We start from the raw sequence: 62,494 nt of genomic DNA on the forward strand, positions 1-62,494 counted from the left end.
TCATATTGCAGACTAATTTTCCTAAGGTATAGGAAGTACCTTTCTCAAAACCCTTCAGTAGTTCTGTCTTATATGTTGAGTAAAGTTTTAGTCTTGTTTTTCCCTTTTCAAATCAGTGTCTCTTAACCTCTCCAGCCTCACTTTATTCTCCCATTCATCTACACCGTTCTCCACCCAAACTGTTCACCATATTTTGTGCTGTAATTATCAGCATTTGTGTCTTCTCTCCCTATTAGATTATAAACTCCATAAGGATGATGACCTTGTCTTATCTAAATTCATTATCTTCCTTAGAACCCAGTGCTTTGAAGAAAGTAGGTACTTGACGACTATTGATTACCAAACACACACCCCAAATTAGAAAATAAATCTCTATGACAGGCATCCCCAATTCCTTCAAACATCCTTCATATGGTAGTTTCTGTTACCATCTATGTTCCCTCTAAGACAAGTCCAGTTTATCTTATCAGGGTCTCATGTAAAACGCTGTCAGCATAATGCAGATTACAAAATCAAACCATCCCTTGATTTGTACTTTCTACATGTACTCTGTTAAGGAAGCCTAAAGTTGCATTAGTTTTTTAGGAAGTGGCATCAGACTGACTTTTGATGTTATATGGTTTTTGTCTAACTGTCCCTCCCAACTTTGTCATCTGCAACCTGGAATTATGCCATCTATGATCATTCCAAGGGATTGACAGAAATGTTGATCCCCAGTCTTTAGACCACATTATTTGGCATGACTTGTTCTCATTGAACCTTAGCTCCTAGTGATTAATTCAGTTAAATTCAACAAACATTTATTAAGCATCTATTATGTACAAACCACTGTTCTAGGTGTTGGGGATACAAAAATAGGAACAAAATATTCCTTGACCCCGAGGAGCTTAAGTTCTACAAGTGGGATCCAACATTTACACACATAAGTAAATGCAAAGTAACTTGAGGATCAAGAAAGTATTAACAATGTAGGAGATCAAGAAAGGTAGTTCCTTTTGGTCAGGGGTGGACCTAGGGTGGCACAGTGAATAGAGCATCAGCCCTGGAGTCAGGAGGACCTGAGTTCAAATCTGGCCTCAGACACTTAACACACTTATTGGCTGTGTGACCTTGGGCAAGTCACTTAAACCCAATTGCCCTGCCTTCCCCTCTCCAAAAAAATAAAATAAAGAAAGATGGCTCCTGGGCTAAATCTTGAAAGAAACTAAGGATTCCAACAGATAAAGGTAGACAGTGAATATCAAGCATGAGTCATGGCCTGTAAAAAATATATATATGTATAGTGAAGGAGATGGAATGCCAAGGTTGTAGAATAGCTTGTAGGCCAGCATTACTTAAATGTAGAATGTTTGGAAAGAAGTAATTTAAATAAGGCTGTAATGATAGGTGGGAGCCAAGATATGAAGGGCTTTAAATGCCCAGCTGAAGAATATGTATTTTATCTTAGAGGCAGGAGAACCACTGAAGGTAGTTCAGTGGAGGGGGTGACGTAGTTAAAACTATGCTTTATGATGATTTTCAGCAGCTCTGTGGTGTATAGATTGAAAGAAACTAGAAGGCAAAGAGCTGTTAAAGTGATTTAGGTGAGAAGTGCCTGAGCTAGGGTAATGTCCGTGCTCCAAAACCAGTACTCTTATTACTTGACCTGAAGTCAGACTATTGGTTTTCTGAATGAAGAGGAGACAGATACAAAAGCCACCATGGAGTTAGAACAGAAAAAAAAACTTGGTACTTGGGTTAGATAGGGGAGAAGGGGATGTGGGAGTGAGAAGAGTTGAGGGTGACTCTGAGTTGGCCATTGGATGGCTGAGAGGATGGTATTATCTTCAACAGATAAACAAAAGTTTAGAGAAGGGATAGATTAAAGGGGGGTGGAGGAAAAGAGAGAGATGATGAGTTTTGCTTTGGACGTGTAAAGCTTGACATGTGGATAGAGGACATCCAGGTAGAGATATTCAGTGGTTGGCAATGTTGACCTGGAGTTCAGGAGGTAGATTGGGGTTGGATATTAGGAGCTGTCTGCATAGAAGTGACAGTTGAACCTGTAGAGAGAAGAGGACTCTCACCAGTTTCACATGATACTTACATTTAGTGGAACAGAGGTTAGCAGTGAAAGGCCCCAGTCTTCTAGGGTCCTGGGATCTGAGCCCAGTGTTGGTACTAGATAGCTTCCATGACTTATATCTGAAATGCTGGGAAGCTCTGGCAGATACAGCAGACAGAAATAGAAGGGAGCTCTCTCCGTGTTCTTCACTTAATAAATCCTTAGTTCCCTTTGAAAGAATGAACTCACAAGCCTTATCCCAAAGTGAAATGACAACTCACACGTGGACTGTACTTTGCATCGGAAGCAAATACTTAACCTGAGTTGACAGAAATGAAAGCCATTACTTTATTTTCTTGATGCTTACAAATCATTAGTTAATCCATTCTAGGATTTGGTTAGCTTTGGTTTCTATAACTAGCTCAATTACATTGGTACTTCTTTGCCATTGGTGTATCTCTCCCTTGTGCCCCATACCTAATATATTTTACCTTTTTCATTTCTCCTTTTTTCAGTCCTTTCTCTCTCCTGTGAATAAATGCCAATCCCCTGCTCCTTTATCAATGTCCCAACTCCCAGTCCCTAGTGCTTTTCCCAAATAATTCCCAAATCCCTTCACTTGACTGCATTTTCTGGCCCTGCGAGTCTTCTTTCACACGTGGCATATCCTAAGGCTTTTACTATTGAATCATAGATTTAGGACTGGAAGTGGCATAAGAGAGAATCTCGTACAACCCCTTTATTTTTATAGATGAAGAAACTGACACCTAGAGAAGTTAATTGACTTGGACAAAATTATGCAGATAATAAGTGGGAAAACTAGTAATCAAACCCATGGCCTCCCACATCAAATGTGGTACCTAATATTTTATTGATTCAATACCTGAAACCAAATTGTATTATATATTTAATGTCTTTTGCTTTATATTTAACACATTTAATTTTAATATTTAAATATTTCTTAATCTACAGAATTTGCTGTTTCTTAATAAATTAATGCACAAATATTTAACACGTAATGATTTATACAAATGTATTAAATAAGTCCAATATATTTGTATTTAATATGCGTCTCTTGCTTTATTTATAGTGGCTAAGCAGACCTGGTAGGAGAAGAGATGTCTAGGTTAACATCACTTTATCAAGGAATTAATTAATATTTCTTTAATTAGCAAATACTCAGTGTATTTTTAAGATTAAATACATACTTTTTAAAATAAACACTTCTGCCCAGAGCAAGGTGTTTACTTTGACTTTTCATTTAATCCTGTATTCAGGTTTACCACAAGAGAACTTTCCCAAGGTCATTGGACTTGATCTTGAGTGAGTTTGAGAATTTAAGGCTAGAGGGTTAAGTTTTCTCAAATCAGTAGACTTCTGGTTTCAAAGTAGTCTATGCATGTGTTTGTTTCTGTAGAAAATTCTATGCCAGTAATATGTAAAAATATTTCAGTTGTGTATCACCAATCTCTTCTTTTACAGGTAGGTATAATTTCTCCAGAGGATGTTTTCTCTCTTTAATTGCTTGTATTTTAATAGTTACAGGAAAGTTGACAGCCAGCTTGGGGGATTCTTTAAGCCATCCAGTTGGTTTTCATACACAGAGGTGAGCACAGATGTTTTCTTCTACATTTGTGTTATTTAAATGGTACTATTTTGTTGCTGAAATATTTTTCCTCTTTTTTGCAGAACTCTAATTCCTGAAAAGAATCTGGCTGCAGATCTTGGGAAGAAATTAGAAGATACTACAATTCCCCTTTCAGCAGAGAGTATAGCGTCTACTGGCAAACCACATGAAAGTCACAGACGTGTCCTCTGCTTTGATACTTCTCCTGGAATCAACATCCAAGGGTCTAACACCAAAACACTGTCTCAAAACAAAGAAAGAAATGACATTCCCTGTGTTACTGTGGACCCTCCTACTGTGTCATCTGCCATTGTAAAATCCTCTTTTAATGTCAAAAGAGAGAGAGAGAAACCTTCTGGGCCTAAGATTTTATCACAGTCAGAAACTGCTAGCAGTAGGAATACAGCTATGAAAGAAACCCAACCTGAAAAAAAGACTTCACTGACTGGCCTGGTTCTTGATTCTTTTCATAAAGCAACAGCTAATAAGGAGAATGAGCTACAAAGGGATGTGGAAAGGCAGAAGAATCAGGAAGCCATCAAATTATCAAATGGGCATCAAAATGGTCCTCTATGGAATGAGAAAACTACTGCCTCAGTTCAAGAACTGAGTAAAAAACAGGGGCCACCTTCAAACAGTAAAAATACTGTTTCAACAGGGACAGCTTCGAAGGACCTAAAACGAGAACAGACTAATAAATCTGCCAGCCCTCTAACTAAAAACAGTGTAGAAAAATTACATGACCTCCACTGGCACAGCCCAACAAACAGACTCCCTAGTACTGGGGATTTACCTGTGCCTCGGACACCAGGATTAGGAACTGGTGAGAAACATAGAGAAGAACCCTGTGACAGCATCCAGACTCCCACCAGTAGACGTTACAGTGATGAGAGTGGCACTCCTAAGAGAATGGTCCCTCCTGCCACTCCAGACTTACCAGCCTGTAGCCCTGCCAGTGAAACAGGTAGTGAAAATAGTGTAAACATGGCAGCCCATACTTTAATGATTCTCTCACGGGCTGCTATCTCAAGGACTACTTCAAAACCTCTCAAAGATAATACACAGCAATTTAGATCTTCAAGGAGTACCACAAAAAAAAGGAAACTAGAAGATTTAGATGAGCGCGACCGAACTGCCCGTTCTTCCAATAAAAATCTTCCAAATTCAACAGTGCCAGTAAAAAAGAAGAAAATTAAGGCAAGTCTGAAAGCTTTTTAAAAGTTTATTGCTTCGTTTTCTTTGAGGCTCAAATTAAATATTTTTCCATTGCTTACTGATGTCCATTAATCTGGCTGATCATTATCTTAATAATTAACATGCTAACTGCACATTATACATTCTACATTCATCAAATGTGTTACTGTAGGTAGAACTAGAATTGAGACTTGTTTTCTGACACCTTATAATCTTGATTTCCATATCCGTTTGTTCATTTATCCAGTTGATAACTTATTGTGTGTTGTCCCTGTAAATTGTCTTATACATATTAAATTCCATTTTGCTATCAAAAAAGTTTTGCCCAAAAAAAGTGGCACGTCACCTCTTTCAAAAATCCATTTATCCAAAACATTATTTTACCCTTTGGTGTACTATAAAGGAGGCACAAAGATGGTGGGGTTTTTTGGTTTTTTGTTTTTGCTTTTTGGAGGGCAATTGGGGTTAAGTGACTTGCCCAAGGTCACACAGTTAGTTTTTGTGATTTGAATTCAGGTCCTCCTGACTCCAGGGCCAGTGCTCTCTATTCACTATGCCACCTACCTGCCCCACAAAGATGGTATTTCAAATTTTATTTTTATTATTTCCAATTTTCCTAAATTCAGTGGTTCAGCAACAGTGATAACTTTTTTTTTTTTAAGCAATCGGGGTTAAGTAACTTGCTCAAGGTTACACGGCCAGTTATTTCTGTGTGTGGTGCTGAGTATCTGAGCCCAGATTCAATCCCCAGGTCATCCCGACACTGGAGCCAGTGTGCTCTTACTCACTGTGCTACCTGGCCACCCCCAGTGATAACTTTTTTCAGAAGCTTTGTGAGAAATGTTTTCATGGGACTTTTTAATTCAAATCTTTTTTTTTTTTTTTTTAAAGCAATCGGGGTTAAGTAACTTGCTCAGGGTTACATGGCCAGTTATTTCTGGGTGTGGTGCTGAGTATCTGAGCCCGGATTTGATCCCCAGGTCATTCCGACACTGGAGCCGGTGCTCTTACTCACTGTGCTACCTGGCCACCCCTTAATTCAAATCTTGAGCATTTAAAAAGTTAAATTATATATAGAGAGAAAGCAGTGGTAAATATCCTAATTCTTACTAAGTGCTTTCCTCACAGCCACCCTTTGAGGTAATTAGGTAATACAGGGAATATTATCCCTATTTTATAGTCAAGGAAAGTGAACCCTCAGAAGTCACATAGCTAATGATTATTATTAGGATGAGTTCATTTAGAATTTGAAATTATATACATTTATTACTATATGAAATCTTTATACAAAAATAATTATAAAATTACAACTATAAAACTACTTATCTAAAGTAATTTAGCATTTTTCTGACATTTGGAAAAGGCAAACATAAGGCACTGAAGAGGAAGGCTGAGACTAATCCACTGTGATTATGTGAATCTGATATTAGTTAACATAGGATTATTTTTCTTCTCTCAACAGAAAAAGAAGCTACCTAATTCATTTCCTGCTGGAATGGACGTGGACAAGTTTTTGTTGTCTTTGCATTATGACGAATAAGAGCTATAAATTAAGAACATTAGCAATGTATTACTATGAATAGGAAAAATCTGAGCATGAACTGCACTTTCAGTGCACTGAAGTTACACTTTATAGTTATATCATGCTGTTTCTAAAGCAGCTTGCTAGTTTGTAAATAGACTTGATTTAGTATATTTTTATTTTGGAAAAAGCACTTGCAGAAGTGTAAAGCCATTAATCTGCAAAACTGTACAGCTACAACAATTGAATATTGTAAATACTGTGTAAATTGTATTGAACTTGAATTTCAGTTATTAACTACACGTTCTGAAAAGCCTGGTTTTGTTTTTTGTTTAATTACCAACCAATTCCCAATTCACAGATTTGTCCTTTAGAATCGTTTCATTTAATTCTTTGAAAAAGGTAATTGTTTTATAGTCGTTCTTAACAAGACATTTCCAAGACTTAGCCATTAAACAAACTAAAAGGTAAGGCCTTAGAATGAGAATTTGATAGGTTTTTGGTGTTGGGTTTTTTTAAGTGTTTCTCTACCCCTCCTTGTTATCACGGTAAAGGTTGTGTTCCTGATTATTTTTTTAAGTAATTAAAAACTGGAGAAACAAGAGCTTTAAATATCCCTCATGGGTGTCATTCTGGTCTCTTAGAGAGGGATAATTTTATAAGATATTTAATAAGTGTTTTGATCTGTTGTGTGTAGGGATTTTTACAAAACCTTAAATGGTTAGACTATTGAGCCATATAAAGTTTGCTTTTGTAGTGGAAATTTCCCAAAAATGTACATATTTCCCTTCCCTGCTCCCCCCCCCCCCTGCCCAAATGCTGGGGCTTTTTATAAATTGCACTAATTCAAAAAAGTCTTCAATCTAGTGGCCAAATTTCATTTATTTAAATCTTATATTCAATATTGAGAGCTTGTGTGTTGAGATTTATTTCTTAGCATTTATCTTATAGAACCACATCCATTTCGATACTATTTTCCAAGATCTGTAGATAAATAGTAAATGAACTATTGTACTATTTTTTTCCTCTTTTTCCTTAAACTATTTCAGTGCTAGGTGTCTACATATGTAGATATCCACAGGTCAGTTCAATGATGTATTTTCTCCATACCTTCCTAACTATATAGAGAAAGCATTAGAGAGCTATCTTCCTTGTTTGTAATACAACCTGTGAAGTTTAAGGGTCAATTTAAACCTTTACCTGAGAACAAAATCTAAGCATTTAACCTATTGTGCCTGGATCTTACTGATGTAAAGTGCATTCTCTAAAGTGCACTTCCTTTTGTGGTTCGATTTAAACCATGTAGATCTTTTCCCCCTACAGGGTTACCCAATATTAACATCAATGCAGTTTCTTCAGCTATGTTCTTACTGAGCCATAAAAATCCATTCACTATCTGGTAACCATTTGCTGAATTTATTTCACTAGCACTAATTGCTTTGTCATGTTCAAATTTTACTTCAGACTTTTGTGTTGTAAAAAAAATCTGTTTGATGTGGTAATATGAAGATTCCTAAGGAACTAAATATTATGCAGTTACTGTTTATATAAGCTCTATTACTTGATACTGCATTACTGTTAGGTTTGAATAAATATTTTGGTTAATTTCAAAAGTTTATTATTTATTGACACCTGGTTTCTTCTGAACATAGGCTTTTATTTCTATCTGGAAGCAACAGACTTTATGGTAGAGGCAAAAGCTCATGGTTTAGTTTTAAGCATAGCAAGTTGAATGGCAGGGTTAGTTTACAGCATGCCTCAGAGTTAAGAATACAGGATGTCCCAAAAGTCTTATACTTTAAACTGCACTCAAACTTTTGGGACACCCTGTATTATACTCTTTATTCTAACTTCCTCTTACCATTTCATGCAATAGTCTTATGCCCAAGTAGTGCTGTGTTTATTCTGTTATGCCTTATAGCTTTATTTTGATAAGAAGTTCTACAGCTTAGTGCCAGTACTCCACAAACTAGTATTTGGGAAACAATGGCTTAGCTCATGAGGATTATACACCTGCTACATACCACTTCTAAAGACATAACCACCATAAATCTTCCCAAACTTTCTAAGTTTTAAATGTGCAAGCCTTTATTTATTAACTGCATATGAGAACTAAAGCATCTATTTAGCGTTAAAAGCCACTAGAGTATGTTCTTGGAAATGTACATAAAAAATCATGGGCATACACTAGAGACATTAGGATTCACCAAGACGACAATAGCACGTACACGAGAGGCCAAAGGAACAAACTTGGCCCGTGTCTTGCTTTTTTTGTTGTTTGGTCTTGTCCAACTCTTCGTGGCCCCATTTGGGGATCTCTTAAAGGGTGTTTTGCCGTTTCCTCCTCCAGCTCATTTGAAACATGAGGAAACCAAGCCAACCAGGATTAATTGACTTTCCCAGGGTCACATAGCTATTGTCTTAAGTCAAATTTGAACTCAGGTCTTCCTGACTCCAGGTTTGGCACGCAAGCTGTCCCAGGTCTGGCTTAGAGAAGACTAAGAATGGTATTTTAATACAGAGCTAGGTCTCAAAGGGAATTAAATTGTAGGCTGGATTCACTATCAACTTTACAAGACAAACACTCGAATTTCTTGAAAAACATTTAATTTCTAATCAAATTAATTACAAAAAGTTATATGCCACATAGTGAAAAATTAAGAAAAAACTGAAAGGTCAATTCACATCCATTTTACCAGAAAGAAACTTAGGGCTTTTCAGAAGGCACTCATCCATACTCCTACCACTGTGGTACTGCATGGTACTGCAGAATTTTGAAAAGTATGAATCCATTTTAAAGTTGAATACTTTTTTCAGTTCAGTCATGCCCAAGGTCATCTTCCTGGAAATTGAAAAGGCTTTAGACATCCCTTTTTTTAGCTAAAAATGTCTTAAGATTACCAAATCTGATGACAAGAAAGTTGTTTATACATGGATGCTGTGCAGCATCCAGAAACATCCTTTTTAATTTTAATAGTCCTTAACTATTAACTAACTGGTTGATCTCTTCTGATCACAAATACAGATGAGGGTATTTCTAAAACTTCTCGATTAGTATTGCAGAAGCACCACCTCCTCCATTGCAGATCCCTGCAATACCATACTCTCCTTTCTTCAAGGCATGGACCATGTGAACAACAATTCTTGCTCCAGACATCCTAGAATTTAAAGGGAAAAGAAAAAAAATTCATTCTTCATATATAGGATTATGTTTCTAAAGCACAAAAGTTTAGTTTTAATTTCACATATTAATATCCATAATGCACATACTTTAGAATGTTCTAAGGTACAAAAGCTATTGTTTAGGGAAGTGACCGGTAAGTGTCCATGCATCTGAATAAACTAACTAGTATTTTTTGTGTTATCCAAAAAGGCAGAAAAAGCTGAATCTAAGTATGTGTTGTATATAAGAGCAGTTTCAAAGTATAAAGGAAAGTAATTCCATTTTTCTACCAACAGGACCTCAGAAACCATCTAACTCAACTCCGTTCCTGAATAAGAATCCTTTGCAAATAAAGTGACTAAAAAGCCATATCTCTTGACCCAAAAATTCTAATACCAGGCTTATGCCTCAAGGAGACCATAGGAAAGACTAAGGTCCCCACATGCAACAAAATATTTATAGATGAACTTTTTATGATAGCAAAGAATTAGAAACAAAGTAGCTGCTTATCAGTTCAGAAAAGGTTAAACAAACTGATACATAAATAGAATATTACTATGCTGAATTATGCATATGATGAATACTGAGAAACATGGAAAGAGTTGTATGAACTGATGCAGAGCCAAGAAAATTATAGTAAAACCACCAAAAAAGGGCAAAAGTGAATGTTGCAAAATTATAACGAACAAGCATGACTTGAAAAAAGATATATGAAATATATTCCCACCATACCCTTTTGCAGAAGTGGGAGGTGTACAAATGTACATTTGCATATGTTTGCTGATTTTGTTCTTTATTTTTGGCTTTTAAAAATACTATTTGTTACATAGGATAACTTGCTTAGAGAAGGTGAGGAAAAGATACTGAGGGAAAATTTGGTCACTATCACTATTCCAGATGATTTAAAGTGTTTATATCCTGGGGTGGAAGTGGAGGTTTACTCACAATACAGGTGAGTAAATAGAAGGTAATTTGAGAAGAGAAAAGAGGATTGTAAAGATCCAGGGAAGGCATGTAGGAAGCGGCACCTGAGCTGTGCTTTGAAGGGAGCTAGGGACTGGGTTTTTGTATTTGTAGCCCCAGTAACAAGCCTCCCTTATTCATAATAGAAGTTAAATGAATGCTTGTTAAATTGATGACTTCATGATCCTTAGAAACTTTCTAAGTTTGTTCTTACTATCATCTTTCTAAAATTAATCGCAAGAAGCAGGTAGTGGTCACTCATGTTTAACAGGTATTTAAGTGGCTATCTCAGTCACATCCTGGATGTATGTCTTGGTGAGAGAGAATTCCCTGTTATTAACATTAGAAAAGCATTTCTTCAGCAGAGTCACCAACTAGAACCACTTATCCCTTCTTCCTTTACTCCATTCCTTTTGAATGGCCTCTCCCCTGATGCAACCTTTGGATACATATGATCATTTTCAAAATATAAGTAGCTGCTTCCTTCTCAGATGTCCTAAATCACTACTTTATGGCAGGGGATACAACCCTCACACTACATAATACATAACTCCTTTCTTTCCTCCTTTGTAGTCTATGCTAGGATAAATGTATGCACATTTGTATTTGAATTGTGGACAAAATTCTTCAACCTACAGCTTCTCAGATTAGGATTCCCTTTTTGACTCTTCAGCATCGTGTTTTTATATAGCTTGAAGCATTTCTTGTTTTTTTTTCTTTCCAAACAACATTTAATTCTCCCTAATAACCTGAACAATGAAGAGTTGTTTCTCAAGTCCTTTTACCTTTCCATTTGCAAGGAAGACCAGCCTGTACTTTGCACATACATAACAATTATTTGGCGATGGCACAAAGAAAACCATTATTCATTTTAATTTAGGCACTCCATACTTTTCTGGAAGCAAAATTCTCCTTGTTGATAGCAAATATTCTCAACCCCACTAACAAAGAAGGAACCACAAATACATAAATCAAATTTCATCAGCTTAGCATTTTAACTCTCAAATGGTTAGCATAAAACTTCAGAAACACTGGAACACAGGAACTAACCAAGAATATGCAGAGCAAATATGATTAAAATGTGTTCTATATAATAATTTCACCTACCCAATCGGGTGTCCCAAAGAAACGGCACCTCCATCGATGTTCACTCTTTTGGGATCAATATCCAACATTTTGATATTTGCTAATACAACTAAACTAAAAGCTTCATTTACTTCCCATATTGCAATATCGTCTTTTTTCAATCCTGATTTTTTAAGAAGCTGAAAACAAATTGTCATAAATTCAAATGATTTGGTAAGCCATAAGATCATAATTTATGCATTCACATTTGAACTTTGGGTTTTTAAATAGGCATATTTTGTTCTAATTTGTCTTTACTAAAATAGTTTTGAGAGGCAGTATGGCATAGTCCATAAAGCTTGCCTCAGCTTCACACAGACTAGGAGGGTTCAAGTGTGGCCTCTGACACATAATGATTGTGTGACTGCGAACAAGTTGCTTCATGTATCAGTGCTCCAAGCAATATTTTTTTTTGGTCAAACAAATTTACTTTGTATGAATATAAATAAAGTGGCATGATTACATGACAAGAGTTAAAGATAACAGGAAAAATACACACTTCACTGCAATATCAAGGGAAAGCAAAACATTTTTTATACATATATATACATACATATTTGAATATTTGATTTTAAAACTTTGAATTCCAGATTCATTCCCTTCCTTCCTTGTCATCTACCCTTACTGGGAAGATAAGCAGTTCAGTATAGGTTGTACATGTGTGGCTTCCAAGCAATATTCTAATACTATGTGTGGCAGGTGCCAAATTGCATTGGAAAGGTAGTTGCTTCCTAAAAGGTCTCTATCCCAATGAAATTACCAATCCAATTTAAAAAATAAAAGTTTTAACAGTATGCAAGTTGCTAAGTGATGGCTTATCAACATGATAAATTATCAAAGGAAAAATAATAATTTTAGTTCCTAAAATGAAATGAAACCAAAATTCACTACTCTGATTTTTTTTTTTTGCCTTTTGGAGGGCAATCGGGGTTAAGTAACTTGCCGAAGGTTACAAGGCTAGTTTTTTTGTGTGGGTGTTAAGTGTCTTGAGGCCAGAACCGAACTTGGGTCCTCCTGACTCTGGGGCCAGCGCTTTACTCACTCCACCACCAAGCTAGAAAAGATTCAAGTAGCAGCCTGGCAACTGACTTCTTATTCCATTTTCAGCTATGCAGTCATTCAAATATCCATACCTGTTTGTTGGCCTAAAACCAGTTCTACTAAGTTTGTCCATTTGCTTTTCTTTTCTTTTTTTTTTTTTTGAGGCAATCAGAGTTAAGGGACTTGCCCAGGATTACACAGCTAGTAAAATGTCTGAGGCCAAATTTGAATGCAGGTCCTCCTCACTCTAGGGCCAGTATTCTATCCCGCTGTGCCACCTATGTGCCTCTCTACTAAGTCTGTAGAAGTTCATCACCAGATGGACTACAGAGTTAACTTTTTGACCAAAGCAACTTAGAATGACCATGCACTAAGACACAGTAAGTATATGATCTTTCAGTTAAATAAAGATCCTCATCAATGAAATTAGGGATCCTGTAAAATAAATTTTCTTACCAAGTTCTTACCTATCTTGAATTTAGTATGAGAGTGCATGAATTCAAATCCCAACTCTTCCATGTACTAGGTGTATGACTTTGGGTCAAGAAACTAACCTGTCTAGGGCTTTCTTCCTCATTTTTTCTATCACTGAATAACTTCCCCATCATATCTTACTATTTTGAATACACTCTACTATCCTTTAGGCAAAAGGTGTAACCTGCCTGGTGATAATATGGCTTAGGCTAACATTCAAATTCATTTTCATTCCCTGGGAATAAACTACTTAAAAGCAGAAGGCAACAGCCCAGAAATAAATAAGCTGAGCAGAGGGGTAAAATGAACCTAAAATTTAAATTTTCAAGATAATTCATAATAACTGATTTTTAGATCTGTAAATATAAAAGATCATAATCTATAAAGTAAATAATAATGCCTTCCATTTACATAGGACTTTACAAAGAACTTACAGGCATATTATATCAGTTAATACACACAAGTGCCATATTATCCCAATTTTATATTTTAAGAAACGGTACAAAACAAAGGAATTTGCCCAAGGTCACAGAGCTTGTGAAAACACCTATCCTCTTAAAGTACTCTAAGATTAAAGGTCTTAAAACTCCTCTTTTTGTGTCTACTACATCATAATGCCTCCCAGTGAAGACAGATGACTTTAAATCACTTACAAGAATTAATATACAATGGTATCCCTACAGTAACAGAAACAAATCTCTCTCCAAAAAAGATAATAGTTAGCAAGGGTGTATAAGGCAGAGTCCAGTTTTTGTTTAACTTTAAAATTTACAGGGATTAAAAAGAAAAAAAAACTGGTTACTACTTTATAGGTGAAGAAATTGAGGTGTTGTATGTGTTTAGGAGTGTAATGTATTTATTTCATATATGTGTTTCTGAAATTATAAAATGGCCAGAACAAGGAGGCACTAGGCAAATTAAGGAATACACACTGTAATGTAATGCTGCATAATTCAGCAAGGCATTAAAAGGCATTGAAATAGAAATGTATTTTTACAAAGGTATTATATCCTGAGGTAGCAATAAAAATAACTGAAAGCATAACTACTACTCTTACTCAAGTAATATTCATGATCCCATGCTCTTACCTTTGGTACAGCATAAGCAGGTGCAATTGGAAAATCAATAGGTGCCACAGCAGCATCTGCAAATGCTATAAAAGTCAGAGATAAAGATTTAAAAACACTACATCTTCTATCATTAAATATCAACTTTTTTCCCACTAAAATGGGTAATATATCCAATAACTGCCACCAGTGGTTCACAAGAGCCAACCTTTTATAAAATATGTGAGTCAGCACACTCCTCTAAAATGTGATTACTTAGAAAAGTAAATAGAACATGCTATATTCTAAATATTTAGAAAACTAAGTCACTAGATGTCATCTGGACTAAAAATCAAAAGAGCACAGGTGAAGTTAAAAATCTGATACAAAAGACTAAAAAGTCAAGTCTATATCACATTTTTAAAGCTTATTATTTTCTTAGTGCAAAAGAATGCAAAACAGGGGCAGGTAGGTGGCGAAGTGAGTAAGAGCTCTGGCCCTGGAGTCAGGAGGACCCAAGTTCAGTTCCCCCCTCAGACATAACACCCACACAAAAAAAACTAGCCGTGTAACCTTGGGCAAGTTACTTAACCCCAATTGCCCTCCAAAAGGCAAAAAAAAAAGAATGCAAAATATTACATATGAAGTCAATGTTAAATATACAGAAATGAAAGATATTATGGCAAAATTATGGTTTTGAATGTTCTAAGTCTAACATTGAACTTCAAGAAAATGATGCAACCTGAATCAGCAATATCTTCAAGCTAGATTAAACAAAAGGGGCCTAGAGACTTAAAGGAAATAAAATGGTTTATTCAAGAAAACAAAGCAGAACAGTGTCAGATATAGGCTCAGAACTGAATTCTGTAGCTTTCCTGAACCAGGGGATTGGAAGAGAAGAGCAATGACAGTATGTAGTTGGGAAAGTGCCAAGAAAGCAATTCGTTTCCACAAATAAGCCAAAACATATCTGTGTATGTCTACCTTCCATCCTGATCTCTCCTCAATGAATTCAATATAACATAGCTCAAACTACAACCCACTACAAACAATAAAACCAGTTTCCTAGAGGTCACTAATGATTTAGGTAATGACTTCTTTCTAGCAGTTCACAGTTCTATGAAGATAACATACTCATAAAGTTTCTTACCTGCTATTCTTGCCAGTGGTTCAACATTGAGCCTCTTAGCTGCATCTGCTGTCATGAGAACCACAGCAGCTGCCCCATCATTCAGGGTACTGGCGTTGGCAGCTGTCACTGTACCTGAAAGTGACAGTGAGCACCAAGTCAAAGAACACAGTACACTCTTCAATGCATAACAGAATCAATACAGCAAGAGAGCCTTAAGTTTCTCTTCTAAAGTCTGTTAAGGAATTTTAAGGGGTCACCTAAAATTGTCTGAGTTGCCAAATTTTCCAGAAACACTAGATCCAGAGCACAAAGGAGGCCCTGACTGCGTGACGAATGAAGCCCTATCCTGAGCTAACAAAATTTGTTATTTGCATCCCAGACTAGACTCCCTGTGTGTGTGTCCTTGGGAGTCAAGAAAGGTGCTAGTCAATCTGGACTGGGCTGAGAAAGCACATGTACAGCTGGGACCCTTGCAAATAAGCAGACCACCATATCTTCATGGTCTAGCAGTTCCCAAAGGAAAAGAATGTGGCTTTTGCCATCACCTTGCTCCTCAACTTGGGGGGGGGGGGGGGTTGTCTTTTTCCCCCTCTTATGCCATGCCCGTTTAGGTAGAGATTCGTATTTTCTCCTCTCTTTGTTGTTTTGTTATAAATAGGCAAACTTCTATATGGATATGTGAACTCTTTGGGTTCCACATACATGTTCATTCCTCATGTAATAGACCTAGTTTTCACCTAAGTTTCTTGAGGTTATGATTGCCTATTGACAAGTCCTGCTCTAATGCCTCAGTGAGGCACAGTAGTGACCCTAGATTCTCAAAGGCTATATGCCAGGAATATAGGTACATACAATGTACTACTAAATTAGAAAGTTCTTGGTTATAGGCTAGGCAATAAACTGTATCATCAGAGGACTAAGTTGAAAGACTCATGGCCAGATGGATAGCCACAACATGATATATCTAGTCAAAACAACTCATGAAAACTGTCTACTCATTAGATATAATGAGAGGGATGGTTTCAGACAAACCTGGAAAAACTCCTATGAAGTGATACAGAGTAAAATGAGCAGAACCAGAAGAAATTTTTTATGTAATAACAATGCTGTATAGACAGACTTTGAAAGACTTAAGAACTTAGACCAATGCAACAGCCAACAATGATTCCAGAGAATTGATGATGAAGTAATGTGACCCACCTCCTGACAGACTGGTGAGGGATACAAGATGAAGAAAAAGATATATTTTTGAACATTACCAATGTAGAATTTACTTCTGCTTGACTATGCATATTTGTTACAAGGATTTTCCTTCTTTTTCTTTCCATTGGAGGAAGAGGAAAATATAAATGCTCACTTATTAAAAAAAAAAAAAACCTATGTACCAAGATATAATAAAGGGGTTACCAAAACTCTACATCAGAGACAAATGAAACTGAAACCAAGAAATCAACTTTTTCCATTGTAATGGGAATGCAAATTTGGAAGATCTTCCCTGCCCCTAGGCTAAAGTGCACCTGGAGCCTGGGGTGGGAGGCTTGTTTTTCAGTAGATACTTTTTGATTGGCCAGTGGGTCAATAAGGTTGTTACATTCTCAGAGCCAGGAGAAGGCTACATAAGGCTATATGTGGAAATCTGTCTACTTGATCTGTTTCTGTCTTGATAATTCTGCCTGTATACTTTGAAGTTCGGGGTGCTGACCTTTTCCTCTGAACAAGGTAAACGATATATGTCTGACTGATTAAAGTAAGCTTGTTAACCCATTTTGAGTTGCTTTCCTTTACCAAAACAGATCCAAGAACCTGTATGGGCAGCAAACCCTGAGGACGTGCTTAGGGTGCTTGCCGCTACATCCATCAACACTAATGTGCTGTCATCAAAGGATTAATTTTGAGGTATTTCCCCCTCTTCATGACAAACCAATGAAACCAAATGTGATGGTGAGATAAAAAAAATAAACAAATTTCTGGACGGTTAATTTCTCTAAAATGCCATTGAAAAATCAAGCAAACCAGTATTCAAACTATGAGGAAAGCATTTCACCTTCTACTACTAAAACCACAGCTATAAAATAGATATTCAAAAAGCAGTACTAATCTTTTTTCTTCAAGTTGGATATTTCAAAGCCAAATGCCAAAGAAGTGTTAACATATTGTTAATGGACATCAATCATAAATTTGAGATTGAAGGCAGAATAATAATTTTAGAATAATTCAGGTAAAGAAAATGAACTCAAATTATAAAACAGAAGGGCAGAGCCAAGATGGCAGAGAAAAGGCAGGGACTTGCCTGAGCTCTCCCCAAAATCGCTCTGAACAACTTTAAACAATGACCTAAGATAAATTCTAGAGCAACAGAACCCAAAAAAGGACGGGTTGAAACAATTTTCCAGCCCAAGATAAACAAGAGAGTTGGCAGGAAAGATCTGTCATAGCAGGGTGAAAGTGGAGTACAGTCCAGCACAGCCCAGGCCACAGCAAATCAGGTGCAGGCCTTGGAAGCAACTGAATCAGCAGCAACAGCAGCTGCTGCTGCTGCTTCTGGAGCTCTTAGCCCACAAACAACTGGTCAGATCATCACAAGGGTTTCTTTGCTGGCAGTGGGGGCAGAACTATGTTGCTCTGCCCATGCTTGGATCTGGGCTTCAGTTGTGGGGGGCAGTCCCAGGGCAAGGGGGAGCACTAGCACACCAGAGGCTGTGGCCACAGTGGAGAAGAGTCTCTCTTCCTCCGAGGCAGAAAAGAGTGCCTGTGGCCTCTTTTTTTTTTTTTTTTTTTTTGTGAAAGCACAGGCCAGGAGAGTAGTAAACATACTTCTCCTCAGGTCATACCACCTTGGGAGAAATAAAAACTTACAGATCTCTAGAAGTATCTCTGAAAACAGCTGCCCAAAAGCCCTAAAGCTTGAGATAATGGGCCTTCCACCCTGGAAGCACAGCCCTACTCTAGGCAAAGAGTTAAAAGTCAAGTAATAGGCTGGAAAAATAAGCAGACAACAGAAAAAAAAAAATTCTGAGTATGAAAAGTTACTATGGTACAAAATCAAAACACATATTCAGAAGAACAACAAAGTCAAAACTCCTATACATCCAAAGCCTCAAAGAAAAAAAAAATATGTATTGGTCTCAGACTATGGAGGAGCTCAAAAAGGATTTTAAAAATCAAGAGAAGTAAAGGAAAAACTGGGAGGATAAATGAGATGCAAGGAAATCATGAAAAAAGATTCACAGCTTGGTAAAGGAGGCACAAAATACAATGAAGAAAATAACACCTTAAAGAACAAAATAGGCTAAGATATACAGATATAAAGACATACAAAAATTCACTGAAGAGAAGAACTCCTTATAAAGTGGAACTGGCTAAATGGAAAATGAGATAAAAAAGCTCACTGAAAAAAATAATTTCTTAAAAATTACAATTGAGCAAATGGAAGCTAATAACTATGAGACAACAAGAAACAATAAAACAAAACCAAAAGAATTTTTAATAAAAATAGAAGACAATGTAAAATATATCTCATTGGAAAAAAGCAACTGACCTCTGGAAAATAGATCCAGGAGTCATAACTGAAAATTTATTGAACTTCCTGAAAAAAAGAGACTATCGATCATATTTTTCAAGAAATTACCAAGGAAAACTGTCCTTATATCCTAGAGCCAGAAGGTAAGATCAAAATTGAAAGAATTCACTTAAAAAAGATTCCAAAATAAAAACTCCCAGGAATATTAATAGCCAAATTCCAGAGTAACCAGGTCAAGGAGAAAGTATTGCAAGCAGCCAGAAATAAACAATAATTCCATAGTCGGGATGACACAAAACTTAGTATCTTCTATATTGAAGGATTAGAAGGCTTGGAATATGATATTCCAGAGGGCAAAGAAACTCAAAATATAACCAAGAACACCTATCCAGCAAAACTGAGTATAATCCTTCAGGAGAAAAATGGATATTCAATGAAACACAGGACTTTCAAGCATTCCTGATGAAAAGACTAGAGCTGAATAGAAAATCTGACATTTAAATACAAGATTCAAGAGAAGTATAAAAAGGTAAACAGAAAAGGGAAATCATAAAGGACTTAAAAAAAGATAAACTGCTTACATTCCTACATGAGAAGATGATATTTGTAACTCACAAGAAATTTCTCATTATTAAAGTTGGGAGGAGTATAGACAGAGGGCACAGGTGTGTGTAGGTTGACTATGAGATGATATCTAAAAAAAACAAAATTAAAGAGTGAGAAAGAAGACTGCACTGGGATAAAGGGAAAGGGAGAGGTAGAATGGGAAGAGGTAGAATAAAAAAAGCAAGAGCAAACTTTTCCAGTAGAAGGGGAGATAGGGGAGGTCGTGGGGAACTGGCTCAAAGAGTTAAGAGTAACATACACACTCAATTGTGTGTAAAAATCTATTTTACACTACACAAAAATAGGAGGGGAAAAGGATAAAAGAAGGGGGTGGTGATAGAAGGGAAACCAGATTAGGGGAGGGGATAGTTAGAAGCAAAACATTTTTGTAAAGGGATAGGATAAAAGGAGAGAGAGAATAGAATAAATTGGGGGGAGGTGGGGAATAGGATGGAGGGAAATACAGCTAGCAATATTAACTGAAAAAAAATTTTGGAATAAGTTTCTCTAATAAAGCCTCATTTCTCACACGTATAGAGAACTGAGTCACATTTATAAAAAAAAAAAAAGCCATTCCCCAAATTGATAAATGATCTAAAGGCATAATCAATTTTCAAGTAAAGTAATCAAAGTTATCTATAGCCATATGAAAAAAAATGCTCTAAATTACAACTGAATGGAGAAAATGTAAATTAAAACAAAATGACAAATGTTGGAGGGGAGAAAATTGAGACACTAATGCATTATTGATAGAGTTGTGAACCAATTCAACCCTTATGTAAAGCAATTTGGAACTATGACCAAAGACCTATACCCTTTGACCTAGCAATATCACTACTAGTTCTGTGTCCCAAAAGAGATGAAAAACAAAAAGGAAAAGCACCTATATGTACAAAAATATTTACAGCAGCTCTTTTATGGTGGCAAAGAATCAGAAATTGATGGGATGCCTATTAATTGTCCAAACAAATTTGTGCTATAAGAAATGATGCTCTCAGCCTATATCAGATTGCATGCCGTCTTGGGGATAAGAGAGGAGAAGGAGGTAGAGAATATTTTAAACTTATGGAAGTGAATGTCGAAAACTAAAAACAAATAAATTATTTTAAAAAACAAGAAATAATGCTATCAGAAAAACCTGGAAAGACTTTACATGAACTGAAGAAAAATGAAATTAATAGAAGCAGAAGAATATTGTACACATTAACTGCAATACTGTAAGATGATCAACTGTGAATGACAACTATTCTCAGCAATTTTTTATATACACACACATATATACATAAATGTATGTATGTATGTATGTGTGTGTGTGTGTGTGTGTGTATAAATCTGTAAACCTGCCAGGTTCTTTGGGACCTTCTCCTTGGGCAAGGTCATAAAATCTTCTCTGCCCTGTGAAAGATGTGGCTTAATATTGTAAAATACTAAAATAATGAATTGCTTTACTGAAAAACTGAGATCCCCTCCTTCTATTACAAACACCACCAAAGTGTGTGAGGGTAAGGGGGACTTAACAAGTTTACTTACAGTACAGAAGTGATTTATGTGATGATTTGTGATTCTGACAATTATGAAATTATTCCCAGAACGATATATATTGAAGTTACATCCTGAGCCAACTTAATCTTAACAGACTCCAGTCTTAAAGATTTATTTTTGCCTTAGGAGGTTAATATGCAATACCCTTAATAGATGAATATGTTAATTTGAAGACTTAAATAGCCAAGTATTTTTTGAGTTTTCAAGCAAACTATCATAGATATTCACTATCTATGCAGATTTCCAGAATGTCATTATTTTCTTAATTTTTAATGACTGAATGCATAGCCTACTTTGGTGTTCTTCCTATAATTCTGCTGTTTATGAGACTAGCTCCATAAAGTCTGAACTGGTTTTCACTACATGAACTAATTACTAGAAGACCAAAATCATTAGATTTTTGTCAGATTTTACTAAATTATAATAAATCTTATCACTAGCAGGCTTCAGTAGCATTACCTAGAGAATCTTCACAAGTGACCTGGAACCTGGTCAAGGAAATAACTGCAAGAACCTGCCTGGATCCATCCACAGACATTATATAAAACACCATTCAGTTTTCAGCTAGCAGTTCAAGGCCAATTGCCTGCCCTTGATCAAACCTACTGGTGTGTCATTCATTGGACAAGCCTTCTCAGAGATATGAATCACACTTGTTCAAACACAAACCAGGACACCTGCCTTACCTTAAAGGTTATGTTATGTCCCCTGGGGACCCAACCATGGAATATCACCATACATCCTAAGAGCATCTGGATCAACAGGACCTGAACTCCAGGTCCCTGCTAGCACCTGCTGGACTTGTGTACCTCTAGTGCCTTCCTACCTAATCTATACCCACACTTTCGTCACCCTTCTTGGACAATCTCACCTGCACCCTCATCACCGTGGGCACTGACCTCACCTTGTGTAACTCCATCAAGTTTCCATGACACGCCTCTCAACCCCCTGGGCCCAGGTTCAGGCATAAAAGGGGAGGTAAGGGGCATTCTGATTGGAATTGGGGCCCTCCTGGGGACAGTCATTTGGGGAATGGCTTAAGATAACAAAAAAAGGCACTTGCAAGAAGCATAGAAGGTGCTCTCCAGATACATAAAGGTCACTTACACTACCAAAGGACTTGACTCCCTAGCCGAAGAACAAAGAATCCTTGGGGTCATGGTTATGGATAACCACTTGACTCCAGACTATCTTGTACCCTCAAGAACTTTTCCTATTCCATGTCACTATACCCCCTTCCATGAAGTCTATGAACTCATCGATGAAGATCTGTGACAGCAAGGTTGATAACCTTGTAACTCAAATTCATTCTGTCACCCCAAGTTTTTTTAACAACCTGTTCTTCTGTGTCAGGGGTGGGGAACCTGCAGCCTCAAGAACACACATGGACACAGCCTTCTGACTGAGTCCAAGTTTTATAGAACAAATCTTTATATTAAGGGGATTTGTTCTGTGAAGTTTGGATTCACAGTCAAAAGGCCACACTTGAAGACCTAAGGGGCCATATGTGTCCTCAAGAGTGCAGGTTCCCCACCCCTGTCCTAGGCCCTCCCTGACAACTGGGGAACTTAGACCTGGACTGATTTTTGAGACTGACTGTATCTTGTGTGTGTGTGATAAGAATTAAAGTACTGTGGCACTGTATGTACCACAGGACCTTCCAGGCCACTGACAGGTCACTGAGCTGGGAAAAGTTTAGGTTAAGACCCTTCCCTTTCCTCATCCATGTGTTACTGACCTCTGTAAGAACTATTTACTGAGGGAGACTACCTGTGAAGGATTTTGTCCATGTGCTAGTCATAGGTGGTCTTAAAGACCAAGGGATGGACTGTTGTAATATTAGGCCTGGTGGTCTTGAGATCACCATGACAGTTTCCCCTTAAAGGAGGCTGTACCCTATAAAATATATGCATGGAAACCATTGTTGTAAGATTAGGCCTGATTGTCTTGAGGCCACCATGACAGTCTCTCCTTAAGGAAGGCTATAAGCTTACAGAACATACTTATGGAAAAGTACTGATAACAATATTTTTTGAAGATTAGTACTGCTGTGTCCCCCAAATGATATTTTTTGTCTACCACCAGCTTGCATTTGTTTCTCCCTGATAAGAAAACCCCAAAAATATATTTTGTCTATTACCAACTTGTTTTTTCTCTCTGATAACAAACTCCCCCAAATAATATTTTGCCCTGACCCAATCTGCAAATTGGCCAGCTTCAAGGGGTCCACCCAAAATCTAAGTATAAGAACTCCACCCACAGAAGGGTATATTGCAGTAGACTCTCCCCTCCAGCAGGAACACCCCTCTCCAGCAGGAGCACCCCCTCCTGCTAAATGGACCTGTGTCTCTTGGCTCCCCAACATAGCACTGCCCTTATATGAGTTACACTTTATGCTAGTGTATGCCTGAGTTGTATAATGGGTCCTCTTCTTTCTCTCTCTTTCCCCCACTTCCCTACTGCTTACAATAAAGCTTTGCACTGAACTGACTCTCATTGTTTGACATGTTATTCTCAACATCCAAACTCGTGAAGGTGGTGTTTTCCCTGACATCTCTGGCTGGCCCACGGGCTTTTCCTCAGACATAAACTGGGTACCCATACAAGGATTTAATCAACTGACAGCAGCATCTATACTGGGGGAGTATGATACTGTAAGCCCAGCTGAAGAAAGCAAGAGTCAATAGGGAAATCCTATACCAGAGGAGTCAGAAAACAAATTCCCTTTTGCATTTTTGCATATTACTTGATTCTCTAGTCCTAGCGAGATTATGTGTGATTCTTTATACCATCATTTTGATAGATCACCATTACGTACTATTAAAATTGGAGGGGGAAGCGGGGAGTAGTGGTAAGGTCAAGTGACTTGTCCAGGGTCACATTACTGGTAAGTGTCAAGTGTCTGAGGCCACATTTGAACTCAGGTCCTTCTGATTCCAGGGCTGGTGTTCTATCTATCTACTGTGTCACCTAACTGCCCCTTGTATTATTACATTTGATTCAGAAATAAATAAAAAATTTTTTAAACTCACCATTTTCTCTTTGGAAAACCGTCTTCAGCTTTGGGACTTTACTAAAATCAACACGTTTGTATTCTTCATCTTCTGTTATCACCATGTCTGGATTGCCTAAAACATAGACACTATAAGGTGAGAAGATATGAACACATAATAATGTAGTATGTTTGAATCAGAAATTCATTTAATAAGTAACCTAATATACATACAATACTTTTCCTTATAAACCTATATACCTTAAATTCAAGTTTGTTACATATAATCTGTTATACTAATATAATGTCCTACTAAGGGGTTTAAATTTATTTTAAAAAATAGAATTTCATTTATTATCTGACTTCCACTTAGATTCAAAGTAAAAAAAGTATGGTATATCATATAAGATCTGAGCTTAAAGAGAGTAAGAATCTAACAAGAATCTCTGAATTGTAGATTCTGACTGCTTGTTGGGAATACATGACAATTTGTCCTCAACTGGCATGAGAATAAAGAGGAGTATATTTATTTTTAACTAAAAAACAAATAAAAGGGGCAGAGACCAGATGGCAGAGTGAAAGCAGGAACTTGCTTGAGCTTGTCTTATCCCCCAATCATCTCCAAATACCTGTAGAAAATTACTCTAAACAAATTTTGGAGCTGCAGAACCCACAAAGTGACAGAGTAAAATACATCTCCAGCTGAGGAGAGCCTGATGGGCAGAGAGGAAGGGTCTATTGCACCAGGCTAGGAGCAGAGCCCAGTGCCGCATGGGCTACACCCTCGTATAGACCAGGCAGGAGCAGACCTCAGGGAACTGAATCACTAGCAGCTGTGGCAATTTCCAGAATTTTCAACACTCAAACGCCAAAGAGAAAGCAAAAGGTCAGAAGGGAAATCCTGTTGGACCTAGGTGAGAGAGGAGCACAATCCGGCCCCTGCCCCCGGGGCATCAGAGGGGTAGTAGCAGCTGTGGCAGCAGTGGCAGCAGCAGCTGCTTCTGGAGCTCCAGGACCACAGATGGTGGGGGGACCAAGCAGATGATCAGAGGGCAATTGCAGGAATCTCTCTGCTGGCACCGAGGCAGGATTCTCTTGCTTTGCCCTACTTGTAATCTGGGTCACAGTCTTGGGTGGTGGTCCTGGGATGAGGAAGAGCACTGAAGTGGCAGAGTTTGTGGCAGATGTAGAGAAGGAGTCCTCCTCACAGTTCTGAGGCAGGTGCCTAGAAGTAGCTCTAACAACAGCTGCACAAAATCCCTGAAATTTGGGACACAGCACTCTCCACTCTGGAAGCAAAGTTCTACCATAGCAAAGAGCTCAAAAGTCAAGTAACTGGCTGGGAAAATGAGCAAACAGAGGAAAAGAAATTAGACTACTGAATCTTTCTTTGGTGACAAAGAGGATCAAAACCTCGAACGAGAAAAAGACAACAAGGTCAAAGCTCCTGCATCAAAAGCTTCCAAGAAAAATATGAACTGGTCATAAGCCATGGAGCAGCTCAAGAAGGATTCTGAAAATCAAGTAAGAGAAGTAGAGGAAAAATTGGGAAAAGAAATGAGAGTGATGCAAGAAAATCATGAAAAACAAGTCAACAGCTTGCTAAAAGAGACCCCAAAAAATACTGAAGAAAATAACACCTTAAAAAATAGACTAACTCAAATGGCAAAAGAGATCCAAAAAGCCAATGAGGAGAAAAATTCCTTAAAAAGCAAAATTGACCAAATGGAAAATGAAGTTCAAAAGCTCACTGAAGAAAATAATTCCTTCAAAATCAGACTGGAGCAAATGGAAGCTAATAACTGTAAGAAATCAAGATATTATAAAACAGATCCAAAAGAATGAAAAAATAGGGAGGTGGAGCCAAGACAGCAGAGTAGAAGCAGGAAATTCCGTAAGCTCCCGCAACAACCACCTCCAATACCTGTAAAATATGACTCTAAACAAATTTTAGAGCTACAGAACCCACAAAGTGACAGAGAGAAACAAATATCCCACTAAAGGCAGCCTGGCAGGCTGACAGGAAGGGTCCATTGCAGCATGCTAAGAGCCAAGCACAGTTCTGTGTGAGCCTCGCGGTTCTGGCCCCAGGGGGCACCAACCAGCAGGCTGCTCTAAGCAGACTTCAGGAGAATGAATCACCAGCACCTGTGGTGGTTTCCAACCTTCTCAACCCATAAATGCCATAAAGAAATTAAAAGGTCAGTGGGGGACTCTGTTGGAACTGGGAGACAGAAGAGCACAGTCTAGCCCCTGCCCCCAGGGTGAGAGATGGAGGAGGTGCAGCAGCTGCAGCTGCTGCCACATGGCTGCCTCTAGAGCTCTCAGCCTGCAGATCATAGGGAGACCAAGCAACCATTCAGAGGGTAATCACTCTTGCTTTTAACCTGCTTGGATTAGGGTTGCTGTCTTGGAGGTGGTCCTGGGGTGAGAAATGCCAGTGTGCCAGTGTGGTATCTGTAGAGAGGGAGCCCTCCTCATAACTCTGACAACATTTGTGAAAACCCCAGCAATTTGGGACAAAGCTCTCCACTCTGGAAGCAGAGTTCTACCACGGCAAAGAGCTCAAAAGTCAAGTAATTGGCTGGCAAGATGAGCGAACAGAGGAAGCACTATCAGCCCATAGAATCTTTTTTGGGGGACAAAAAAGGATCAAAGCATGAAATGGGAAGAAGACAATGAAGTCAGAACTCCTGCATCAAAAGCTTCCAAGAAAAATATGAGCTGGTTACAGGCCATGAAGGAGATCAAGATGGATTTTGAAAATTAAGTAAGAGAAGTGGAGGAAAAATTGGGAAGAGAAGTGAGAATGATGCAAGAAAATCATGAAAAGCAAGTCAACAGCCTGCTAAAGGAGGCCCAAAAAATACTGAAGAAAATAACATCTTAAAAAATAGACTAGGGGCAACTAGGTGATGCAGTGAATAGAGCACCAGCCCTGAATCAGGAGGACCTGAGTTCAAATCCAGCCTCAGACATTTAACACACACACACAACTAGCCATGTGACCTTGGGCAAGTTCACTTAATCCCAACTTCCCTACCTTACCCCCTTCAAAAATAAAGCAAAAAAATAGACTAACTCAAACGGCAAAAGAGGCTCAAAAAGCCAATGAGGAGAAGAATGCCTTAAAAAGCCGAATTGCCCAGATGGAAAAGGAATTTCAAAAACTCACTAGAAAATAATTCCTTCAAAATTAGATTGGAGCAAATGGAAGCTAATGACTTTATGAGAAATCAAGATACTATAAAACAGATACAAACAAATGATAAAACAGAAGGAAGTATGAAATACCTCTTTGGAAAAAACCATTGACCTGGAAAATAGATCCAGGAGAGATAATTTTAAAATTATTGGACTGCATGAAAGTCATGATCAAAAACAGAACCTAGAAATCATCCTTCAAGAAATTCTCAAGGAAAATTGCCCTGATATTCTAGAACCAGAGAGCAAAATAGAAATTGAAAGAATTCACCCATCACCTCTTGAAAAAGATCCCAGAAAGAAAACTCCTAGAAATATTATAGCCAAATTCCAGAGTTCCCAAGTCAAAGAGGAAATATTACAAGCAGCCAGGAAGAAACAATTTGAGTATTGTGCAAACATAATCAGGATAACACAGGATCCAGCAGCTTCTACACTGAAGGATTGAAGGGCTTGGAATATGATATTCTGGAGATCAAAGGAATAGGATTAAAACCAAGAATCACCTACCCAGAAAAACTGAGTATAATGCTGCAGGGGAAAATATGAATATTCAATGAAATAGAGGATTTTCAAGCATTCTTGATGAAAAAACCAGAACTGAACAAAAAATTTGACATTCAATTACAAGAAGCAAGAGAAGCATGAGAAGGTAAACAGGAAAAAGAAATCATAAGGAACTTAGGAACTATTTACATTCCTATGTGGAAAAACAATCTTTTTGTAACTCATGAGACTTCTCAGTGTGAGGATAATTGAAGGAAATATATATGTATATACATATATTATGTATGTATGCATACATAGATATATGTTTATATAGGAGTGTGTATATATGTATAAATACATATGTGAGTGTGTGTGTATATGTGTACATGTATACATAGACAGAAGGCACAGGATCAGTTGAATAGGAAGGGATGATATCTAAAAAATAAAATTATGAGGTGAGTATTATGAATTATGAATAATGAGAGAAGGAGATAGGGAGGGATAGAATAGGGTAAATTATCTCATATAAAAGAGGCAAGAGAAAACTGTTACAATGGAGGGGAAGAACAGAGAAGCAAAAGGGAATGGGTCAACATTACTCTAAGTGAATTTGGCTTAAGGAGGGAATAACATACGCACTCAATTGGGTATCTTACCCTACAGGAAAGTAAGGGAGAAGGGGATAAGAGGGGGGATGATAGAAGGGAGGGAAGGCTGTGGGGGAGGGTAATTAGAAGCACACACTTTTGAAAAGGGACAGGGTCAAAGTAGAAAATAGAATAAATGGGGGTTGGGATAGGATGGAGGGCAATATAGTTAGTCTTTCACAATATATCTATTATGGAAACATTTTGTACACATGTACAACCTATACTGAATCACTTATCTTCCCAGTAGGAATGGGTAATGAGAGAAGGGAAAGAATCTGGAAATCAAAATTTTAAAAACAAATGTTAAAAAAAATTGGTTTTTTACATGCAACTGGGAAATAAGATATACAGGCACTGGGGTATAGAAATCCATCTTGCCCTACTAGAAAATCAGAGGAGGAATTGGTGAGGATATAAGAGAGAGCATATTGGGGGAAGGGGTATTCAGTAGGATTGCTATTTTGGGGTGGGAGGTAGGGAAAGACGGGGAGAAAATCTGTAATTCAAAATCTTATGGGAATGAATGTTGAAAACTAAATATAAATTAAAATTAAAAAAAGATTTTTTTAAAAAAGAATGAAAAGTAGAAGGCAATGTGAAATATCTCATTGGAAAAACCACCGACCTGGAAAATAGATCCAAGAGAGATAATTTTAAAATTACTGGACTACCTGAAAGCCATGATCAAAAAAAACCTAAAATCATATTTCAAGAATTATCAAGGAAAACTGCCCTGATATTCTAAACCATATTCTAAACCAGAGGATAAAATAGAAATTGAAAGAATTCACCAATTGCCTCTTGAAAAAGATCCCAAGGGGGTGGCTAGGTGGTGCAGTGAACAGAGCACCAGCCCTGGAGTCAGGAGGACCTGAATTCAAATCCGGCACTTAACACTTACTAGCCATGTGACCTTGGGCAATTCACTTAACCCCAACTGCCTTCCAAAAAAGAAAAAAAATTTAAGAAAAAGATCCCAAAAAGAAAACTCCTAGGAATATTATAGCCAAATTCCAGAGTTCCCAGGTCATGGAGAAAATACTACAAGCTGTCAGGAAGAAACAATTTTGAGTATTTTGGAAACAATCAGGATAACACAAGATCTAGTAGTTTCTACATTAAGCCTTCCCTCCAAAAGGCTTGGAATATGATATTCCAGAGGTCAAAGGAGCTAGGATTAAAACCAAGAATAACCTACCCAGCATAACTGAGTAAAATACTTCAGGGGAAAATATGGACATTCAATGAAATAGAGTACTTTCAAGCATTCTTGATGAAAAGACCAGAACTGAACAGAAAATTTGACTTTCAAATTAAAGAATCAAGAGAAACATAAAAAACCAATAAAAAAATAAAAATGCAACCAATTGAACATCAATATTTTATCCCATTACAAAGAAAAAAAATAACATGCAAACCAAAACTTAAGTCAACAAGCGATTTAACAGATCACAATCTATTTATAAAACATCTTAGATATATTTATAAAGCATCAGTTAATCCTGAAGTCTACTGGTGGACAAATTTCAGGGAGTCCATGAAATTGGATGGAAAAAAAATTACATCTTTATTTTGATAAAACTGGATTCCTTGGTAATCTTTTGTATTTTTTATGCCTTTAAAAACATTACTCTGGGAAGAGGTCCTCTACAGTTTACCAGACTGAGAAAGAGTTCCATGACACAGGAAAGCAGTTTCTGTCTTAGAGAAGTACCACTGAAAATCCATAGTTGAGAGTTGCTTGAGGCTGTGAGAGATGAAGTTTCTTGCTCACAGTCACAAAACTACCAAGTGTTAGAGGCAAGATTTGAATCTAGCTCTTCCTAACTTCCAGTTCAACAACTATATCATACTGCTTCTGAACTACCGTGTTTCCCCGATAATAAGACACTGTCTTATTAATTTTTTGGACAGAAAAACACCAGAGGGCTTATTTTCAGGGGAGGGCTTATTTTAATGAACATTGACAGCAATTTTAATAAACAGGTAAATGTGAACAAAAAAATGTACCTTTATTCAATAAGCAAATCACTGGGGAAGAACAGGATGATGTGCTCACTGCTGCAGCTCTGATTGGATGCAGCTCGGAGCGCGGCGTGCATTTCAGGGGGGGGGGGGGAAGGTGCATACAGAGGGTACCGTAATGTAGCTTGTAGTGCAGGGGATCACCTTCACTACAGTAGCAATCTCAATAGGGCTTATTTTCGGGGGAGGGCTTATTTTAGAGGAATTTTACACAGTAAGGGGAGGGCTTATTTTCGGGATAGGTCTTATTATCGGGAAAACACGGTGTGTTTAAGTATATTTGGAAACATTATGCTTCTACCTTTTTGTGAAACTGTAACGGGAATAATTTCATCTTTAAATACTCCAGCTTCCCAAGATGCTTTACTTTTGGCATAAGAATTTATGGCGTAAGTATCTTGTTCTTCTCGTGAAATGTTAAGTTTCTTGGCTGTATTCTCAGCACAGTTACCCTAATTAAAAAAACACAGAAACAAAGATTTACTTCAGTATATACTTTGAAGAACATCTGACAACAATTAATTCACATTCTTAGCTGCTCAAAAACCAGTTTTCAATTAAACTAAAGACATCAGTTACTCATGGCTCACCTTAAAGCATTTCAACCCACCCAGATATTTTTCATGTCAGAGCATGATGAAATGTTATGACAACGCAAATCCTGAACACCACCTAAGTCACAGAAAGTTTGTAGACAGATTAAGCTTTTGCAATATGGTTCCAGCATCCCTTTCCAAGATTTATTTCATATGACTCCCCTTTCACAATTCTATGTTTGAGTCAAATTTGCAGACTTGCTTTTCTTTGAAATTTTTGTTCTCTCACCTCCATGCCTTTACACAGTAGCTTTTCTGAACCTTTTCATCCCTCCTCAAGACTACCCCCTATGACTCCACCTTGCCACATCCCCACACACTCTCAGCAGAGAAAGTTATTACATATTTCACTGAAAAAAAATTGAGGCTATTCTCCAACAGCTCTACCTTCTCCCCTCCTCCTCACTTCATGCCATTGCCTTCTACCATTATCTTTTCCATCACCACTGCCTCATGAAGACATAGTTTTTTCTTTCTCCTTGCCAAAGCAAACCCCTTTCCATGCACAAATGATCCCATTCCATTCCATCATGTTCAGCAGTTAGTGCCTTTTGTCATCCTCACTCTCTCATGAATCTTCAATCTCTCCCTGCTTCCCTACTACCTTACAAATATTTCCATTCTCCCCCATCCTCATCTGAACTATCCACCACCGCTAACTATTAGTCCTACATCTCTACCCCTCTTTCATGGCTAACACTTTGTAAAAAGGCCATCTACAGTTGGTTCCTCCACTTCCTCTCCTCTCACTCTTTCAATTTTCTATAGTCTGGCTTCTGACCTCATCATTCAGCTAAAAAAAAAAGGGCTCCCTTCAAAGTTACAAGCTCCAAAGTCACCAAATCCAATGAACAGCCTTTCCTCGGACCTCTCTGCAGTCTTTGACACTGCTAATCACCCTTTTCTCTTAATACTCTATTCTCTTTAGGTTTCCATGACACTGATCTCTCTTAGTTCTCTAACTCCATCTGATTACTCCTTCTCACTCTTCTTTGCTGGATTCTGCATCCAGGTCATGCCTATTAACCATTGGTGTGCCTCAGGCCTCTGTTCTGGGCCCTATTCCCTATTCTCTTCTAACTCTATCCTATTTCTCTTAATGATTTCATCAGCTCCCATGGATTCAATTATCATCTCTGCATAGATGATTCTCAGATCTACTTACCTATCCAGCCCTAACCTTTTTCCCAGATGCTCCCCTCTATCAAACTCCTCTATTACTATTCAAAAGTACTACTCTCCTGCCAGTAAAGTAGGCTAACACCTAGGTATAATCCTTAACTCCTCAGTCTCTCACCTACTATATCCAATCATGGTTGCCAAATCCTGTAGATTATACCTATTCTAGGGGCAGCTAGGTTGCAGAATGGATAGAGCCAGGAAGACCTAAATTAAAATCCAGCCTCAGACACTTACTAGCTGCATATCCCTGGGCAAGTCTCTTAAACTCTGTTTGCCTTAATTTTCCCACCAGTAAAATAGGGACAATAATAGTACCTACTTTACAGAGTTATTATAAGAATCAAAGGAGATATCTTTAAAACACCTAGCACAGCGCCTGGCACATAATATGCTTTAAATAAGTGTCAGCTATTGCTGTTACTATTATTTTCATTACATAGTAGATACTTTTAAAATGATCATTGGTTTGGAATAATGACAAATTAAATACTTCAAATATTCAATAAGGTAAAAGCTTTGCAGCAACTAAGTTTTTGCTGAATGTACTTGTATGAATACTTGCTCTTTCTAGCTCAACAGCATCAAATTTAAGCTAAAATTCTGACATATATGTGAAAAATATTTCTCCTAAAATTAATATTTACCACATATCTTATGAAATAGGTAAATACTTCAATACAGACACTATAAATAATTCATATTTCTATACTACATAGTATATACATAATAGCATTTACCATATGAATTTTATTGTAGACATCAGTTAGTCCATCCTTCACAATTAAATCTTCAAGTCTTAATCCTCCATAAGGAGTTGTTCCTCTGTTCATTATGTAGGGAACATTAGACATGCTTTCCATTCCACCAGCAACCATCACATCCTATTCCAAAAAAATGTCATTCAATAGTTGCAAACTAATTGCTATGAAAAATCATAAATTCAACTAGGTTGAGTAAACCATGAATACATTGAAAAGTTTTTCAGATACACACATTTTCAACACTAATATAGAATAAGAACCATTTGTTTTTAAGTGACTCCCATTAAGTGTCACTTGTAAAAGTCAATCTTATTAGAATCAATTTGAAAAAGAATCTAGGATAGAAAGAACACATAAAGAGAAGAATACTTTTCCTGAAAGATTCCTAATGTTTGTTTCTTACTTAATCTGCTCTATTTTAAAAAATAATCTTATTTAAAAACACACACACGACCCATTTTATGATGAAGGGGAAGATTTCATAGAAAAGTGGAAAGACTTTTAGAAACTGGCCTAAAATGAAATGAAAGGAACCAGGAGAAAAATGTGTACAATAATAACAATATTGTAAAAGCAATCAACTTTGAAAGTCAGGAACTCTGATCAACACAATGACCAGCCATGATGTCATGTGACTCATGATAAAACATAATGTCCACCTCCTAAAAGAGAGGTGATGAGGCAATGAGAGGATTCAGAGTGCAGACCAAGCCATATTTTTTGGACATGGCTAATGCAGAAATTTGTTTTGCTTATCTTTATATGTGTGTAGCTGAGGTTTTTCTTTTTCTTGCTTTCTTAAACAGGGGGCCAGAGGGAGGGGTATGGAGGGGAAAGGAAGGTAGAAAAGGATCTCCATTTGGGAAAAAAAATTAGTTTTTAAGAATTTTTTTTTCATTTTAAATAATTTCCACAAAAATCAAATATATAGATTTCTGTTTCATTTAAAATAAGTGTGTATTTGCTATCAGGGAAAAATAACCAAATGCATAAAAAACATACTGTATTAAATAACATAAATGCAAAACCTAACTTCCTACAATCTTCTTTTTTCTCTCTCCTCAAACATTTTCCTCTCTCCTCAAACTGTCATCTGCACCTCCATACTTAGAGCAAATGACATGGCCAAATACCTTACTGTGAATATAGAGATTAGTAAGCCCTTTAAAGCCTTTCAGTATAACCAGTATAGTATAATATAGAATAGTAGTTACGCACTAGTTTTTTCAAAAATATTTTTCATTTTAAATAAATTCTACAAAAATCAAATATATAGATTTGTTTCATTAAAAATAAGCATATGTTTGCTATCAAAAAAAATAACCAAATGCAAATATATATAAAACTTACCTGTATTAAATAACATGAATGCAAAAGCATCTCAGTATAATCAGTGTAACTACTATAGTGTCCTCTAGTCCTTTCTTAGAGTAAGAAGTCTTCCTACTCACAGCAAATAATAAGCCTTCTTCAGACCAAATAATAACCAAGAAATCCAATGAAAAACTAAAATAACTTCATCCAACCTAGAGTATCTGACAATCAGTCAGAGGCCCACAGACAATTACAAATGGGGTTCCCCAGAAAAACCCAAAGAAGACAAACAAGACAGAAACCTCTAGCACGACCAGAGACAGACCAGAGATACCTCTATGTAGCTCCTTATCGAGAGCCAACAAGAGTAGAGAGCTCCCACAAGAAAGTCTCAGAGTGGTCAGAAACCTACAGCATGGACCTTGGAAGCAACTAGAAACAACAAATATGAATTCCAGACAACATATTTTCAGGAGTTCCAAAGTCTTTGGCACTCTGCCTAAACCCCACCCCCCAAAAAAGAAGTAGTAAGTAAAGGAGGCATACATTAAGTGAAGAGGATAAAGGTATTTGGAAAATATGGGGGTAAAAAGGTATAAAACAATATATCAATTATCCAAATAAAAAATTATCTGGCAAAATTTTCTTAAAGTCACAGATAATTAACCAGTTACACAAATAGGAGGGCATTTGTTAAATTCCTCATACAGAGGCTGCCATGGCATAAAACCCAGAATTGGCCTGGAACCCAAGTACACACAGGTTCCAGTCCTATCTGACACAAACTGACTGTGTGAGTCTGGGAAAGGTTCTAACACTGTGGAAGAAAAAGCAATACCCTGTGTGATAGTAATGGCAATTAAAGATTCCCCTGTATTGGCTTGGTTTTCAAATTGATTGTGTTAAAACCCAGAGCTTGTTAATCTCACCTGTGGGATGGGCTTGTTGATGTGAAAAGAAAGTCCTGAATTGGGAGGAGCTGGTGACGTAGATTTGGAGACACAAGAGAGAGGCGGAAGATCTTTTTTGGTAGCAGCACCTCGTGGAGAGAGAGAGACTAAGAGAATTGCTGGTGGCCGCTTTGAATTGCCCTGGACTTTTGAGACCTGCCCCCTGAGCTGCCAAGGACTGAGGAGACATGGCTGTTTTGCTGGTACTTTGTCTGTCTGTTTTGATGTTATTTTGCCAGATTTGTCCACTGGTGAAAGACTGTCCTTTTGTTGAAGAAGTCCTGGAACCTGGCTGTTCGCTAAGAAGGCCTGAGACTGTCCTGCAGACAGAGAGTGAATACTGTCCACTGGTGAGGGACAGTACTGTTGTTGCAGGGGTCTGGAGACTGTCCTGCAGACAGAATGAATACTGTCCACTGGTGAGGGACAGTACTGTTGTTGCAGGGGTCTGGGAGCCTTTCTGTTGGTTCAGAAGCCCTGAAGAAGGATTTTCTTGTTGTATGTTTACAGAAATCCTGGGAGAGGGCTTTGCTAATGTGTTCAGGGGTTCTAGGGCTGTTCTACAGACAGAGGATAAATTCATGAAGGGACTGGCAATGTATCTTATGGCCTTGCTAAGCCTTGTCTCTCCAGGAACTAAGATTGCTGAGAACTTGCCTTGTGTCAAGATGAAGAAAAGACCTCCATTTGGGTATTAAGTGCTGTGTTTAAACTTGATGTAACTCTGGGGTAGATTCAATTGTGATCCAGGAGGTGGGGAACTTTTGACCTTATTGTGCTCTGTGATTGACAAATGAAGGTACTTTACCTATGTTTGGAAACTAATCTCCATTTGAGAAGAGGGGTTTTGTGGTGGACTTAATTAAGGTATAGCCTAGGGGTGGAGTAGTATTTAGAACAGAGACTTTATAATTGATTGAATGATTGGAAGATCCTGGGGTGGGGTAGTACTTGGAGATTATTTAATCACACTTAGTAAATGCTGTATTTGGAATGATGTCATGTTTTGATCTTCTCTGTTCTTGGTTTGTCACTAAATAAAATAGAGAGCACCTATGCTGGTATTTTGAACCTGGGAAGTTGCCTTTGCTTGGTATTACATTACACCCTGGAAACCAAGAGATGTCTGTACTGGAAAATCTTGTTCAGTCTTGGCAAATGTATTTGTTTATAAGTATTTAAAAATTTTCACTATCTTTTGACAGCAGCTATAGTGTATTCTCATTTTTTTATCTCAACCTGTGACAACATTGGTATACTGAATTCCAGGTGAGGAAATTCACTCTACCAATGGACATGGGGCACTACTGTGCAATATAAAATCAATGTAGCTGTTTGGGGCAAAGAAAGGCTAATGCCTTGCCCAGGCTCACACAGACATTATGTGTCTAAGGTAAGACTTGAACCTAGGTTTTTTCTGACCCTGATGCCAGCTCTGCTATATTAATAGCAGACTCTAACTCTGATGCCTCTTCTATTTTAATTATGAAAAAAGCAAGTATTCATCTTACCTGATGGCCACACATTAGGTTCTGAGATGCCATCATAATAGATTTCATTCCTGATGCACAAACTTTGTTGACAGTGGTGCATGGAATGGAGATAGGTAAACCTAGAACAAGGATAATTAAATCATTCTTCCAAATCACTCAGATACTTTTTCACTAATTACATAAGTGGAATAAAGCTGCACTTCCTGAAGGATGTCTTTAGCATACATGAATGTTTCCATGTCAGCATGCAATTTTAGATAGATAATTTAGATACAGCCTGACATTTCCATGTCAGTATGCAATACTAGATAAACTGAGCAGTCTACTTCAGATCACACACCCTACCCCTCCTCCTTTTATGCTCTCCTCCCCCCCAACCCCGGGGAATATCTAATCCAAACTCATCATTATAGATATGATGGAATTGAATTCCAGAGAGGCTGAATTATAGCCTAAGGTCACACAGAAAACTTGGAGCAGAGACAGGACTAAAAGGAGGATTCTTCATTCCTAGGTCCATATTCTTTTCTTTTTCATTATACCATAATACCTCGCTAACAATATTCCATCAGATTAAAATGAACTATTATGTTACAAATATCCATTTAAATAATAGCTTACACTATTGCGATATTAATATTTTCTAAACTTAAGAGCTTTAAAAAAAATCAGAGCATGATTTTCTCATTGTAAGAAATTTCCTCTACCAACAAAGACTGCTAACTGTTCCACAAGTTGCAGTCTTGGAGAGTTGCTTACAGGCCTAAGAGTTTGAGTGACTTGTGCAGGCTCTCACAAAAAGTATATGGCAGATATAGACTTGAAAACAGGTCTTCCTGTCTCTGAGGACAGCTCTCTGTCCACTTTACCAACTGCCTTTCTCGTGAAAAGCAACTTAGGAAAAGCTAGGAAAAGTAACTGAAAAACTAATCACACCTGCTCCAAGTACAGCCTGCCTGGCTGGTGCTTGTCCTTCACCTCCCTGCAGAACATTGCCCATGTATGCTTCGTTGACTTCTTCCTTGGGTATTCCTTAAAGCAAAACAATTGGCATGTCAGCATTTTATACAAATGAGTGAATAATTACCACATCACATAATGAAGTACTTAGCACCATTTGTTCTAAGTACTACTTCTCATTCAGTTTCAAGTTTTGTCCCTGTAATGTAATGCCAAGGAAAGGCAACTTCCCAAGGTTCAAAATACCAGCATAGGTGCTCTCCATTTTATTCAGTGACAAATTAAGAACAGAAAAGATCAAAACATGACATCATTCAAAATACAGCATTTACTAAGTGTGATTCAATAATCTCCAAGCACTACCCCACCCCAGGACCTTCCAATCATTCAATCAATTACAAAGTCCCTGTTCTAAATACTACTCCACCCCTAGGCTGTACCTTCATTTAGTCCATCACAAAGCCCCTCTTCTCAAATGGAGATTAGTTTCCAATCATAAGTAAAGTACATTCATTTGTTCCATCATAGAACACAAAAAGGTCAAAAGTTCCCCACCCCTGGATCACAACTGAATCTACCCCAGAGTTACAACAAATTTAAGCACAGCACTTAATACCCAAATGGAGGTCTTTTCTTCATCTTGACACGAGGCAAGTTCTCAGCAATCTTTGTTCCTGGGGAGACAAAGCTTAGCAAGCCCACAAGATACATTGCCAGTCTCTTCATTAATTCATCCTCTGTCTGCAGAACAGTCCTAGGACCCCTGAAAACACTAGCAAAACCCTCTCCCAGGATTTCTGTAAACATACAACAAGAAAATCCTTCTTCAGGGCTTCAGAACCAACAGCAAGGTTCCCAAACTTCTGCAACAACAGCACTGCCCTTCACCAGTGGACAGTATTCACTCTCTGTCTGCAGAACAGTCTCAGTAGCTCTGAACCAACAGAAAGGTTCCCAGACTCCTGCAACAACAGCACTGTCCTTCACCAGTGGACAATATTCACACTCTGTCTGCAGAATAGTCTCAGTAGCTCTGAACCAACAGCCAGGTTCCAGGACTTCTGCAACAACAGGACTGTCTTTCACCAGTGGACAAATCTGGCAAAACAACATCAAAACAGACAAAGTACCAGCAAAACAGCCATGTCTCCTCAGTCCTCGGCAGCTCTGGGGGCAGGTCTCAAAAGTCCAGGGCAATTCAAAGTGGCCCCCAGCAATCCTCTCAGTCTCTCTCTGCCTCCACGAGGGTGCTGCTTCCAAAAAGTTCTTCTGCCTCTCTCTTGTGTCTCTCCAAATCTACCTCACCAGCTCCTTCCAGTTCAGCACTCTCTTTTCACGTCAACAAGTCCATCCCACAGGTGGGATTAACAAGCTCTGGGTTTTAACACAATCAAACCAAAAACCAAGCCAATACAGGGGAATCTTTAAATGCCATTACTATTACAGTCCCCAAAGTAGCCTAACACACCTTCATAAAAAATAAAATAAAAAGTTTAGTTAAATTTTTTATTACTTTCCCGTTTACTTTCTGCCCACAAATGCTATCAATTATGCCTTGCACACAGCAGGCACTTAATAAACACATTTTGAATCAAAAAGTATATATTTACCTCTATGACCTAATTTTACCATCTCAAAGCAAAAAAGATACTCCCAAAAGAATCTATCTAATTCAGGGAATAACTATATAAAATACTTTCTGGCAAAAACATGTACACCCAAGTGTGTGTTCACTCATTCATTTCAACCTCCCAATACCAACATCATGATGTGGATAAAATTCTTCACCCTTCTAAAACTCCTCTGTGAATGCACATTATTCTAGTTCTTGTCACAGGATCTCTGACTGACCTTTTTCTTTCCTTTTCACTATTTATGTTTTACCTTTCTACCCTGACAGACTGGAGAACACAAGATTTGGTCTCCAGTGCTCTGCTTTTCACTTTTTACATTACCTTCTTTGGGGAGCGCATATTTTTATAGTGGCAAATCTCAACTCTTCATAAACGAGTACTAAAACTCCATCTCTAGCCCTGACCCTCTACAATCATTTTCATCTAAATTATCTTCAAATGACTACTAGTTCATGTCAAAATGCAAAGATCTGTAATTTCATCAGTGTGGGAACTACCCCCCACTGATGCACACATTACAACTAATCTATAAGCTAGTAAATAAATTTTACATATGTTCTCTTTCCTCTCTAATCCCACTAAGGCTTAAAGAAGTTAAGTCATAGGGCAGCTAGGTGGAGCAGTGAATAGAGCACCGGCCCTGGAGTAAGGAGGACCTAAGTTCAGACTCACCTTCAGACTTACTTAACACTTACTAGCCATTTGACCTTGGGCAAGTCACTTAACCCCAATTGCCCTGCTGTCCCTCCTCCAAAAAGCAAAAAAAAAAAAAAAGTGATTTGTCCACTGGTTGTACAATTAATAAATGTAAAGAGGTTGGATTTCAAAACCAAATCTCCCTGATGCCAAATTCAGCACTATATCCACTATATATCAGGCTTGACTATGAGTCATTTACACTTAAGCCAGACAATACCATCAAACTCAACATTTCAAACTTAAATCCAAAAATGTTCCTCCCAAAACTGGTTCTCTCTCATGATTTTGCTCTTTCTGGCAGTAGTACCATTATTCTTCTAGTCACTCAGACTTGAAACTGGAGACAATTCAGAATTCCCTCTCCATTCCCCTTCCCCACCACCCCATCAATTTCCAAGTTGTATGCATTCTTTCTTCAAAATGCGTTTTGAATATATCCCTTTTTTCCTCTCATTGCTCCCACCCTAATCCAGGCCCCTCAACTCACTATTATAATATCTTCCTAATTGGTCTTTCTGTCTCTACTCAATTTCTTCATTAATTCTGCATATTATTGCTGTATTGATCATGCTAAAGCAAAAAACAATGCTTTCATGTTACTCTTCAGTGATTTCCAATTACCCACAGAAGGTAGAAATTCCTCAGTCTGGCATTGAAGGCTGAAGGAACAATATGATCTCAACCAATCTTTTGGCCTTTATCTTCCACTTAAAGATACTCCAAACACAAAACAGTTCTTTCCTCTAAACTTTTACTCATCCTATGTTCTCAACTTCAAACACAGTCTACTCTTTGCCTACCAATCTTTCCAAGGACAGTTCAAGTTCCACTTCTTCCAGAAAGCGTTCCCCTGACCACTCATTTCCTCTACTAAATTCATATAGCACTTAATATGTGTAAGTATCAATTACTGTCTTGCTCTCAATTCAAATGGAAAAACACTTACTCTATAATCAGAGGACCTAGGTTCAAATCCTATTACTAATAATTACCACCTGTACAATTTTTGTCAAGTCACTTGATTAACCTTGGGTCTCAGCTTCGTCATCTGCAAAGTAAGGGAATTGGACCCAGTGGCCTTTAAGACCCTTCCAGCTCTAGATCTATGATCCTACGATCCCTCAATCCTCCATTCCAGCCCAGTGATACTACTAACTTTCCACTGCAGGCTTAGGGCTACCCAACCTCAGATCAGTTCTACCTTTGGGGATGAAGAATTTAAGTAAACCTCAGTATGAAGCTACTGATCTGACGTCAGTACTTTGTTCTGAGAATCACCACCTCCATCCAATGTTCCAGAGTCTTTGGCCTCTGTTCCTCAGCCTCCTAGTAAAAGTTTATTGATCCCAGCTGCCTAGACTCACTTGCTCCTCTCTTCCTTCAATGATTTCCATGAAATGGAATGTCTGGTCAACCTCTAGATCCCTTCCTATCTAACTGAACTCTTATTTCTAGTCCCTGTTATAACAATATCATGCAGCATTTATTATATGTTATCTTGTCATTTAACATTTTGTATGTATCTAGCTTATAAATCCTGGAGAGACAGGCTGTATTTCATTACTTCCTTTTTTGCTAGTAGTACCTGGCAGAGCATTACGTATTTAGCAAGGACTTGATAATATTTATTAAGGGAAGGGAGGGGAGGAAAGGAAGGGAATACATATTAAGCACCAACTATGTATGCAGACACTGTGGTCAGCACTTTACAAATATGATTTCATTTGATTCTTTTTTTTTTTTAAGCAATCGGGGCTAAGTAACTTGCTCAAGGTTACAAGGCCAGTTATTTCTGGGTGTGGTGCTGAGTATCTGAGCCCAGGATTCGATCCCCAGGTCATCCTGACACTGGAGCCTGTGTTCTTACTTGCTGAGCCACCTGGCCGCCCCTAAGCAATTGGGGTTAAGTAACTTGCTCAAGGTTACACGGCCAGGTGTTTCTGGGTGGGTGCTAAGTGTCTGAGCCCGGGATTAGATCCCCAGGTCATCCTGACACTGGAGCCAGTGCTCTTACTCGCTGTGCTACCTGGCCGCCCCTCATTTGATTCTTACAACAATCCTGTGAGGTAGGTGAAATTATTATCCCCATGTAACAGCTAAAGAAACTAAGGCAGACAAAGGTTAAGTGATTTTCCCTGAGTCACAAAGCTAGTGAGTTTCTGAGGTTAGATTTTTAACTCCCTACTTCATTACTTACCTTTTACTTCATGTTCAGTTGTTCTTCTACTATGACACAATCTCTCTCTCACCCCTACCCCCTTTCCCAAGCACAAAGTAGTTACATACCTGCTGCTTCAATGGCTCCTTGGATTGCAATGGAACCAAGTTTAGTAGCAGGAATTGAAGAAAGACATCCTAGAAAAGATCCAATAGGTGTCCTTTTGGCGCTGACTATGACTACTTCCTAATAGGACAGAATTTAGTAAAAATTACATAAACAATTCAGTGCTAAATAATTTTATAAATTAACATAACATATATAAACATATCTAAGGAAGGAAAGTATTTTTAAGATTCCCCAAACTGTCCGTCATTCAAGAAGACAATATCATACTTAATACCAAAAAATTCTTGGCCACTGGGTGCCAGATGTAAGAACTTAAGACAAATACAGAATATCACATTGATTGACATATATCCATTATTTTTTCCATAGGACAATTTTCTTCTGCATTCAGTTATGTGCTGGTAATCAATAAAGTAAATTTAAACTCAGAGAGTAACTAAATATTCTGAAAGGGCTACTCTGCCCTTTCTTAACTGAAAAATAAATAAATACCTCCATTTTAAAGGGTATGGTACCCTGCACTACAGTATTGCTTGGAGAGAGTCCTTAAGACTGTGAAAGCAATCCATGCTCCTTGTAACAAAAGCAAGGGTACTCTCCTTCCACTGACTCCTAACTCCCCTGTTTAGGCCTAGACAATGTGAAAAATTACTCTTTTGGCAGAAAAAAATTGAGTCACTTCAGAAACAATGTAAAAATATCCTGCTACATATAAAATATATTGAAAAATAATAATAGACAATTCTCTTTTCTATATAGCCCTTCACACCCTTGTTATACTCCTCTGGAATTCCCATGATCAAAGCTCTGCTTGAGACCTAGAGAACTCTTAAGTTATATGGTAGCACAAAAGCAAAAAAGAGAAAATTCCCTATAAGATAAAAGCTATGGAAAGGAAAAAGTGCCACAAGGTTAAAGCAGAACACTGCTATGGACAGGGCAGTATCTTAGAACAAACAGGGCTGAATATTTTATTTACTAACAATCTAAGAATTCAAGATTTTCCTTAAGACATGAGTATGGAACAATGATCCAAAATAATTCCAGAGGAATTATGATGAAAAATGCTGTCTACCTCTAGAGAAAGAACTGATGAAGTCTGAAAACATATCAAAGCATACTTTATAAAATTTATTTTCCTTAGGGTTGGGGTTTTTTTTTTTTGGTCTGTGTTTTCTTTCACAAGATGACTAATATGGAAGTGTTTCTGCATGACTCCACATGTATAACCTATATCAAACTGCTTGCCTTCTCAATGAGAGGGGAGGGAAGGAGAGAATTTGAAACTCAAAATTAAAAAAAAAAGTTAAAAACCGTTTTTACATGTAATTAGGGAAAAATAAAATATTAAATTAAAAAGACAAGTATGGAGTGATCATAGAACTAACTTGCTATATTAATTGATGCTGAAATACAGGTACATTTTAACATTGTAAATCTAGATGTAAAAAAAAATATGGATTTTTGCACTCACATTCAAACTGGTCCTTGGTGTATAGCTCCGGCGCACAAAATTCAATTCCTGTAATGGAAATATGTTTATAAATGTATAATACAAATAATGTCAAATACCAGGATATTCTGTCACAGAAAATTACCTGGTTACAGGTTTAATTTTAAAGTTTGTCATCTTTAAATATCTGTATGTTTTATTTAAACTAGACAAAACCATATTTATTTAGTTGAAATGTAGTACTGGAATATATTAAATATCTCTAAATGATTCCACATTACATAAACAGCCTTAACATATTCATCTATTTACTACATAAAAGACAATTGTTTTTTCAGATGTTTTTTTTTTTTCTGTCTTTGCCCTCCTATTTTGTTCTCAGGAATAGCTGCCAACAAAATCAAACTCTAGAAATGTAGATCATTTTTTGGAAAAGGCAATGTTTTTCTTAACACATAGAGATAATTCAATCTTTCCATTTTTCAAGAAAAATATCACAGTATGGTAATTATTGCAATTAAGCTAAGCTTCCAGTCAGTGCCTTCTCCTCTCAAACTACCTTTTTGTTGGTATGCATTTTATATATACTTATAGATACACATGTTTTTCCCTCTAATAGAATTTAAGTTCCTTAAAGGATTATTTCATTTTCATCTTTGTATCCCAGTGACTAGCACAGTGCCAGGGATTAATAAATAAAAAACAAAGGCTTGATTGAAAAAAAGTATTGAGTGCTTACTATATACAAGATTCTATATTAAGTGTTAGAAATACAGAGAAAAATCCAGTCTTAGCCTGGCAGAATAGAAAAGGTATTTATTTCTTAGCTCTACCAATCAAGATCTACTTCCCAAGGAGGTCACAGATAAAAAGAAAAGGTCCATATATGCTGAAATATTTGTAGCAACAACAAACTGGAATCTTTGACCATCGATTTAGAAATGTCTAAATCAACTGTAGCATACAAATGTGATGGGATATTACAGGTCAGTAAGAAATAAAGAATATAAATGTTGGTGGTGGGGGGAGAAATGGAACATGGAAAGCATTAATACTTTAAATGAAGCAAATTTCATTAAGCTGAATCAGGAAACAATATACACAAGGAATATGAAAATGTAAAGAAAGAGAATAAAATTGTCTCTGAACACTATGCAGATACAATGAAAACATGACTCTAAAGAGGAGATAAGAGAATACAACTCCCTCTCTTCTTTTTATGGCCAACATAGGAGTTGGCCTTGAATGGTGGACAGGAAGCTTCCCAGAAGCCAGTATCTGGGTTCAAGTCCTCACTCTGATAAACAGGCTGTGTTCTGAACCTAGCAAGTCATTTAACTCTCTAAGACTCTAAAACTCTCTAAGTAGTAGAAAAGGTGGACATACATAGACAAAAGGAGTTGGTGATAGCAATGAAGTCACAGGCTAAGTTCCTTTCCCAAATTGCATTAAATGCAGAGATTACTTGTGGGTATATTGTATTTTTGTTACATTAATCCAAACTCATCCATGGATGCTATATATTTCTCTATTTAGGCTTTTATTTTCTTTCCTTCAGTCATTATCCCTTTATAGTTGTCTTTAAACTGGTCATATGCATTTCTAGTTAAATTCTCAAATATTTTATGGTTTTTGTCATTATTGAAAATAAGGGGTTTTTTTGTTCTTCTTGTGGTTGTTTTTTGGAGGGCAATTGGAGTTAAGTAACTTGCCCAAGGTTACACAGCTAATTTTTTTATGTGTGTTAAGTGCCTGGGGACGGGATCTGAACTCAGGTCCTCCTGACTCCAGGGCCTACTTACTGAGCCTCCTAGCTGCCCCCAAGGGTTTGTTTTTTTTTTAATTTGTGGGTGGGAAGCACTTAGTGCAAAGAAATGTGCTAAGACATAGAGATGCAAATAAAAGTGTGACAGTTCCTGCTCTTAAGGAATTCACATTCTAATGGGGGAAAAAAAGATGGATTCAGAAGTGAGTCAGGGGGAAAAGTCCCTTGGTCCTAAGGAGGCAGTGACACAGGAGATGTTAATGCCTCTTCATTCTCCAATTAACAGGTCTGTAACAGCTTCATATTCTTTACATGATTTAAATATATCATCCTGCCCATTGATGACCTTTACTAAACTGGGGAAAATGTTCATCCAAAATTTTCTTTTGAAGAAGTGTTTTGAAAAAGTTTTTTTCTAAATGCTTGGATTTTTTTTTTTTTGCTACATTACCATATATAGACTTAGTTTTACCTTGCAAAGAAATATTCAAATCATTTTGATTTGACATGTTAACACACAGAAATGCAGCATTCCTAGAGAGATCTTCTTTTAATAAATCACATTGCTGACTCTATTCTTCAAAAAATTTAACTGTTCTCACAGAGATAAAATTTTGGCTAACACCAGTCCCTGTGACAGCCAATACACTTTAGAAGGATACAGCAAATTCACACTGAATACCTCTTACTGTTCAACTTTAGTGTGTTACAAATTGACAATGCACAAATATAGTTAACAATACTTCTAACTTGTTGCAAAGTGTCACTTAAAATAGTAGATTTAGCACAGAGATTATGCTGTCTTTTCATATATATCTTTTCATACAATGAAATGAAATGAGGACATCTGGATCTGTTAATATGTTTTTCATCTGTGTAACCTTCATGTTTTCCTGTCATGGAAGGTCCACAGTCTGTACATATACACTCACTAAATTTACCAAATTCAGTCCAACTGTGTGACATTTATCTTGAAAGTTGTTGAAGATATCCATTCCCCGTTTCCCCATATTCTGTTTGCAAGAGTGCCCAAAGGGAATTATTCTTTATAGCAAAGAAAATCTTCTATTATGACCCAAATGAAGTATATAACCTGTGCTGAGTCAGTAGTATCAGCTTATTGATCCAAAGTGACTGAATAATATATATATTTTTCTTTTGAAGTAGTATTGCATGACATTGTTCTGTTGAGTGGAAGGCTAATTCGTGCTGTTGATCAATTATGGTTCTCCTTGAGAGAGGCAATTATTTGTACTTTGAAATGTTATCAGGGATCTAAGCATCCTACAACTTCAACAATGCATTCCTTTCACAATTTCTACATCACTGAATGGCTTCCCTTTTTTCTCCAGTATTTAAGCAACTTTATAAGTTGCTTCAGGGGCATTATTTCCAGGTCTTATCACTGTTTTTGAAAGACTTGTCTTTGCTTTTGTTTTTCATCTTTTAACTTCTACAATAACCTTTTGTGCCTCTCTTAATTTAAAATATTTATGATCCTTATGGGTGTTATAATGCTGATGAGCACTGAATGTCTTTAATGTTGATATTGCAGTATCACAAAGCAAGCAAATCATCCTATCTTTAGCAGAAACAAGATTATACTGCAATTCCCAATCTTCATTAAAAAATCTGTTTTCTTCCTTCAGGGTTCTTGGTCTCCTTTGACATGATGGGCTATTACAGACAGAATTAAAAAGCTGTGCTCATAAATTTCACTTCAAACAGAAACAGTGCACTGTTGTCAAAAGCTGTTAACAGGCCCCATCCCCCACTCCCTCCTCCGCTCTTCCTTTCCAGCCACCCTCCCTTTCCCCCTCTTCTTTTTCCTTCTGCATGGCCCCCCAGGCTGGGTGTAAACTGAGGACTTGGGTTCAAATTCCAGCCCCACACTTAATGGCCTTGTGAACCCCGGCCTCGGTTTCCGTGCTCCTGCAACTGCGCCCCCGCCACGGAGGTCACACCCCCCTTCCCGCCCCCCCCGGGGGGCCCCATGAAGCCGGAAGCCCACGCTGCCAAGACCTTGGCCCCAGACTCCCCGTGATGCCGCTTTTGCCACTTCCACCTGGGGGATGCCCCCGGCCCCTGAGAGGCACTGGGCCTGCTGCGGGCCTTGTGCCCGGGACTGGCTGTGCCCCGAGGTCCACACCAAGGAGCAGATGCTGGAGCTGCTGGTGCTGGAGCAGTTCCTGAGCACCCTGCCCGCCGAGATCCAGGCCTGGGTTCGGGGCGCAGGCCCAAGACGGGCGAGGAGGCCGTCAGCCTGCTGGAGGAGCTGTGGGGCCCAGTGACGTCCCAGGATTGGCCCCAGGAGCTCAGGGGCCAGCGAGAGATGACAGGTACCACTGGAGTCCCCACCGGAAAGGAAGATGGTGGAATGATGTCACTAGGAGGTGACCCGCCCGCTGGGGCCATGAGTGTGAATGCTGCCCCTGCCCCCGGGGCGTCTTCAGAACTGCCCCGCCCCTACAAGCAGGAGCCTGGCAGCCACCCCCCCCCCCCCTTCCCCACCATCGCTGCCCTCCTGCCTGCCCTGCTTCCTGGGCCCGGCTGCGGCAGTGATGGTTGCACACGCTTCATGCCTGGAGTGCGGCAAGGCCTTCCTGAAGCCCGCCCACTTGCTGAGACACCAACAGAGCCACTCGGGGGAGAAGCCCCACGTGTGTCCGGAGTGTGGGAAGGCTTTCCGCCGCAAGGAGCACCTGCGACGGCACCGGGGCACCCACCCGGGCCCACCTCCAGGAACCGGACCCACATCTCCCTTGGGCCTGTGCACAGGCCCACGCCCAGCCCGAGAGAAGCCACATGCCTGCCGTGACTGCGTCAAGACCTTATACTGGCTGGAGCATCTGGTGAGGCACCACAAGACGCACTCTGGGGCACGGCCCCTATGCCTGCTGGCAGGGTGGCTAGGGCTTCCGGCGGCGGGAGCACGTGCTACGCCACCAGCGCAACCATGGCCGGCCCCCAGCCCCCTCTGGCCCAGGCGTAGCTGGGGGTGGGCCCTTTGCCCCGTGGCCCGTGGGATAGGGTGCTTGCTGCCTACCTGGCCACGAGCCGTTGCCGGCCGCTCCCTTCTCCCCTGACCCCCCCCAGCCCATCCCCCAGATGGAGCCCACTCTCAGGAGGCAAGGGGAGAGCCTCAGATATTTGGGCTAACAAGGAGGGGGCGGGAGAAAAGGCCTGAGAAGAGAAGGCCGAGGCACAGGGGCTGGAAAAGTGGTGGAGGCCAGAGGCTGAGAGCTGGACTTGGCTGTGCCCAGGAGGATGGGCTAGGATGGGTGGGCAATCACTCTTGGCCTGTCATCACAGGCTGTGGGCAGATGTCTGCCCCCTCCCCTCCCCCAAAAATAGGATTTGAAGCCAAGAACACAATAAAATCATTGAAGCTGTGTGTAAAAAAAAAAAAAGCTGATAACAGACTGATGTACTCAACCCTCATAAACTCTTGCCAACCAGCCTCATGAGGTAGTGGCACTAAATTCAACAGGGGAAGTTAAAACTAAATCATGAGTGTAGGAGCTGTCAGTTTAGCCCTTATAGCTCAGTAATGTTCTTACCTGGGAGGAATATTTCATCGAAACTTATTTTATCCTTTGGTATTTAAAATACTTTTATTAAAAAAATAAAATATAAATATAAAAGATGAACAAAAACATATTGTAAAAATAAAAGGATCTGTTCTATAAAATTTGGATTCAATCAAAAGGCTGAACTTAAGTAGCTTGAAGGCGGTCACATGTGGCCTTAAGGCTACAGGTTCCCCAACGCTGATCTAATGTTTCCATGAATATTGTTTTGAGACACAGTTCACTTTTCTAGATACAGTATTCTTGTCTGCTAACTGTATTTTCTGCAGATTTCTGCAAATTATATTCATCTTAAGATGTAAATCCCTCTAATATTTTTCTTTCTTAATTGCAATTGCTAGAATTTTGATTATCAAGTAAAAGAGATTAAAGGGCATTTGTTCTTCGGAAAAACTCCTCCCCTACCACTCAGTATGTATTACTGTCAACAGTAAAGACAACAAATCCTCAGGTAACAAAGTAATTTATCCCAAAATAATTTTTTTACAGGCAGCTGAAACCAGAATTATCTTTCACTAAAAGTGTGCATTTAAAAAAATATTAGTGTCCCTCAATGAAAACCAGCAACATCTGCCTGTGTATTTTGTCCTTTTTGTCTACTCTTCCTATTTCTCCCTAGTCACAGCTCTGCTCACCAATTTGTGAAAGGTTGACCACATATCTTCCCTTTCCATCCTTAATAAGACAAGTTCGATCATAGATGCACTTGCTCTAGGAGAAAAAAAGTACCCTTTTCCTCAAGATGTAGGGTGTGAACAGTACTATAGACTAAGAATCCAACTAATGTTGGAATTAATATGTTACAGACAGTGAAATGCCATTCAAAAAAATAGGTGAGCCAATACAAATTTGGTTTGGTAGAGGGAGTTTAACGAAAATACAGATCTATAACTTAATCCTCCTCCCCCCCCCCAAATGTGCAAGTCATTGTGTAAACACAGAGTTTAAGAGTTGCCTGCCTTCCAGCAATCATCAAAACTATTTGGTAATGGCTAAGAAATAAAGCAGGGAATCAGTGGAATAGGTTAGGTACATAAGACACAGTAGTAAATTAGTACAGAAATCTGATAAACCCAAAGACTCCAATTTCTGAGAGAAAAACTCACTATTTGACAAAAACTGCCAGGAAAACCAGAAAATATGATGGCAGAAACTAGGCACAGACCAACATTCTCACACCTTTTATCAAGATATGATCAAAATGGGTACATTATTTAGACATAAAGGGTGATACCATGAACAAATTGGGAGATGAAGGAATAGTGTACCTGTCAGATCTACAGACAAGGGAAGAACTCATGACCAAAGAAGAGATACAAAACATTATGAAATGCAAAATGGATAATTTTTACTACATTAAACTAAAATTTTTTGCACAAACAAAACCAAAGCAACCAAGATTAAAAGGAAAACAGAAAGATGGGAAACAGTGTTGTTGATTTTAAAAAGTCTTATTTCTCAAATATGTAGAGAACTGAGCCAATTTATAAGAATACAAGTCATTCCTAAGTTGATAGTCAAAAGATATGAAAAAGCAGTTTTCAGATGAAGAAATTAAAGCTCTCTATAGTTATGAAAAAATGGTTTAAATCACTATTGATTAGAGAAATGCAAATTAAAACAATTCTGAGGTACCATCTCACACCTATCAGATTGGCTAATATGTCAGAAAAGGAAAATGATAAATGTTGGAGAAGATATGAGAAAATCAGGATACTAATGCATTACTGGTGGAGTTAGGAACTGATCACTGATCTAACCATTCTGGAAATTTCAAACTATGCCCAAAGGGCTTTATAAAACTGCATATCCTTTGATCCAGTAATATCACTCTAGATCTATATCCCAAAGACATCATAATAAAGGGGAAAAGAATCCACATGTACAAAAATATTTAAAGAATCTTTTTTTTATCGTGTCAAAGAATTGGAAATTGAGGGGATCCCCATCAATTGGGGAATGGCTGAACAAGTTGTAGTATATGAATATAATGGAATACTACTATTCCATAAAGAAATGATGAGCAGGCAGACTTCAGAAAAATCTGGAAAGACTTATATGAACTGATGCTGAATGAAGTTAGCAGAACCAGGAGAACATTGTAGACAGTAACAGCAACACTCTGCAATGACCAGCTTTAATACACTTAATTCTTCTCAGTAACACAAGGATCTAAGAAAAATCCAAAAGACTCATGATGGAAAATGCTATCCACATCCAGAGAAAGAACTATAGGGTCTGAAGAAAGATCAAAGCATACTACTTTCCCTCTTTCTTTTCTTCTTTCTCATGGTTTTTCCCTTTGGTTCTAATTCTTTATAAAGACTAATGTGGAATTTATGTAACTAATGTGGAAATATGTTTAACATGATTGTACATGTATAGCCTATATCAAATTGCATGCCATCTTAGAGAAGGGAGAGAGGGACAGCGAGAAAATTTAGAATTGAAAATCTTAAAGAAGTGAATGTTGAAAAATAAAAACAAATAATTTTTTTTAAAGAATTGGAAATTGAGGAGATGCCCATCAATTGAGGATTAGCTGAACAAGTTGTGGTATATGGCTGTAATGGAATACTATTGTCTTTTAAGAAATGGTGATGGACAGATTTCAGAAAAACCTGGAAAGACTTACATGAACTGATGCTGAATGAAGTGAACAGAACCAAGATGTACACAGTTAACAGCAACATTGTGCAATGATCAACTATGATAGACTTTAGCTTTTCTCAGCAATATAATGATCAAAGACAATTCCAAAAGACTCAGGATGGAAAATGCTAACCATACCCAGAGAAAGAACTATGGAGTATGAATGCAGATCAAAGCATGCTATTTTCACTTTTTTTGTTTTTTCTTTCTCACGGTTTTTACTTTTTGTTCTGATTCTTTTTTCACAACATGACTAATGTGAAAATATGTTTAACATGATTGTACATCTATAACCTATATCAGATTGCTTGCTGTCTTGGGGAGAAAGGTAGAGAGGGAGGGAGGGAGAAAAATTTGGAACTCAAAATCTTAGAAAAATGAATGTTGAACACTATCTTTACATGTAATTCAAAAAATGAAATACTTATATTAAGTGGAAAATAAATAAACAACAAAGTAATTAATTTTTAACAGAGTTCCTGCCGTTTTCTGAAAACACCTGTTTTCCCTAGGAGGGAAACACATGTATACAAATAAACAAATAAAATATATAGCATAAGTAGGAGCAAGGAAGAGATCAAGACAAACTGTTGTAGGAAACTCTGTGTAGAAAGAAGAAAAAAGGAAACAGAGATAGAGGAAGGAAAGGAGATACAGGAAATAACAAAACTCAACTCTTCAAAGGACTGGCACCTGGGCTGGGCATGGAAAGAATTTTGACAGATTTTATTCCTGGAAAAAGGCAGAGGCAGAAAACCACATGTTGTCTTCGAGCAAGGAGTCAATCAGGGAGGATTATATTATGGCACAGTTTCAGTTTCAGGTACTAGCTAGCTTTGTAACCCTGCCAAGTAACTTAACCACAATCTACCCTAGTTTCCTCATCTATAAAAAGGGGAAGAAATAATGGCACTTACTTCTCAGGGCTGTTAGGATACAATGAGATAGTATTTGTAAGGTATTTTAAAAACCTTAAAGCTCTTATAAGTATTAGTTATTTTTAATATTATTATTGTTAAATCCAGCTGCAAAGGTAGACTGGAGCCATACTACAAAGGGCTTAAATACCAGGAGTATGATTTTCCTTATAGGCAAATGGAGACTACTGAAAATTTTTAAGGAGTAACATGATCAGGGACACCTCCTTTAAGGGTTTCTCTTCTCACCATCTCTATTTTTTCTCTACCTTATTCCTTGAAGACTTTATATAAATAAAAATTATCACACCTCTTTGTGGAAGACCTACAACTCTTCTATGCTGAATTCATCTTGCAGCTCCAAAAAACTATTAAAATTTGTCATTTGAATGTTGTTTAACATGCCTAAAAACAAACTTATCTTATTTCCTCAACCCTCTAGCAAAAACCAGCTCATCCTGATTTTCCCATTTCTATTAGTCACGTTATTTTCCCCCATCACCAAAGTTTTACATCATCTTTGACCTCTGTGTCTTATGCAAACACAACTATTCTGTCAATAAAGTCACCCTAACTCCTATTATAATCTTCCCTCTCATTCCCAATGATGCCATTAGAATACAGAACTTTAATTCAAACCTAGATAATTTCCTTCCTTCTCACCACCTCTGTTTTTTCTCTACCTTATTCCTTGAAAACTTTATATAAATAAAAATTATCACACCTCTTTGTGGAAGACCCACAACTTTTTTCTCTCCAGCCTTGCCATTTTCTAATGGCAATCCAGCCAGCTTTCCTCATCCTGTTGAGTTCAATTTGTCCATTTATACGCTCTTCACTAAATAAATTGAAATCCATCCAACTATATCAATCTGAGATATACCCATTCTTCATCCATTTGGTTTTTTCTTTTGTGGACTAACTGGCCAACCTTTTCCCAGTAGTTACAGATAATAATGTTATGGAACTTGATGCATCCAGCATAATCTATAAATAGGAGTACCTGGACGATGTCATCTTCAGTGAGGAATCTTTCATCAATTTAAGACTATTTTACAACAATTTTGGGTAGTATATATCTCCCTCTCATTTCACCTATGTTTATGACTAGAGTCATTGAATGAGGTTATTTCTATTATCTTTTTCAAGGAATCTTTGAATGACTTAGATTTATGTCTGGGAAACATCTTGCTAGAAAATAACCTCTAAAGAATCTGTTTTACTAGATTTTCATAAAATACCATTTATATCACTCCCTGTTTAAAAACTTTCAAACCCCCTTTCTACCAGTGTCACTTACTTTCCCTTTTTAGTCTAGTATTCAAAGCCTTCCCAATCTGCTAGTTGCTAGAGGTATAAAAAAAAGAATAGTCCCAGCCCTTAAATAGCTGGATTCTATTGGGTGATGCATCACCAGTAAAGTTTCTTTTATTCCCTTTCCCATATGCCAATGCAAAAAAGCTCCCTCTCTCTTCTTATCTCCCAGCTTTCTAATGGCAATCCAGCCAGTTTTCCTCCTCCTGATAAGTTCAACTTGTCCAACTTGTCCTGTTTATCAGTTGAATCTTTTATTTAACATAATCACAGAGTAATCAAAGATAGGGGGAAGGGAAAAAAAATCAATATTTGTACAGCACCTGCTATGGGCTAGGGGCCAGGTACTCTGTGAAGTACTTTTACAACAACCAATTAGCCTCCAATATCTTCATTTTAAATATAAGGAAAATGAGGTCATGAGTGGCAGAGTTTGAATTTGGACCCAAGTCTAATAAGACCATGCTTTTCTCCCTGCTATGAAGGTGCAATACTATTCTGTCCTATAGAATTCAGTACAAGTCTTATTCTCCCTTAAAATGTTGGATGGTCCTTCAAAGTACTGCATTTCATAGACTGGTATAATACACATGCTTTGACCTGTCTGTACTTAATTAACAATTTTTGAAAGGTTTAATCAAAGATACATAATGTATAAAAGATACATAATGCATCTATTTCTTTAAAAATATTCTTTTCGGGGCGGCCAGGTAGCACAGCGAGTAAGAGCACCGGCTCCAGTGTTGAGAAGACCTGGAGATCGAATCCCAGGCTCAGACACTTAGCACCCACCCAGAAACACCTGGCCGTGTAACCTTGAACAAGTTACTTAACCCCAATTGCTTAGGGGCAGCCAGGTGGCTCAGCTAGTAAGAGCACTGGCTCCAGTGTCGGGATGACCTGGATCAAATCCGGGCTCGGCTACTCAGCACCACACCCAGAAATAATAACTGGCCCTGTAACCTTGAGCAAGTTACTTAACCTTAACCCCGATTGCTAAAAAATAAAATAAAATAAAATATTCTTTTCAGGAGCTTTACTGTCTCCAAAGAGGGTATCAATTCTTTCAGTCTTCTTACCATCTGGCATTTCTTAACCCTTTCCAGTCATCGAAAAAGTACCAGATTTAAATAAGGATAACAAATTGTACCAAAAACAAACTGTAAGTTCATGAACTCTTTAACCAATCCCTGAACTTTACAACTTAACGGAACAAAAGAAACAAAAGCCCTCTGTGAAGTCTGCAGCTTCATCCCGGGGCTCTTCAACGCTGTCAACGTCCAATTTTGTAAAACATTTCCGAAGATTTTATTAAGGCAGCTCCTGACAGGAGGATACTTTGGGAAGCAGAGAGTGGTGACCGCGACAGCTGGGGTTAAGGTTAAGGCAGGGGGCACGGAAAATGAAATTGCCTTTCTTCCCGGGCACCACCACTCCTACCACCCACGCCCCACTCTCCACGCCTGGAATGCTCTGCTGTACCCCTGGCACCTATACCCATTTCCCCGGCTTCAAGACTCAGCTCCAAACTCGTTTTCTGAAGGAAGTCTGAGTCTCCCCAGCTGCCAGTGCATTCCCCTTCCATAACACACACTTTCCATCTGCTCTGTATATATCGTCTGTGCCCAGTTTTTTATATATTTCTATACTGTCTCCCACCACCCTCCGCAACTGCTTCACATGGTGCCCAGCACACACAGTTAGTGCTCAAAATTTGCTTATTGCTTTTGCCTTGCTCCTTGAAGGCAGGGGTTGTGATGGGGAAGGAAAGGGAAGCTGGGGGTGAGGAGGAAGGGTCTTACTCATCCCCCACACACTCCCAAGGCTTAGCCCAACAGCGCCAGGACATCGCGAGCGTTTAGGGCCCGAGAAAAGCCCTGTCACACCTCTCGTCTTATCTGCCCTCCCTCTGATCCGGAAGCTCTCTCTTCTCCCGGAGAGGATGCCCACCAAGTCTGCCCAGGACCAGGGAAGCAGGAGAGACTCCGACCCTTGCCCGCCCTGCCAGGGTAACATTCGGCCCGACCCCGAGGGGCTCCTCACCCGCAGCAGCTTCCGGAGGGGAGGACCGGCCGAGAAAGACCCCTGTCCCGAAAGGAACGCCAACATCGCCATGTCTACCAGCTATCGCGGCTGCTAGCGGAGGGGCCAACCGAGGGCGCTAACCCCCTCTAGCAGGTCAACTGAGGGTGACTTGGAGATAACTGAAGTCTCCCCCAGGTAGCGGATCTCGGGATCAGACAGTTGACCTCGGCTGGGAACAGACTCCTTTACCTCCAAGATGACGGCCAACCACACCCCTCGCCTCCACCAATAGGATCGTGGCTCCCAGATCACTGAGACGCCATTGGCTGAGAGCCAGAAAGCGGAAGCGTGGGACAACGGCCAGAAAAGAATTAAGGGCTGGACTTGGGGAGGAGCTGGGGAGCTGGGGAGGGACTTAGGAGTCAGGCTGGCAAGGGCATGTGTTTCTTAGACTGGAAGAGGCCGCCCTTAGGGCAGAGTTCTTTCAGCTAAGGCATTCTTTTATAAATATCGTTCTGATGTAAATTAATGAGTTGAGGAATAAAGTGTCTTTAATTGAGATACTAGGATGACAAACCTGCAGCCTTGGGGAATGTCCCAAGAGTGCAGCACATGACGGATTGCCCAACCAAGAGAGGCAAGAAAGAGTTCTTTATAGTTTTAGGAGGGGAGGAGATAGTAGGAAGTAGGAAGGCTTAGTCACAGGAGATGCCAGCCACCCTTGGCAGTTAGAACATGGAGAACCACTTCATTCTAGCTGTTTTGCCCGTCATGCCATGAATGGCTAAGGAAATCAGGCTCTACTTTGGGGTTCAGGTCTAGTTCAAGCTGGCTTTGTTTACAACGAAAGATTCCAGAATGGGGACTTCGGGTGTGGCTCAACCAAACCTAATCTACATTCTATTAAGGGTAGGAAAGTAAGGACATTTACTGGAATTCTGACATTGCTAGGATAATTAAGAGGTTGTGGCAGTACGTATTACATTTGGTATTACAATTTACTATCATTCCCCTCTCCGATTCTGAGAAGACAGTCTTCTCAATGAATCGCTACCTGGTATGATACTCAGTAATATGGGGAAAGGGGAGAAAGAGATTGACAGAGGCATTGACAAGAGCTTTTGCCCGGCAATCTCCAGCAAGCAAGCAGGTGTTAAACAGAACAGAGGCGCATAAGGAAGAAATAAAAAGGGAAGGGTCCATTTCATTGGACCATCATATCTTAAACGCCCAGACATTTCATCTCATACAGCTTTCTGGTTTCTGAAAACATCATCTGATGCTGTCCTCTGGTCTTCTAGAGATCTCTCCTGGGCTTCTGGTATGGGTGGGACTTCAGAGCAGTTTCTAGTGAATTTTCTTCTCAGGGATCCTTTTTTTCTTTAAAAAAAAAATCTCTTACAAAATAGATCCTATTACAATTTGTTTTGCAAATAACCAGTTCAGGTAAGTGAGAGCTCAAACCTAATAACATCAAATTAGAAACTTCTAGACCAGAAAATTTACATTTTTCTATATTCCTTTGCTGCTCCTTAATCTTACGTAAAACAGATATTTTGGACACCGGCAGAAAGAGACTGAGGGGAGAACTAAAAAGAATCTATGAGGATATGACTTGTAGAATGAGCCCTTTTCATTACGAAATTTGATGATCTGCCAATAAAATTATGTAGGCCAAAGGCTAACAGGTGCCTTTTAGGTTGATATAGACTCCACCTTCATTTAACTCCTGGTGTTCATCTATTTCATTCTTTTCCTCAGATTCAAGTTCCAGAACCAGAAATTTCAGTTTTTCACCTATATTTGCCTTGTGATGTACCTTAACAAATTGTCATGTTGGTATATTTAGGACATTCAAATACAAATGGAAAAATCGGAAAATGCTGAATCCACTTCTTTTTGGAGGGGGGAGGGCAGGGCATTTGGGGTTAAGGGACTTGCCCAAAGTCACATGGCTAGTAAGTGGTAAGTGTGTGAGGTCGGATTTGAACTCAGGTCCTTCTGACTCCAGGGCCAGTGCTCTATTCACAGGGCCACCTAGCCAACCCTGCAAGTATTACTTTTCTGTGATTCTTTTAAAAAGAAATTTTCTTTCTATCTTTTCTGCCAGATTTTGTTTGTAATACACAGAAATTAACTATTATACAATAGATGAAATGTGTACAAATCTTAAAAAATTCTCTTATCTTATTTCCTTATGCTTCTACTACCCCTTATTTTTATTCAATGCCCCCCAACTGCACACAAGGCACTACCACCCCTCCCCCCCACCCAGATTATTCCAGTGCCTCCCGGGGGGTGGTATTGCTGACTTTGGGAACCTATGATTCATCTGAGGAACTGGTCACAGCCATTGTACCCTCTTTCTCTTTCCTGGACAAATTTTGAGTTGATTACTTCCATAATCAATCCAGTGGTGGCCTTCATGTCTTCTTCCAAAGTAGCCAACAGAGGACTGACTTCAACTAGATCCAAGGGTAGCAACAAATATGTATTATGTATCTCTTCTGTAAACTGTATGCCTTCTATAAGTCAGCTCACCCACAATAGGGGTCCCTGTTGCTGGAGCCAGTGAAGGGCTGGAAGCATCAGCTTCAAAACTTAGATGTTGGTGCTTGGTTTTAGATACTACTTATCATTTTGAGTCAAGTTCAATTTATTCCTAATCTTTACAGTGTTTTAATAAGAATGAGTGCTGCATCTTGTCAAAGACTATTTATGCCCTGATTGATAAAATTATTATTTTTTTCTTCTAAACTAATATGGTCAATTATGTTTCTTTCCCCCAATGTTGAACCAGACCTGCATTCTTAGTATAAATCTAGCCTAGTCATAGTGTGTAATCTTCATGGTGTTATTGGATTTTCTTCACATTTTTTAAATCAATATACATTTGGGATATTGGTCAGTTTTCTGTTTGGACTGTCCCCAAATTAGACATCAGGATTCTATTTGTGTCAGAAAAGGAGTTTAGCAGGACTTCTTTTTCTATTTTTTCTCCTCAAGTTTGTGGAGTATGGGAAACGTCCTTTATATGCTTGATAGAATTAATTTGTAAATCCATCCAGACTTGGGTTTCTTTTCATTGAGAGTTCATTTATAGCTTGTTCAATTTCTTTTTCAAAGGTAGGGTTATTTACATACTCTTTCCTATTCTGTTGATGTGAGCAATTGATATTTTTGTAAATATTCAACCATTTCATTTAGATTTTCTTTTTTGTTGGCATATAGGTGGCTAAAATAGCTCCAAATTTTTTGCTTTTCTTCTACATTAGTTATGAATTTACCTTTTTCATTTTGACTGGTAATTTGATTTTCATTTTTAAAATATCATGTTAGCTAATGATCTATTTCTCTCCCTCTCACTACCAAAAACCAAGTAGCTCCTACTTTTATTTATTGATTCATTGTTTTTTTTTCTTCCAACTTTTATAATTTCTCCTTTGATTTTCAGGGTTTCTATTTTGGTGTTAGTTTTTTAATTTGACTTTCTACTGTTTTTAGTTGCATGCCCAATTTATTGATCAGCTCTTTCTCTCTTTTATTGAAGAAATCTAGAGATATATATTTTCCCCTAAGTAATGTTTTGGCCGAATTCCCAATTTTTCAGTGTATTGTCTCACATTGTTGTCTTTATCTTTAATGAAAATATTGTTTCTAAGGTTTGCTCTTTGACTCACCCATTTTTTAGGATTAATTTATATAGTTTCTAATTATTTTTTAATTTTTGCTTCAAAGGCTTTTTATTGAATATAATTTTTATTACATTATGATCCATTAAAAGATGCATTTAATATTTCTGTTTTTCTGCATTTGTTTGTAAGATCTTTATGCCTAAATGCATGGTCAATTTTTGTGAAGGTGTTATATATGTTAAGAAACAGTTATACTCCTTTCTATTCCCATTGAATATTCTCCTAACTTTTGTGAAATTCTGTTCAGGTGCTTCATCTATTTTTTTTGGTTAGAATTATTTAGGTCTGAGAGGGGTAAGCTGAGGTCCCACGCTATAATAGTTTTACGATTTCTATAACTCACCCAATGTTTCCTTTAAGATTTAAATGCTATGCCTTTTGGTGTATATATTTAGTATTGATATCAATTTATTGTCAATGGTACCTTTCAGCAAAATGTTGTTTCCCTATTTATTTCGTTTAATTAAGTCTAATTTTGTTGTTGCTTTGTCTGAGGTCACGATTGGTATTTGTCTTATTTTACTTTAACTGAATCAGAATATATTCTGTTTCAACCCCTTACTTTATCTTTGTTGCAATTATGTTCCATTTTAAAATCTACTTTATTATTCTCTTCTGTTTTATGGGTAAGTCCATCCCATTCAAAATTCTTATTGTTAATTGTGCATTTCCCTCTATCCTAGTCTCTCAAATGGTTTTGTTTCCCAATAACTTTTTTTTGTTGTTGTTTTTGAAGGGGGGAAGGCTGGGCAATTGGGGTTGTGACTTGCCCAAGGTCAAACAGCTAGTAAGTGTTAAGTGTTTGAGGCTGGATTTGAACTCAGGTCCTCCTGACTCCAGGGCCATTGCTCTATTCACTGCACCACCTAGCCACCCCTCCATTCTTTTATGATCAACACATAATAGAACCGCTCCCAGGCCCTCTAATTAGATTTCCTTTATGATGGCCTGATGATAGATTTCTAAGGAGATACATATATCATTTTTTCATATAAGAATGTAAACAGTTTAAACTTGTTTAATACCTTATGAATACTTGCATATATCTTTCTATATATCTCAATTCCTGTATTTGTATATCTGATTTTGTATTTGGTTCCGACCTTTTTGTTAGAAATGTTTTGAAGTTCTTTATCCCATTGAGTCCATTTTTGCTTCCCACAACGGATTATATTTAGCTTTATAGGGTAAATTATTCTTGGTTGTAAACCTAGATCTTTTGCCTTCTGGAATATAATTTTCCAAGTTTTCTGTTCATTTAAAGTGATGGCTATTAAAACTGTGTGTGATCCTAATTGTGCTTCTTTGTTGCTTTAATTCCTTCTTTTTGAGTTGCCTGCAACATTTTTTTGCCCCCTTGAATCTGGAAGCTCCAGATATTGGTTACAATATTCCTTGGAGTTTTCATTTTGATTTTTCTTTCAGGAGGTAACTAATGGATTCTATTTCCACTTTGCCATCTGACTCTAAGATATCTGGGCAGTTTTATGACTTCTTGAAATATTTTGAACAGTGTTTCTTTCTGTCGTGACTTTCAGGTAGTTCAATTATCTTTTTTTATTTTCATTTTTTTTTTTTTTGGCTATAAGATACTTTTCCCCACCCAGTCTCTTGACTTTGTTAAAAATCCTTCTTGAGCTCTTGTAAGAATGCCTTTTGGGCTTGAGAGCAGTTCATATTCCTTTTTGAGGTTTCAGGTGTGGGTATAGTGTCAATGCTGTCCTCTTCTGAATTTGGTTCTTCTTAATCACCATAACAGGATTTTTTTCCCCAAAATTAATGAAAATCTTTATTGGTTCATTTTCCTAAGGAGCATAAGTTAAATGCATCTATGACTGATGAGTTTACAGTGTTCTTCAGTCCATTAATCTGAGCATTAGTTAGGATTGTAGTATATTTTAACAATTAAATATTAATTAGTCAACTACTGTATGCTAGATATTGTCCTAGGCATGGAGAACACAAAGATGAAAATTGCAACCCCTATCCTCCAGCAGTTTACAGTCTAACGAGATATTATAATTTATTTGTGCACAAATAATAACTAATATTATATAGTTAGTGCCTTAAGGTTTTCAAAGTGCTTTATAAATATTGTCATTTTGTCCTTTTTTTCCTGAAATTTTATTTTAGACTCAAATGTCAGAACACAAATACAGAATAGAGAAAAGAAAAACATATCATAAATATTGGAACTTAAATACAAAGTTAGACAGAAATAAAAGTATGTCATGTGCATAGCAGAATATGAGGATTCAAAATATGTAACAATAAATTTCCAAGAAAGTCTATATGATAAATAATACTCAATGTTGAGAATTGTCCATCTTTGCTTCTTTGTGAGTTTTCTTTTGTTCTCTGCTGTGCACTTTTTTATTTTGTTCTTTTTTCCCTTCCCCTCCAAACTCCCCTAGAAGGCCACAATAAAGTTTAGATGTTTCTCCAAAGCTATAGATATATACATACACATATACATATTTAGACATATATATTCCCAAACCTTTTCTACTCTTGATCTTTATTTTTATGTATATGCATATCTCATTTCCTATCCCTCCTGCCTCTACTTTATTTTTACCCATTACCTTACCCTCCTATGATTTGCCTACTCTCCTCCAAGAATCCATCCCCTATCCTCCCATTCCTATAAATCTAAACACCCTTCTATACCCCTATTTACCTATTCTCTCACCCTCCCCTCTAAAGATCCCTCCCTTTTCCTCTCCCCCTTCCCTATGCCTCTAACATTCTATTTCTTCTGAATTTAGAAGACTTCTATACTTAAAAAAAAAAAAAAAATATATATATATATATATATATATATATATATATATATATATATATA

At 38.0% G+C, this 62,494-nt stretch overlaps 2 protein-coding genes and 1 pseudogene across 4 annotated transcripts in view; 2 read left to right on the plus strand and 1 right to left on the minus strand.

Annotated features, from left to right (window-relative positions):
* The window catches only part of NPAT (nuclear protein, coactivator of histone transcription), a 57,828-nt gene extending 49,825 nt beyond the window's left edge, over positions 1-8,003 (plus strand). For all 3 annotated transcript variants that reach the window (XM_069080498.1, XM_069080499.1, XM_069080500.1), the window contains 3 exons: positions 3,584-3,650; positions 3,734-4,868; positions 6,328-8,003. In XM_069080498.1, the coding sequence (XP_068936599.1) occupies positions 3,584-3,650; positions 3,734-4,868; positions 6,328-6,405 (1,280 nt within the window). In that variant the 3' untranslated portion in view covers positions 6,406-8,003. The remainder of the gene's footprint in view (positions 1-3,583; positions 3,651-3,733; positions 4,869-6,327) is intronic.
* Positions 8,004-8,977: 974 nt separating this feature from the next.
* ACAT1 (acetyl-CoA acetyltransferase 1) lies at positions 8,978-56,250 on the minus strand. The gene is made up of 12 exons (XM_069080501.1): positions 55,973-56,250; positions 43,713-43,760; positions 42,238-42,355; positions 37,595-37,690; positions 36,677-36,777; positions 32,878-33,021; positions 30,664-30,814; positions 24,032-24,127; positions 15,350-15,463; positions 14,242-14,306; positions 11,621-11,778; positions 8,978-9,545 (listed from the first exon to the last, which is right to left on the minus strand). Exons 1-12 carry the CDS (start codon positions 56,042-56,044, stop codon positions 9,425-9,427), a joined length of 1,284 nt encoding a protein of 427 aa, XP_068936602.1. The 5' UTR covers positions 56,045-56,250; the 3' UTR covers positions 8,978-9,424.
* LOC138154762 (zinc finger protein 444 pseudogene) lies at positions 44,633-48,486 on the plus strand (annotated as a pseudogene).
* Positions 56,251-62,494: the final 6,244 nt, after the last annotated feature.

Source organism: Petaurus breviceps, unplaced genomic scaffold (assembly GCF_028583685.1).
Source record: "Petaurus breviceps papuanus isolate PSGF00001 unplaced genomic scaffold, PetGlider_PUasm1.0 91133, whole genome shotgun sequence".
Lineage (NCBI taxonomy): Eukaryota > Metazoa > Chordata > Mammalia > Diprotodontia > Petauridae > Petaurus > Petaurus breviceps.

Bases quoted from the DNA above. Each gene is read 5' to 3' on its own strand.
- ACAT1 (XM_069080501.1), bottom strand. From the start codon at position 56,044: ATGGCGATGTTGGCGTTCCTTTCGGGACAGGGGTCTTTCTCGGCCGGT. The intron at 43,761-55,972 runs GTGAGGAGCCCC...TTTCCATTACAG, and splicing joins CCCTCCGGAAGCTGCTGCGG to GAATTGAATTTTGTGCGCCG. The intron at 11,779-14,241 runs GTAAGAGCATGG...ATTTGTTTTCAG, and splicing joins CTGCTTATGCTGTACCAAAG to CTTCTTAAAAAATCAGGATT.